Below are 72,089 nucleotides of genomic sequence, written 5' to 3'. Positions count from 1 at the left end.
ATGCAATTTCCTTCTGTTTTTTACAGCGTGTATGTAAAGCGCTCTGATACCTACGGGTCAAGCTAGCGCTATATAACACTTTTAAAATGAAAAAAAAAGCAAAAAAATAAAATACTGTTTATTTCCCTCATATAATAACCAAACCTTGCCCAGAGTTTAAATGAAGGAATCTCTATCTTTTCAATCAGCGGAGTAAGCGTGCAGCAGCTTTCTTTTTCCTTTAGACGCCATCTGCTAGGCCCCGAAGGATAGTTCATGTAACCAGTCAGTGTGTGGGCTGATTACTTTTGGCTGTTTCTGGACTAGTGCACCAGGTATTACTGTTGATATCCCTGATAATATAACAGAGATTAACTGCAGCAAGCTTAGATGCATGCAGTCTTTTCTATCCATTGCAAAAAACTATAGAGTGGTCTTCACAAGTTCAAAACTGCTCTCATTAGGAAATGTGGGCCAATTTTAATTATCTGAGTTGCTAAATGGGGGTTACTTTTAGTCTACGGCCAGGGTTTATTTTCTGTCCCAGTCCTGCCCTGGAGTGGGGGGTGTTTCTTTTCCAGTCTTGCTGGCAGACACAAGTGAGCTCTCTGACAGCTCAGGGCTGGACTGTCTGCAGCTCTTCGGCCTACATTAGCCTACTACGCCACCATTCCATTTTGTAGCCATGTTGTACTGAGAGCCCGCGTCATGCTCTTCCTAATCTCAGTATATTTCTAGACACACTGGCCTCTAAAAGTTGTGCCTGCTGCACAGTGTTGATCTACAATTGATGCCTTGTCAGGCTAAGGAAGTGCCTCACAGCCCCCTGCAAACTTCCTTCAGTGTGTCTTCATTGCTGTGAAAGGCTTTGCCCCAATTGTTTTACAGTATGGTCATTTTAGAAAGAGATTGTAGGTTAGAGAGCTTTCTTTTCAGGAGTTTTCCATTAGTTTCAAGATATCTTATAGAGCTTCTCATTCTTCAAAATATTGTAAAATCCGATATTTAGCTCTTACATTGCACTTCAATCCATAGTTATAATGGTAAGAACGAGTCACACATTTCGCAGATAAATGATACTCATAAATACAGTGAAACCTTTGAAATGTTACATATTAGCATGTGCAAACTTGGCAGCTATGATAGACTGTGCACATAAGAAATTAAGGGGCATATCATCAAGCCCCAGAGATAAAATTATCGCCGCTTTAGCGTCCGTTTTCGAACGGAAATCGGCGATAATTTTATCGCCTAATCAGCAAGGTCACGGTATCACGTGAATCCTTGCATTATCGCCCTTTCCCCCAACGCCCATCTTTGCATCTCTAATGAGATGCAAAGTGGGTGTTCCTGCCCTGACATAACTGGAGAAATGTCGCTAACCGACATTTCTCCAATTATCAATGGGCACGCTAACCTGCAGAGCGACAAGCAAAGTAGCGATAACCTCTGTTATCGCTACTTTCCTTACACCTGCTTTAAGACTGAATTAGCCATGATATCCAATGTAAGGTGGATATCATGGCTAAGTATGCCTCGCCCTATCAGCAAGTTCCCGCTAAACCATGTGCGATTATCGCTGTATTTCCAGCGATACTCGCACAATGCAGACTTACCTATCCCTAACATTGGGGTGGATTATGTCGTATCAGCAAGGTTATAGCCGTTTCTAGCGATGTTCCCTGCTAAAATTTATATCGCCCTAGAGTTTGATAATATGCCCCTTACCGTTTCGTGTTGCTCAAATTAGTGCAATTTCTGCTACATATGTGTGTGCCTTGTCTGCATTACCTGCTTTGTAAATGTAAATGTATGTATGTATAGGCATTTATATAGCGCACTACTTACCCGTAGGGTCCCAAGGCGCTTCGACCGCTGCGAAACCCTTCCTGGCTTCCCTGAGAGATGGTCCCTTAATGGGTATCCCCAGGTGTAAAGAAGAGATATATCAGGAAGCCGAGGTCATTTGTTGTAAGTGGAACTTTATTTTAGTATAGGATATAAATTGGAGAACCCCACCAGGAGCGGTATGACATCTGCTCAGCCCGAACTTCAACTGACATTCAACACACCATTTGAACATTCATGCAATCAACATTCATACACACGCGCACAGGCTGAGCAGCACTCTACATCTTCTCCCTTGCTAACAAAGAAAAGATGACTCTTCACAATATAATTATAAGATGTTACTAAACAAAGTATTAAGCAAATATAAAAATATAATTAAGAACATCTATATATTCAATAGATTTAAAATCAAGTGAAGAGGTGGAGTGAAATCCATGAACAGTAAAATACAGTAAAACCATTTTCAGAACACGCAAAAGGAAGAAAGTTGAAACAACACAACCCTTCTTCCCCCTTTTATGGAGACAATGGGAGAGCGAAATGGAAGTACGCAGAAAGAAGAGATACAAAGAAAAGAAGAAATATGAAAGCAAGCGGTGCAAAGATCACTTGAAGAGAAATAAATGAGAACAAGAGTGAAAGAATTACGGAGCAAAGAAGACGCAAAGACACAGCAGAGAAAAAGATAACACAGCAAGAACCACCAAGACACACTGATTGGCCAGACCAGAGCGAAGGAAGCTTGAATGTTGAAAAAGAAAAATTAGTGCAGAAAGAGAGAACAAGACTTAGTAGAGTGGTTAAAATGTAAAGTGAAACATACACAAAAAATGTGGAAGAAACACAAGCATAAGTAAAACATGAAGAGAAAAGCATCAAGTCTCCACACGTCTTTAAATAAGACCCATATATAGCTAGAGAAAGCTTAGTGTGGAAAATGACGCACGTAAAAAAGGAACTTGACCCTTTTTTAAAAAGAGATCCACACGTCTTATAAAAAGACCCAAATAAATATAGCTAAAAAGCTTAGTGTGGACAATAGTACTGAAGAATGCATTAGCATTTTTAAAGAGACCACACGTCTTAAGGTAAGACCAATATACATATAGCTTAAAAGCTTAGTGTGGTTTACAGTGTGCAGAAGGAACCACACGTCTTTAAAATAAGACCCATATAAATAACTTAAAAAGATGGTGTGGTGGAATGCATTCGCATTCTTCCTTTCAAAACATTAGAATTTTTAAAATATAACAACAACGACAACAAAATATAGGTCCACAGTCCATTGTTCATCACAAATAGATGAGTAAACGCAATAAAACTAAGGGAAAACAGAAACTCACACTACTGGATGGAAATGTGGTAAAAGTAAATGGTAATAAAGCTAGGCAATATCAAAGACCATGTAGGGTGTGACAGTGAAAAGGGTGTGCGCACCACCCCCACTGAAGACTGGACCGAATGTATGGAGACCAGCTCCCAAACACAACTACCCTCAGGGAAGGTATAACTTAATACACTAGCGATTTAAAGGGAAGCTGGAACCATTGAAGCTCTCATTAAAAACATACCACACAGTAAAACCACCCAATAAAAGTGCAAGTGAGACTAGTATAAAGCCAGTACATAGCTATGACATTAAACAAGGACTGTAGTACACTTCTTCATACACAGTAAACACAATACAATCTTCCTTAAATTATTGATTATAAGCATATTGATAAGCATATTAAATAATTGTACATAAACAGTTAAAATGGCAATGTATTGTGAGCGAAACGCCGGTGAGCGAACACTCTCACCCGAGATCTTAAAGCAATATATTAGCTTTTCCACAGATACCTCTAGTAGAACCCGCAGTGTGAAGAGAAAGTTGAGATTAACCGGTGTGACAGTCTGAGAGTCTGAGTCGCGGAAAATAAACTCTTCCATTATGTCAATGTACCATAAAACAAAATTATCATAAATACCATAAATAAGTATAAATAATGAATACTAGAAGAAGCTCCGATCAGAGAAGTTGGTCCAATGACTTGCTGTGGTGTTGTCATGGGGACGTTATCAAAGATGGCCACCAACGTCGTGTTTGCGTCTTTTCAGAAGAAAGTTGGGCTCACATGAGCAACGTGAACAACGCGATGCAAGCGCTGTTTCAAGCACAAACTAACAGTGACGTAGAACAGCTCGAGGACACTCAAAGAACAGTTCGCTCGAGGCAACTTTTGACGTTTGAAGGTAACGGCTTCCTAACTTGGTTAGTCATTTGAAATGAAGTTGATTTAAATACAAAAATAAAAAAATAAAAAAAAATAAACACTCACGATGTATTCCTTCAGTCCCCAAAGTACAACCAAGTATATGCTAATTTTTCATACACTTGAATTCCGCTACTCTCACTCAGGACTGGAATGCTGCCAAAGTCGTCATTAAAACATTGAAAACACGCTGTCAAACACAGCAAATTACTTTCAAAACCGTAGATAACATCTTCATGTGCATGAAGGCGGAAAGTGGAGTACACGGGCAGGCCCACTAGATGGCGCTGGATCCTTACACTCACAAGGTGGCAGGACGGTGTTGACAAGCAGCTGGCGCTTTATAGTTGCTCGAAGGAATTGGTATGCTGAGAAACCAGTAGTGCGCCCCTTATAGTTTAATTTTAGCCGCTTTCAAAAATACATCTCACAGCCCTCAAGAAAGTCTTTATCGGCAATAAGAGTCCTGCTTCAAACTATTACAGCTTTAAAGTTCACATAAACGCTGCTATGAAAATAACTGGCACTTACTTCTAGGGCGACCGGTGAGAGGTCACTGGTGGGGTTCTGGGTGCCAGTACTTTGTTGGAGGTTTCCTTTTCAGTTTGGATCCTTTTTCTTAAGGTTTCACTTTTCGTTCCGTTTCCTTTTTTTTTAAATGTCTTTTAAATTTGCACGGAGGTCCGTTTCTGAAGCGTCGCCAAATGTAAAGAAGAGATATATCAGGAAGCCGAGGTCATTTGTTGTAAGTTGAACTTTATTTTAGTATAGGATATAAATTGGAGAACCCCACCAGGAGCGGTATGACATCTGCTCAGCCCGAACTTCAACTGACATTCAACACACCATTCGAACATTCATGCAATCAACATTCATACACACGCGCACAGGCTGAGCAGCACTCTACACCAGGGTGAGACCAGGCATCCCCGGCGGTCTGGTGGGGCCGTTAGTGAAGATGAGGCAAGCTAATGCCCAGAGTTGCCGAGTGTGATCGCTGATCAGAGTGGTCACCGAGGCGAGAAAATTATCGAGTCCGCTGACCCTGGTCCAGAAACCTGCCAAGCCACACTACTACCACTTTGCTCGGCAGAAAGTGTCAATGAACGCCAGCTTTTATTCGACCAATACTTACATTTCAATAATTGGGTACTAAATCTTTTCTTAACTATATTGGGCAGTTATATCAGCGATAGAACTTTCAAAAATTGTGTGAAACTCTTTAATGTTCCTCTCCACGGAAATCTTTAGTAAAAGGCGAAAGATTTATTCGGTTTGAAGAGAAACCAGAGTATGACAGAAAATGACTGAAACAGAGACCGGAGGGAACACAACTCCTTGGACTCTCAGTGTGGGACTCAAAACTATATGAGTACTTAAAACATGTCTCAGTGAATACTTTTTGATTGAGATTGTGATCTGATTAAGTGGTAAAATCAATTCAAGAGCATAAGAGGGATAACAAGTGACAGGGGATTGTGGGTATGCAAATGAGTCCTACAGGAACCACACGTGACAAGACTTCTTAGTCACACGTGACCCTCGGGAGTGTAACAGAGGTTTACTTTTGTTGCTCTCATTGCGCTCTAGAGATAATAGAACGCTTTACACGAGTATTGCATTACGTTACATCCATCACACACGGGAAACTTTTTAAACATATTATTTACCCGCGGAGTCTGTACGTGATTTTCTGAGAGTAACAGGCTGTTGAGCCGCAGCCGGGACTCGATCTCCTTACTCCAGGGTCGCAGCTCTGGTTGTTAAGTCGCCCCTTCCTCCGCCTCTCGCGCAGCTCAAGCCAGGGATCTGTCCCAACATCAAGTACTAAGTGAATACTATGAAGATAGCAAACTCTTTAACTCGAATTTCTTCATGTTAATTACTTCAACTATATAAGAAGGCTTACAAGTGAAAGAGGATTGTGGGTATGTAAATAAACCCTACTGGAACCCATGTGACAACACACGTGACCCTCGGGAGTGTATAAGGGTTTACTTTTGTTGCTGTCTTAGCGCAATTATGTTTTTCTAGGTATTACAACGCTTTACAAGAGCATAGTCTGCCTCCACTACAAATGGGCAGTTTTAAATAAATATTTAATTACCCGCTGGTCTTTCCGTGATTTGCTGTTGAGCCGCAGCCGGGTCTCGAACCCTCGTTCCAGGATTGCAGCTCAAACTGGTAATCGACCCTTCCTCCGCCTCTCACACAGCACAAGCTCCTGCAGAGAAGGTCTAAGGATCTAACCGGCTCATTTAAAATACCCTGATAGGATATAGAGAGCTCAACCATTTTTCAATTGTCTATTATATAAACATGTATATATCTATTTACATATTCTAATTTCTCTCTTTTACAGAATTGGGCAGTTCTATCAGAGATAGAACTTACGTGGGCAGTTTTAAATAAATATTTAATTACCCGCTGGGTCTTTTCGTGATTTGCTGTTGAGCCGCAGAAGGACTCGAACCCTGGTCCAGGTCGCAGCTCTGGTTGTTAAGTCGCCCATTCCTCCGCCTCTCTCGCAGCTCAAGCTACTGCAGGGGGTCCGAGGGGTCTGACCGGCCCAGTCACCGCCGGGTCAGTCCACCCTCTTCCCACAGCGGTGTTTTCGGGTCACTTAATGGGGCTCACCTGCAGAACAGCAGCAAAAGCTGCACATTTTGGAGCCGGTGACCCGGCTCGGATCACGGCTTCCGCCCAACGCAGGGGATTCTGAGAAAATCACTCTTCCCCGTCCCTGGAAGGTGTCTGGTTGTTCATTTGATTTTTTATTTTAATGCAGATTTTTATAGCGCGAACTGACCTGAAGGTATTGGAGCGCTTTACATGAGCACCATTTACAATGCACAAGGACACATTCAGGCACGGGGAGATTAAGGGGCATATTAGCAAGAACCTCGTTAAAATTATCGCAGTTTTAGCATCGGCGATAATGGGCTTGCTAATATGCGTTCCAATAGAAGCCCAGGTTAGATCTGCAGGACATCTAACCTGGACATATTGAAATTCTATAACGCATATTAGCAAGCCCATTATCGGTGTTATAGCTGCAGTATTCTGCCACTAAAACTGCGATCATTTTAAGGATGTTCTTGCTAATATGCCCCTAGGTGATTTGCCCAGAATGTGGACGCGACTCTAAGGCTCAAACCTTGGTTTCCAGCACCAAAGTCGGCAGTGTAGCCAATGGACCACATCCTCTTGTCTTGTAAAGCGCTTAAGTGTTCTCCGGCCAGCATCGCACTATATAAAACTGCAAAAAAATAGGAAAGAAATGTTTTGAAATTAAATGGCCATTATTCACTGTGGGTCAGAATACAGCGCCACCTAGACACATTTATAAGAAAGATGTACTAGTAACCAATTGTATTTGCAGCGTTCTCACCAGCCTGGGAGCATTCTAATGAACACGCCACACCAGTGCCGGATTTACTAGTTTGTCACGCAGCGCAGTGCAGCAGCCGCAAATGCTGCGCTGCTTGAGAAGGAGAGCAGGAGAGCGCTGTATTTACATGAATATGGCACTCTCCTCCCCTCTCCCTCAGGCGTGGCCAGTGCAGGTAAGAGCGGTGGAGCGGGGTGGGGGGAGTCGACATACGGCAATGAGGGAAACTTAAAGTAAAAAAAAAGACAACCATGGCGACATATGGCGACGATGGAAACTTACATTTAAATAAAAGACAACCATGGCGACATACAACCACGAGGAAAACTTAAAGTAAATCATGTTTTTCTTCTTTTTTAAAGTTTCCCTTGCTGTCATATGTTGACTCCCCCACCCCCCTGCCTCACCACTTTGACCTGCACGGGCCACGCCTGCTCTCCCTAACACCAGTACAGAAATGTGCAGCCATGCGCTACGGACACACCTTTGCACCATAGTGCAAGGTTGTCTGTGTGAGTCTAACATAGGTTTGGACTGGAAGGATACCCTTCCAGAAACAAGAACTATGCTTAGACTGAGGGGCATATTTACAAGGAGCCTGCTAGGCGGCTGCGTCACTTTTCTTGATGCAGAGGCGCAGTAGAGCGCAGACCCATATTTACAAGGACACGCAAAGCCAAAGCCACTTAACGTGGATTTTCATAGCCTCATAGCTATGGAGTAAGGCAAAACAGCACCAGTGCCTGCATTGCCTTACTCTTGGTCAAAGAGGCGTCCCATGGGCGTTGCAGTGGGTGTTCCCATGCAATACCAATAGATTTTGATGCATTCCCAGATTTAAGTGGCTCAATGATTAGAGTGGCAGACCCTGTTGCAGAGGTCTAGCCCGGGACCAGGGTTCAATTCCCTGCCTCGGCGGGTCTTGGGCTCAAAATTCCACGGACCTGATAATTCTTGCCTCGGTGCCTATTCCAATCATGAGTCCCACTCTGCAACTCTGGGCAATAGCTTGCTTAATCTCCACAACGGCCCCCACAACGCTAAGGATGCCTGGCCTCCACCTTGGGGGTGCCCAGGAGTGGACGCCTCACAGGGAAAGCCAGGATGGGCTCCACAGCGGTATTTGTACAAGCGCCTTGAGACCCTTGCGGGTGAGTAGTGCGCTATACAAGTATCAATTTACATTTACAAGGACTTGGGAATGCGACATACAACTGATGCCACTACAGCAATGCGTTACAAAAACAGAGGCGAAGCGTCAGTATTGACTGACGCACATAGCGTACTGTATGGGGACCAGGTCATAATCTCACCTTGGACTCTATTTACATTGGTCCAGTATGTCTCTCATACAAGTGGGCATTGTGTACTTCTGTGTACCACTATATGTACGTATGTGTGACATATTGTGTGAGGCTACTATGCGTTTGAATAGAAGTCCTCAATGTTGTGTAAGGTGACATTTTTGTGTTACTCACCTTATGTGTGCACATACCCTTTGACGGGATGTGATTTCCTTGTAGATTACATTGTTGGAAGTCAATTCAGCTGGTCAGACTCCTATGCCACAGCCAATGCTTCACATTGCAAGTGCAGCAGACTGCTTCCCGGCGATACGTCACTTTTTCAACAAATTATAAATACCACTGAGTCCGTTTTACAGGGATTTTACATGGGAACGCCTACCTTGCATATATTAATTCTAACGTGACACAGCAATTCCGACAAAGGTATAAACCAATGCAGGCCATCTAAAAGTGACACATTTGCCTAGATGCAACACCTTGTAAATATGCAGCAAAGAATGCGCAGCCAGTGAGTAAAAAAAAATGATGCAACAGCTGCAAAGGCTCCTTGTAAATATGCCCCTTAGTAAATAGACCCCATGGAGCTCTGTATCAGACATCTTTTTTCTTCAGCATACGATCAAATAACTGTACGCATTGCTTCATGACTTTAATAGCCACATCTTAGCTGCTTATATAAATCCTTTGTAAAGTCCTCCAAGACCCACAAGAGTCCTCGCACTCATAATCTTAAAGACACTATATCTACCCCCTTGTTAAATAAAAAAAAGTACAAACAACATTAACATCATATTTCTTCAATGAGTCGTCAATGCACTTGCACTGGTCTGCCAGATTGGGTAGTATGAGGTGGTTGAGAGGTACATGGATCATTAGCTGATGACACAGGGTCAGATGCTTGATCTGGATGTTCAGGTGGGATTGCCTCACTCCCGCTCTAAAGAGCAGGCGAACACCACAGCAAATTTCTAAAGTGTGACAAGTCTTGTTTGATGGCCTTTCCGGGACAATAAGCAGTCACCAAATGTCCTTTGGACGTTAAAACTCTCAGAGGATCAACAGCAAATGGGGTATCCATTTTGCACTTTCGTTTCTGTTTGACGAGTACCACGTCCCCTCTATTGAACACTGTTTCCTGGTCGTGTCAGTGCTGATCAGCATAGGTTTTCTTTTGAGAAGTGTCTGTGACACAATTCTTATCTGCATTTATCAATCAGTCCATTGTGGTAGCTTAGTACTGATGGCTTTCCCAAATAGCAAGGTGGCAGGACTCTCACCAGCGGCAGAGTGAGCAGTTGATCGATAGGCACGAAGGGCTTGACTCCTGATTTGTTTTAGATCGAACCCCTCCATTGAGGCTTGTTGAATTACACTCTTGTGGGTACCCATAAATAATTCAACAACACCGTTGGCCTGGGGCCAGAGAGGCGTGCTCCTTTGTTGCTTGATATTGAGGCAACAAGAAACTCTCTGAAATCTTTGCTATTCAAAGGCGGGCCATTATCTGTTTTGATCATAGCAGGGATGCCCCACGCTGCAAAGATGTCATCAAGCTGCTCGATGACTTTGTCATGGCTTGTCGATCATAAGTCTTCCACCAAAGGAAAACTTGAGTATTCATCAATGACTACCATGAGATGACGTCTTTTTTCTAACGGCCCAAATAAATCAATTGCCTCTCTCCCCCAGGCATGCGCTGGAAGGTCAGACATGGTCAATGGATGCTGCGTCACTGTGGGAGATAAGCAGTTACACAGATGGCACACTTTCAGTTTTTCTCAACTCGTTCATCTAGGCGAGGGATGTTATGTTATGTCATGTTATGTTATGTTAGTATGAATTTGTAAAGCGCACTGACACCATAAGTTTCTTGGTGCAAGGTATGTATGAAGAAGGCACGGCAAAGCAGGTTAACAGGACTGAGAAAATAACCAGGTCTTTAGGCCCTTTCTAAAGCTCAGTAAGTTGTTACTGGTCCTAATCGGCAAGGAGAGGGAATTCCAAAGCCTGGGTGCCAAGTATGCGTACCTGCGACCGCCTATTTTCTTCTGTTTGATGGTGGAGGTGACAAGTAAGTGGAGGTAGGCTGAGCGGAGATTGCGGGCCAGGCAGTGCTTTACAATGAGTCCCTTCATGAATTCAGGGCTATTGCAATGGAGTGTTTTAAAAATTAGGCAGCCTGTCTTGAAAGCAGCTCTTTTTTCAATGGGTAACCAATGCAGTTTACGCAGCAGGGGCCTGGCCGATTGCCATCTAGGGGTTTTGTATATTAGTCTTGCCGCCTGGTTTTGAACAATTTGGAGGCGGTGAAGCAAGGACTGAGGTAAACCAAGGTAAAGGGAGTTGGGGAAGTCAAGGCGAGATAGCACCAAGGAGATCACCACTTGCACAAGGGCCGCGCATGCGATACCAGGTGAGAAATATTTCTAATTTTACCCAGCTGAAACACGCTAGAGGAGATCACTGCCCCCACATGTCCTTTAAGGGAGAGGTCGGAGCCGATAACCACCCCTAGGCTCTTCACCAGGCCTGAAGGTGTAGGGGGGGGGGGGCTAGTACAGATGGCCAGAAGTGTGGGCCCCAGTATGCCACACTGTTTCCTGGCAAAATGAGTTCCTTTTTTCCAGGATTAAGTTTAAGCTGATTGTGATTCATCCACTGCTTTATGTCGAGCATCACTGCTTGGAATTCTGTTACGGCGTTAGGGGAATCTAGAGGGAAGATGATCTGAAGATCTTCCAATTTTTTAGTGAGTGGATCAATGACTGGAGATACAAATTAAATAGCAATGGTGAGAGAGAGGATCCCTGGGGTACTACGCATACTGTAGATGTCTTGTTGGCCGTGAAGGGACCCAGTCGGACCGATTGTGATCTACCTGAGAGGAATGACTTAATCCACTCGAAGACAGGGCCCTGGATGCCAGCTTGTCCGACATGGTGAAGCAAGATGTTGTGGTCCACCGTGTCGAACGCGACTGATAGATCCAAGAGCACCAAAGCCTGCAGAGCCCCCACGTCGGCGTTACCCCTCAGAGTATCTAATACTGCTAAGATGACGGTCTCTGTAGAATGTGCAGGCCTAAAGCCTGCTTGGTTGGGTTCGAGGAAACTGGAGCTTTCGATGAACTTAGAAAGGTGATTAATTACATGGGCCTCCAGAATCTTTGCCAAATAAGGCAAAAGAGAGATGGGGCAGTAGTTAGAAAGGTTGGTGGGGTCCTCCCCAGGTTTCTTCAGTAGGGGAACCAGTATAGCCTCCTTTAAGGTACTAGGAACAAAGCCCTTGCCAGGGGATTCGTTCAGGAAAGGGAGGATGCTGTGAGGTAGGGTTGAGAAGATATCGCTGAGGACGGGGAGGACAGCAGTCGTTTGGAGAGCCCGATTTTATGCGGGTTAAGAGCTCTGAGAGGATGCTCAGGCTGATGGCGGGGAAGTGTCTAAATGAGAGTGGATTGAAAAGGGTAGGGTCCGATGAGCTGACAGAAGTGGGAAGGGGGATGCTATTCTTGATAGTCACGATTTTTTCGACGAAGAAGGTGTTTAGAGAATTACATGTCTCTTGAGTAGGGGCCTGCGCAGGTAAGATTATGTCATCATTGGTGAAGTCATTCATGATTTACAAAATTTCCTTTGATTTGTTATGGGCTAGGTGAATTCTTTCCGAGACATGTGCTGCTTTGGCCGAGGAGATCGCGCTTTTATATTTTTTTCGGGCCGCCACAAAGAGCAGTCTGTATACCGTGGAGTAGCCGCATCTCCAGTTCCGTTCAAGTTGGCGGAGATTAAGCTTTTGTGCCTTAAGGTCAGTGGAGAACCATTTATGGGCGTTGCCATGCCTTGCACGCGAGAATTTGGTGAGGGGGGGCATACCTATTGCTGGCCGACTGTAGCCAGTTGGTGATGTCTGCCCCCATTGAGTCGACATTGGGGTTGGCTTCGACGATGGGGAGTGTACTGGCCAGGGAATCCATAAAACCTTGGGAGTCGTAGGTGCTCCATTTGCGGGACAGCCCTCCAGCCAATATTGGGGGCTTGACCCTCCCCTTGACTGTGACAGTGACATCAATCAGGTGGTGATCTGACCAGATGCAAGGGGAGATTATTGGGCTAGATAGAGTGAGGTTATGAGACCAAATATGGTCGAGAATGTGACTCTTTATGTGGGTGGGTGTAGTAACTTGCTGAGTCATATTGAGGCTGGTCAGTAGCTCAAAGAGTTCAGTGGTATGGTGGGATAATGGTGATAATGGTGCCCGCTCAGCAAACTTGCTATGCGCTGAAGGAGGTGCTGCTGCTGTGGCTGCCCTCATAGCAAAGACATTCCAGCAGATGGGCATCTCTAAACAGGGTGGGCGGTGTTCTGTCTAAGGGTCAGAGCCGTTAGGCTGATCCCTTCTGCCAGATCTGCTGACTTTCCATCAGATTTTATCTGTCCCCCTAAGTGTGGTCAACACGGATATAATAGGCAGGGCATTTGACATATCAGGTGAGTCTTGTGGTCTTTGTCAAAATCTATGCATGACTTTGATTACTTATGTAGCTAGCAAGAAGAAAGTCCCAGCTGGTGACTGCATGAAAATAGACAGAATAGATGGGTCTTGTCAATCTACCCAGACACACTCACACTTGCACATACACATATCGACACACCACACAACACAGCCCCTTCTCTCTTTCTAATGCACCTGAAAAACTAAATGCTGCCAACCCAAGGAGAGTGAGAAAAGTGAGGCCGGGACCAGGCAAGGGACCGCCCCTAAACCCTTCAATGGAAAATGGGCAAACTTGGTGGGATTGGTGACCTCAAACTAAGACTAAATATTTTAAGCTATATACATTAATGGATATCATCATGATTATGCTGGGTGATAACCAGGCCACATGGTAATTACCAGTACCCTAACTTCTCCTAAGTTTCCCACCTCAGAATGAAGCCAAACATGGGTAATTGTTTTTTTCCACAATGATTAGTGCATGTTTTGCATTTATGTCTTAAGGGCTGATTATGAGTTTGGCAGTCCATGGACTGCCTTCGGCGGCAGGAACACCGCTGCTGATAGGTGGCCCAACCATCCGGTTACAAACATGGCGGTTGGACCGCCACAAGACCTCCGCCAATGCCAGGATCCTGGATCCTGTGGTAGCAGCGGTGGGGAGTGTGGGGGATTGGATGTGGTGCCGATGCCGGCACCACCATGCCATTTCCAAGTTGGGGACCCCACCACGAAAAGGTCTGTGGGAAGGAAGGTAAGGGGCCCCAAACTGGGCTCCTGGGTGCTTTTCCTCATTGGTCATTGTGGCTGGGGCACATGCTGTGCCCCTTATGCCTGCACTGTTGTACGCACACATGGTGACTGGTAACAGCGCGCACACAACAGTGTGGCGCATTGCCTACAGGTTCACTCTGTGGGCCGAAACATAACACTGCCTCAAGACCACTACTGGCACACCGCCGGCCCGGTGGTTAACTCGTAATGTGGTGATCGGGATGTTGCCGGATTGGTGGCGTGCTCCCGACCACCGCAACGGCGGTCTGGCAGTCGTACCGCCAAATTCACAATCCGTCACTTAGCATTTTAACCTGATAGATTGCTTCAGCATTTCTTTGGTGAAATCTGTCAGGGGAAAATTGCAGAATGGGATAATTGATACACAAATCAGAATTTTGATATGTGTACAAACGTCCATTTGCACATGGGTTGGAATTTTACACATAAATTTCAATCAGTGTCTGATTAAAGTCTATATGTTAGAGTTAGAAGGAGGTTTTGTCAATATATTTTGGACTGTCTCTTACCCTGAATAGCCTCGCAGTGCTGTTGGGCTCAAGTATGTTGTATTGTAGTTGTATTTATTGAGCGCCTCATACTCCTATTGAGCCGCCAAAGCGCATTTGTGGTTGGGTAGCATGCTATTTCGTGGAGTGCCATAGATGGAACAGTGCGTATTTTTTGTGCAGTCTACACAGGGAGGGGCATATTACCACCAACTAGCGATATTTATCGCTAAATGAGCTTAGCGATATTTTTTTTATCGCCGCACATCGCCGGATTTTATCGCTGAGATAACGTGCTATTAGCAAAGTTTATTTCAAATGCGATAAAATATCCGGCGATAGCGGCTCAGTGCGTGAATATTGCTGGAAATTCAGCGCTATTCAGGCATTAACGCCAATAGGGTCATAACCTGAATATCCAACTCCCATTGGATATACAGGTTAAGAAGTGGTCTGAGCAGGCGTTAGTTTTTGGCGATATTCGCGCTTAGCGCAAATTTTTTTATCGATGTGCCTGCGTTGATAATAGGCGATAGCGATGTTAGCGACTGCTTTCAGTCGCTAACAGATTGGGTACGCCCACTTTGCATGTCATCAGCAATAAATATCACTGACATGCAAAGCGGGCCCCAAACCCCTCGCTATCGCCTACAAACTGTCGCTAACTGCTGTTAGCGACAGCTTGCTAATAGGGCGATTAAATTATCGCCGCTTTAGGGGGAAAAAGTCCCGCTAAAGTGGCGATAAGCCATTGATAATATGCCCCGAAATTTTTTATATCAACTGTCAGGACCAGAATAATGCTCCTAATATGTTTTGTGGCTGAGCCTCTGCAGGAATTTGAAGATAAAACAAGTGAGTGATGGCTTCCTTAAACATTCTGTTTTAATGAATGGAAAGAAGTGTGGTAGTCCAGCACAGTGATATGGCTGAAGTTGTGCCCTAAACAACGTGTGGTTGCATTTAGTCATGGGCGTAGAAGAGAAGTGTGAGGATAAATGCAGCCATAACAGCTAATACCTGCCATCTATGAAGTGATCTGTGTATAGACCATTCAGGCAGATTATGCAGCAGACGATGGGTAATAAGGAAAATGCTGCAAATCCATAACTGTGGAAAACGTTGTTGCCGCAAAATTGCAAAATTCAGTGGCCTTGCACATAGTGAACAAAGGTGTGTGTAGTGCTGCAATTCAGCCTGTTCGTGCACCAGCGCTGGGGAAGAGAGAGGCAGCAGCCATATTTAGTAAATATTGTGCTGCACTGCTCCTGTTCTCTTGTTTCCATGTGTCCTGTCATTATACAAAACTTAACGTCCAGAAGTAAGTGTGCAGTGACAAAGGCTGTTACTAGATGTTCCTGGGGCATCAACAGCACAAAGGTGCAGGAACACAAGCCATCTCTGCCTTTTGACTAAGATCAAGTGTAGTATCTGTTCTTATTAGTTTAAACGCACACTTTTTGTGCAAGTAAAATTGATTTTATAGTAACTATGACTTGTACTTAAAAGTGAATACATTTATTGTATGCAAATGTATATAAATTTCGCAATCGGCACGACTAGCTTTTAATTAAGCAGGAGGAGGGGCACCAGCGTGCTGGTGTCTGTTTTGCTCATTAGGAGCACAAAAAAGGGCCCCGAAGGACCTGTAGTAAGTGTTAGAGCACCGGAAACATTGCGCTCCCTAATTTCTCTCTTTCCAGGGGCCTCATTTATGAGAAATGACGCATCGCTGCGTGAAAGCAGCGATGCATCACTTCTCAGTGCGCACTCCTTGCGTCATTCCTGATGCGTCATATTTAATGTATGACGCATCATGTCGCAATGAGTAAGAAGTGCGGCCGGTGCAGACCCGAACAACCAAGGCCATCACGAGAATGATAGTTCGAGGCATGTGGGCTGCTGAATTCATATCTGTGCATAGATCGCCGCCTAGTGTTGGGTCCGGATGATTGCACATTGTTGTCCTGGAAGAGTCTTCGAAGTATCACGAGATAGGTGGCTCCTCCCCTGGACTACAGTGCGCATGGGCATCAACTCCATCCTCAGATTGTTTTTTTTCGCCATTGGGTTCGGATGTCTTTGAGTTCCGTCTAGTCGGAATCGATAAAAACTTTCTTAAAGACCAAAAGGTCTTTAGTTTCTTCATCGGTATAGTCTTGCGTTCGGTCTTAGTTCTTCCAGCTCGGTTCCGAGCCGGATTCCATACTCCCGCGTGCTCTCGACGCAGAAGGCCCAGTCGACGCTTCAGACCCTATCGACCGTTCATCATCGACTGTAGTCCATTTAAGAGATGTCCCGTCTGCAACTCGAATTATCCCCACATCGATGTCCACCCGGTGTGCAACAAGTGTCTGTCACCAGACCATGATGAAGCCAAGTGCATGGCTTGTTCCCGCTTCAGGTCCAAGAAGACGCTTAAGCTTCAGCGAGCTGCGCGCCAGGAGGCCCATCAGGCTGCACCGGCGCCTGTGGACATTTTCGATGCAGGGGACGTCGAGGAAGAATCTACCAGGGACATCGGTGAATCGAACCCCGCGTCGGACGTCGACTACGACTACGATGCGGACGCCGAAATGTTCAAAGCTGAAGAAGTCGTCGACGAGGTAGGAGACGACAACGGTGCCCTCGGGCCATGGAGGATAGCTGGGGCGAAGAGCCACCTCAAACTAACGATGGGGCCGCACCTATTCATAAGGCTCAGGTCGAGGGATCGCCTCTAGGCCTTACCCAAGATCTTCCGATGGGTTCTACGGCCCGCCTTCGGGCTCGGCCATGGACATTGATGTTGAGCCGCACCCTGGCAAATCGAAACCGAAAGTGAAACCTACGGTCTCGACACAAGAAACTGCGCAGGTGCCGTCCTCGAAACTGAAAGTGCGCGTCACTTTGGTCGGAGCCAAGGCCTCGGAGCCCTTGGCGCCGAAGAAGCAGAAGGGTGTCGTCGAGCCGAAGGCTCAAGTCAAGGGCGTCGAGACAAAGTCTGCCGCGCCGAAGACTCAAGGCAAAGTGGTCGAGCCGAGTACGTCGGCGCCGAAGGCGGTCGACACCAGCAAAGGGCTCAGTGACCCGAAGAAAGCTCTCGGTGACCCGAAGAAAGGACTCAGTGACCCGAAGGTTCTCGAGACTCCGCGTCAACAGGACAGGGCCAAGAGCGGCGCACCCCGAGAGTCCACTCCTGGTGAGGCCTCGAGGGATCCTGCCGAACCAGCGCGCCCGTCCCCCGCTTTCACCAAGAAGGTGACGGACTCCCTGCAGCGCATCAGGGAGAAGGCATCATCGGTCGGACCGAAGGATCCTCCGCCTCCGAAGCCGGTCGAGAAACCTCACAAGGCGTCGACGCCCATTCACTTTACGTTGCCGCCAAAGGTGGCGCCGAAGGCTTTCACTCCTAAGGCGGTCGCTACCATCACCGAGAAGGTTTCCTCGGCACCGAAGTCGTCGACGGTGGTGCCCACCCCGAAGCCTCGATGACCTTCAGTGGACGAGCACCAAGAACACTTTATTGATGCCGAAACGGGCAGGCTTTCCCTCCACAAGCGGAAAAGTGCCCCAGAACAACCAATGGAGTCCTACAAGATTCCTCTGAAGAAAAAGAAGGACTCTGCTTCCACTCCTGTCTTGGTGGAACCACTTTCTCCACAGACTCATAATGTTTCGCCCACTTACTCTGATGTGGACGCTGGGGAGGGCAATGATGAGGATGAGTACAGCTATCCCGTCTATACAGACCCTGAGGATACCAATGAACCCTGGGCCGCTGGTGCTGACCCGGGTGATCCTCATTCAGGACAAGACTCTCAACTATATTCTGTGAAGATGTCTCCTACAGAAGACTCTGCAGCATTCAATGCCCTCATTGAACGGGAAGCTAACAATCACAACGTCCAGCTCCATACTGACCCTGTTGACGTCGATTTCCTTTTTGATACCTTCTCAGTCTCAGAGAGGACTGTCAAAACTCTGCCTATGTTGAAAGGTGTCTTGAAACATACTGGGGAGATCTTTAAGGAGCCTACCAGGGTGAGGGTGATAAACCCTAGGATTGAAAAGAAGTATAAGTCGGCGCCTACTGATCCTACCTACATCAAAGGACAGTTGCCTCTGGACTCTCTTGTTGTCTCGAATGCCCGGAAGAGGGCTAATTCTCAGACTACGGGTGATGCTCCTCCCCCAGACAAAGAATCTAAGGTCTTTGAGGCATCAGGGAAAAGGGTGGCAGCACAAGCAGCCAACATCTGGCGCATTTCCAATACACAAGCGCTTCTGGCGAGGTATGACAGGGCACACTATGACACGCTGGAGACCCTGTTGCAGCACCTGCCTGATGAATACAAGAAGGCAGCTGAGATGCTTATTCAGGAAGGGAAGCTGATCTCTAATGCTTCCATTAAGTGCGCTCTGGACGCCGCTGACACTGCCGCCCGGGCTGTCAACACTAGTGTTCTGCTGCGACGACATGCCTGGCTGAGAATCTCTGGATTTAAGCCAGAGATACAAACCACCATCCTTAATCAAACAGTGAATCCAGATCACCTGTTTGGCCCGGAGGTTGACACCACCTTAGAAAAGATTAAGAAGGACACTGAAACTGCTAAATCCATGGGTGCCTTACAGTCCCAGCAGTTTCGGGGTGGGTCTTTTCGTCGCTCAAGCACTAGAGGCGTTTCCAGAGGCCAGCTCTCACAAACCACGCAGTACTACAAAGGCAACACTCAGTCCACATACACCAACAAGAGTCAAGGTGGATATCGTGGTAACAGCGCCAAAGGCAGAGGTCGTGGAAACAACAACTCCAGATCCTCTGCCACCAACAAACAGTGACGCTTTGTCACTGCCCCCCGGCCACGCAACGCCGGTCGGGGGGAGACTTTAGCAGTTCCTGCCGGTCTGGAGAACCATCACCACAGACAGGTGGGTCAGAACACTTATACAATACGGTTATTGTCTGGAGTTAACATCCACTCCACCCAACATACCCCCAAGACACCGTCCTATGTCTGCCGAGCATTTGGACTTATTGCAGCAGGAGGTCATCGTCATGCTGCAGAAAGGAGCAATAAAGCTCGTGCCTGTGCAGGAAAGAGGCACAGGGGTCTACTCCCTGTACTTCTTAATACCGAAAAAGGACGGGTCCCTCAGGCCCATCCTGAACCTCAGGCCCCTCAACCAGTACATCCTGTCAGAGCACTTCCATATGCTGACCCTGCAGCAAGTGCTCCCGTTGCTCAGTCAGGGGGATTTTCTCGCAACTTTAGACCTAAAGGATGCGTATTTTCACATTCCACTGCACCCGTCACACAGAAAGTACCTCCGGTTCACCATCCAAAACCAACACTGCCAGTTCAAGGTTTTGCCTTTCGGAGTCACCACGGCACCCAGGGTGTTCACAAAGTGCCTGGCGACAGTGGCGGCGCACCTAAGGAGACGGAACATCCACGTCTACCCTTATCTGAATGACTGGCTCATCCAGGCGAAGTCAGCCCAGCAGTGTGCCGCTCACGTGTCCCACACCATTCACCTCCTTCACGATCTGGGATTCTCACTGAATTACCCAAAATCCCACCTCCAGCCCGCCCACATACGGCAGTATCTGGGTACGACGAACAACACTCTGGCAGCCACAGCACAGACGAATTCAGTGAGGGTCAGCAGCATTCAATCGCTGTTACAAAAATTCAGACCTCAACACCCGCTTCCAGCACGAGTGTTTATGCAGTTGATAGGCATGATGGCCTCCTGCATCTCCATAGTCCCGCACGCGAGATTACATATGCGCCCGCTTTAGGAGTGCCTTGCACGTCAGTGGACTCAGGCTCACGGGCAGTTGAAAGACCTAGTGTTGGTGAGCGGTCGGGCATACAACTCTCTGCATTGGTGGAATCCACGAAACCTTTGCAAGGGACGACCGTTCCAAGAGCCTGTGCCCCAGATCATCCTGACAACGGACGCTTCTCTCCAGGGATGGGGAGCTCATGTACTCCATTACACTGTGCAGGGCCTATGGACGCAACAGCAACGGAAGATGCACATCAATGTTCTGGAACTGATGGCAATCTTCATGGCACTAAAAGCCTTCAAAGTACATCTGTGCAACAAGGTCGTGTTGATCCGGACGGACAACATGACGGCCATGTACTACATTCAGAAACAGGGAGGTACCCACTCTCCGCAGCTGTCTCATCTGGCTCAGAGCATGTGGAAGTGGGCCATTCAGAGGAACATCTTCCTCATGGCAGAACACCTCCCGGGCAAAAACAATCAGATGGCGGACCTGCTCAGCAGGTACAGCCACCAAATGCACGGTTGGGAGTTGCACCCATCAGTACTCCACCCGTACTTCCAAAAGTGGGGTCATCCAGAGATAGACCTGTTCGCCACAAGGGAGAACGCAAAATGCCACAGCTTCGCCGCCAGGTTTCCACACCCGCAGTCACAGGGCAATGCCATATGGATGAACTGGTCAGGCAGATTTGCGTACGCTTTTCCCCCAGCACCTCTGATACCGCTGGTGGCACGCAAACTCAGACAGCACTCGATGACTCTCATCCTAGTTGCTCCAATGTGGGCTCGCCAACCATGGTATACCACGTTTCTGGAGCTGTCCGTGGTACCGCATCAGAGGCTACGCCTCAAACCCAGCCTTCTGACGCAGAGCCATGGCGACATTCAGCATCCAGATCCGCAACAGCTCAACCTGGCGATCTGGCTCCTGAGGTCTTAGAGTTTGGCTACCTACACTTGCCTCCAGACTGCATGGACATCATCCGTGAGGCAAGGAAGCCCACTACTAGAGCATGCTACGCGGCGAAGTGGAAGCGGTTTGTCATTTACTGTGCAGACCACAACATTGACCCGCTAGATGCATCTATTCAAAACATCATTTGTTATCTTTTCCATCTGTACAAATGTAATTTGGCCTATGCTTCCATTTGCATACATTTATCTGCGATGGCCGCTTATCTCCAAAACAGGCAGCACCTCTCACTTTTCAGGGTGCCTGCTATTAAAGCCTTCCTAGAAGGGCTCAAGCGTGTTATTCCTCCGCGGACTCCGCCAGCTCCGGAGTGTAACAACGTGGTCCTCACCAGGCTGATGGGTCCCCCCTTTGAACCATTGCATTCCTGCGAGATTCAATTCTTAACATGGAAAGTGGCTTTCCTAATTGCGATTACATCGCTGCGACGAGTTAGTGAGCTCCAGGCACTAACTATACAAGAGCCATTTATTCAAATTCATTCCAACAGGGTGGTGCTCCGCACTAACCCTAAATTTCTTCCTAAAGTAGTATCTCAATTCCATATTAACCAAACTATTGAATTACCTGTGTTCTTCCAAAATCCTGACTCATTGGCGGAGAGGATGCTCCACACCCTTGACGTCAAGAGGGCCTTGATGTATTACATTGATAGGACCAAGGATTTTAGGAAAACTAAACAACTCTTTGTTGCCTTTGCGCCACAACACAAAGGTAACCCTATTTCCAAAGCTGGTATAGCTAGGTGGATAGTTAAATGTATTCAGATATTATTATTATTATTATTGCATTATCAATGGAGGTGTACATCAAAAACTCTTCAAAAGGTGCTTTTTTCTCTCTAAAACACCACAAGAAATTGAAACCTTTTCTTCCCCATGATGACCTCGAGACAGTAGTCCAATCCCTAGTTCTCTCTAAAATCGACTATGGGAACGCCATCCTAACAAGGACTCAAAAAGCTCACTAATCGTTTTCTGGCAACGCTCCCAGGATGTGGAACGCTCTCCCTAGAGTCCTCAGATGCAACCCCTCCTTCTCCTGTTTCAAAAGGGACCTGAAACTCCATCTCCTTAACAAATACTTTCCTGACCAACGTCAACTAACCGGGGCCAGATTATCAAGCAAGGTTGATACATTATCGCCGCTTTTATCGGCGGGAAACTGCCGCTAATGCGGCGATAATGAGCTTGATAATATGCCCTTGTGAATTCCCATAGAAGCCCAGGTTCTGAGGTTAACCTGGGCTTCTATGGGAATTCACAAGGGCATATTATCAAGCCCATTATCGCCGCTTTAGCAGCAGTTTCTTGCCGATAAAAGCGGCAATAATGTATCACCCTTGCTTGATAATATGGCCCTCAGACTTCAATATCCGAGTTCACTTCTCTCTCGCTTGACATTCAAGGATAGTTGGTATCAGACTGTTAACCACCTTTTTTTTTTGTTCTCTCCCCCTCCGATGCACTGTTTACTTATTTTTCATGCTGCATTTTTTTATCCCTGGTTTTTCTTCCTTACTGCCTGCCTACTATGTAATGCAATTTCCTTCTGTTTTTTACAGCGTGTATGTAAAGCGTTCTGATACCTACGGGTCAAGCTAGCGCTATATAACACTTTTAAAATGAAAAAAAAGCAAAAAAATAAAATACTGTTTATTTCCCTCATATAATTACCAAACCGTGCCCAGAGTTTAAATGAAGGCGTCTCTATCTTCTCAATCAGCGGAGTAAGCGTGCAGCAGCTTTCTTTTTCCTTTAGACGCCATCTGCCAGGCCCCGAAGGATAGTTGAATGAATGAATGAATGAATGAATGAATGAATGAATGAAATTATTTGTAGAGCGCACGAAGGCCAAAACGGCTTCCTGGCGCTGAGAGCTCTAAAGAACAGAACAGACAGGGCCAGGAGGTTTAGCGGGGGTAGGCCAGGGCAAACAGGAAAGTTTTGAGCGCTTTACGGAAGTGTGAAAAAATAGGGATCGAACGCATAGAAAGAGGAAGGGAGTTCCAGAACCGGGGTGCAAGAACAGAAAATCGGGTTCCATCTGTGCGAGATTTGTGGAAACATTGAGGAGCTCAGAAGAAGATGAACGGAGAGTGCGGGCAGGGGTGTGAAGGGAAATCAGAGAATTGATGAAAGCCGGTGCAGAGTGATCAAGGGCCCGATAAACAAGGCACCCTAGTTTGAACAAACATCTCTGCAGGATGGGTAACCAGTGGAGGGATTTGAGGACGGGAGTGATGTGATGGGTTTTGGGCAAGTGAAAGATGAGACGGGCAGCCTGATTCTGGATAGCTTGAAGGCGGCGGGTTTCGTAGGCAGGAATGCCTGCGAACAAGCTATTGCCATAATCAAGGCGGGAGGTGATAAGGGCGGAAATAATGATTTTGAGGGAGTCAAGAGAAAAGAAGCGGGAGATTTTCCGGATCATCCGAAGGGAGAGGAAACAGGAGGACACCACGGCACTGACCTGGCCGTGCATGGACAGGTCCTAACTGACCTTGATGCCCAGTGTTTTGACGGAGGGAACAGGGGTGGGAGGAAGCCAAGGATGGGGGGCCAGAAGGCAGGGGACCAAGGGCTGGATGATCCGCCAGTCAGGACAAGCTCAGTCTTATCTGGATTGAGCTTGAGGTGGTTGGCGCTCATCCACCCAGAAATAAAGACCATGGTGGAGTGGAAGAAAGATAGGGAGTGAGAAGGAGAGGAAAGATCAAAGACGAGCTGGAGGTCATCTGCGTAGTTATACACAGAGACCCCCAGCTCAAGGAGGGAAGAGATAAGTGGATGGATGTAAAGATTGAAAAGAAGGGGAGAAAGGGAGGAACCTTGGGGGACCCCACAGGGCACCGGGAGGGGGGGAGCAGAAAAGCCGGGGAGGTGAACAGCTTGAGAACGTCCTGTCAAAAAGGACGTGATCCAGGAGAGGGCAGGGCCTCTTATGCCCGCTGCGCTGACACGGTCCAAAAGAATGTTAAGGTCGACCGTGTCAAACGCAGCGGACAGATCGAGGAGAATCAAAGCTTGGGGAGAGTTGACGTCGGCCTTGGCTTTGAGCTCGTCAAGGACGGCTAGCACCACGGTTTCGGTCGAATGACCCGAGCGGAAACCTGCTTGGTGAGAAGCAAGGAGTTGGTTCTGTTCAACATAGGCAGAGAGACAGGAGGTGACGTAAGATTCCAGAATTTTAGCAAGATAGGGAAGAAGAGAGATAGGTCTAAAGTTAGAAGGGAGAGAAGAATCAAGACCAGGTTTTTTAAGAATAGGGGAAACAATAGCAGATTTAAATGAAGAAGGGACCAATCCGGTGGAAAGAGAGGCATTAAGGAGGGAGAGAGGGGTAGCAGGACAGGAAGAAAAAAGAGTTTTACGAATGCGGGCAGGGGCACAATCAGTGGGGGAGCCAGACTTGGTTTTAGTGAGCAGAGCTAGGAAAGAGTCCAAGGAGAGGGGGGGGAAAGAAGAAAAGGAAGATTTAGGCGCAGAGGGGACAGAGTGAAGTAGAGTAAAAGGAGTGACCGAGATGTTGGATTTAATTTTAACAATCTTCTCGATAAAGAAGTTGTTTAGTGAAGAGCAAAGAGCCTGAGAGGGAGTGAAGTGAGGGCAAGCACGATCAGAGGTGGCCAAATTGTTGACCAAGGAGAAGATATCTTTAGATTTGTTAGCCGAAAGAGCCACTTGTTCTGAGAAATACTTGGTCTTTGTGGCCAGAATGGCCTTCTTGTACTCCTTAAGAGATTTGTATTTGGCCTTGAGGTCGGGGCAGTAGCTACGGCGCCAAAGGCGCTCCGAGCGTCTAAGCTCCAATTTGAGGGTCTTGAGCTCCGAGTTGAACCAACGGTGAGCCTCATGAGGGCGAATGGACTTGACTAACTTGAGGGGGGCTACTAAATCACATGCGGAAGATAGCCAGTTGCCAACTGCAGCGGCCTGTGAGTCAAGGGAAATGCCAGTGAGGTCTGGGGGAGAAGAAGCAAGGGAGTGAGAGAGGGAGGACAAGTCAGCACGATTCCAGCTACGAGAGAAAACATTCTTGGGACGAGGGGGTTTGTAAGGGGAACCAATGTTGATGGTGAAGGAAATGAGAGAATGGTCAGACCATGTACAAGGGAGGATGCTGGGGGGGGGGAAACTATGTCCTGGGATGACCAGACTTGGTCCAGAATGTGTCCAAGATTGTGGGTAGGGACCAATACGTGGGACTTAAGGTTGAGACATAGGAGAGTGGCCGTGAAGTCCTTGGACGCTGAGTCCTCCCTGGGGTCGCCAGGCCAGTAGTTAAAGTCACCAAGCAGGAGAACAGAGGAGTTGTTAACTACAAGCGTGGCGAGGAGTTCCTGCAGGGAGGCCACAAACAGGGGCATGTTCAGGGGAGGGCGGTAGACAAGGACGACAGTGAGAGGTGCGGAAAGATTAGAGGAGCGGGCGACCAGAAAGTCCACCCCAGCTATAGATGCTTGGGGGAGAGGCTGGAATTGAATAGTAGATCGAACAATCATAGCGACACCCCCCCCGGTCTTTCCCACGGGGCGGTCAGCCCGGAGGGCATAATAAGAGTCGGGGAGGATGGCAAGAATGTCGGGGAGAGAAGCCTCAGAAAACCAAGTTTCCGTTAGGAACAGAAAATCTGGGGAGTCTGTGGTTAGAAGGTTAAACAGGTCAAGTTGGTGCTTGCCTGCCGAGCGAGTGTTGAGGAGGTAGGCAGAAGCAGTGTGAGGGGGTGATGAGGGTCCTATGGGGGGAGATCCGGTGTCCAGCGTAGGCAGGGGAGGAATTGGGCGTGGAGACACAACACGGTCTGAATGGGGGACATAGATATCTAATGCAACAAGATGCTGCATGAGGGTATGGGAAAGAGGCACCTCAGCGGTGCAGGCGAGGAGTTGTGCAGGCGTGTATGACAACAAGGGGGCAGGGGATGTGGCCCCTGGTCCCGGCCCGTCGCGGACGGGCGCAGACGGGCTTAACTTAGGCGCAACTTCGGCGCGCCTTCGTCGCACCCGCTGCGCTCGTCCGCTGCGCGGCCGGGTTTGGAGTGCCATAAGTAAGGGGCCGGAAGTCGTAGGGCGTGGCAGGGGGTGGAGGGACAGAGGAGCTGCCCCGCCAACCAGAGAGCAGCCCAAGATGTTAGGCACTCCCGTCCCCGCCCTCGTGACCTGCCCGTCAGAGGGGGAGGGAACGCTCAGCGTGGATCGCTCTGGTGGCGGCAAACAAGGAAGTCCCAGGAGGACAAGGGGTGCGCGGTGTCCTCAGCGCAGCCCCTGAAGCAAAGAGCAAAGTAAGTAAAAGTGTCCAGGCACAGATTAAAAATTAACGTTGCGCCGCGCCTCGGCAGCGTTGTTGCTCCCGGCGAAGCCTCGGGAGGTCTGACGGTTCAGCAGAGCCAGTCAGTGTGTGGGCTGATTACTTTTGGCAGTTTCTGGACTAGTGCACCAGGTATTACTGTTGATATCCCTGATAATATAGCAGAGATTAACTGCAGCAAGCTTAGATGCATGCAGTCTTTTCTATCCATTGCAAAAAACTATAGAGTGGTCTTCACAAGTTCAAAACTGCTCTCATTTGGAAATGTGAACCAATTTTAATTACCTGAGTTGCTAAATGGGGGGTACTTTTAGTCTACGGCCAGGGTTTATTTTCTGTCCCAGTCCTGCCCTGGAGTGGGGGTGTTTCTTTTCCAGTCTTGCTGGCAGACACAAGTGAGCTCTCTGACAGCTCAGGGCTGGACTGTCTGCAGCTCTTCGGCCTACATTAGCCTACTACGCCACCATTCCATTTTGTAGCCATATTGTACTGAGAGCCCGCGGCATGCTCTTTGTAATCTCAGTATATTTCTAGACACACTGGCCTCTAAAAGTTGTGCCTGCTGCACAGTGTTGATCTACAATTGATGCCTTGTCAGGCTAAGCAAGTGCCTCACAGCCCCCTGCAAACTTCCTTCCAGTGTGTCTTCATTGCTGTGAAGGGCTTTGCCCCAATTGTTTTACAGTATGGTCATTTTAGAAAGAGATTGTAGTTTAGAGAGCTTTCATTTCAGGAGTTTTCCATTAGATTCAAGATATCTGATAGAGCTTCTCATTCTTCAAAATATTGTACATTCCGATATTTAGCTCTTACATTGCACTTCATTCCATAGTTATAATGGTAAGAACGAGTCACACATTTCGCAGATAAATGATACTCATAAATACAGTGAAACCTTTGAAATGTTACATATTAGCATATGCAAACTTGGCAGCTATGATAGACTGTGCACATAAGAAATTAAGGGGCATATCATCAAGCCCCAGAGATAAAATTATCGCCGCTTTAGCGTCCGTTTTCGAACGGAAATCGGCGATAATTTTATCGCCTAATCAGCAAGGTCACGGTATCACGTGAATCCTTGCATTATCGCCCTTTCCCCCAACGCCCATCTTTGCATCTCTAATGAGATGCAAAGTGGGTGTTCCTGCCCTGACATAACTGGAGAAATGTCGCTAACCGACATTTCTCCAATTATCAATGGGCACGCTAACCTGCAGAGCGACAAGCAAAGTAGCGATAACCTCTGTTATCGCTACTTTCCTTACACCTGCTTTAAGACTGAATTAGCCATGATATCCAATGTAAGGTGGATATCATGGCTAAGTATGCCTCGCCCTATCAGCAAGTTCACCCTAAACCATGTGCGATTATCGCTGTATTTCCAGCGATACTCGCACAATGCAGACTTACCTATCCCTAACATTGGGGTGGATTATGTCGTATCAGCAAGGTTATAGCCGTTTCTAGCGATGTTCCCCGCTAAAATTTATATCGCCCTAGAGTTTGATAATATGCCCCTTACCGTTTCGTGTTGCTCAAATTAGTGCAATTTCTGCTATATATGTGTGTGCCTTGTCTGCATTACCTGCTTTGCTCGGCAGAAAGTGTCAATGAACGCCAGCTTTTAATCGACCAATACTTAGATTTCATTAACTAGGTACTAAGGGGCATATTATCAAGGGGGTTTATCTCCGCTTTTTTGGCTTTAAAAGCCAAGAAAGCGGAGATAAAGTGATCTCCCTATTACCAAGCTGTCGCTAACACCAGTTAGCGACAGCTAGTAGGAGATAGCGACCATCTTGGGCCCCACTTTGCATGTCAGTGATATTTATCACTAATGAGATGCAAAGTGGGCGTGCCAAGATGTTAGAGACTGAAAACAGTCGCTAACATCGCTATCTCCTATTATCAACTTTTGGAGATATTCGCGCTAAGCGGGAATATCTCCAAAAGCTAACACCTGCCCCTGAGCAGTTCTTAGCCATGTTATCCAATGGGAGGTGGATAACATGGCTAAGAGCATTTTTTACTCGATAATGCATGAATATCGCTGACTTTTCAGCGATATTCATGCATTTCGGCCGTTTTTTATCGCATTTGCGATAAACCTTGTTAATAGCAAGGTTTATCTGCGATAACAATCACCGATGTGCGGCGATAATTTCTGTCTCTAGACAAGTTAGAGACAAAAACTATCGCTAGTTGTTGGTAACATGCCCCTAAATCTTTTCTTTAACTGTATTGGGCAGTTCTATCAGAGATAGAACTTTCAAAAATTGAGTGAAACTCTTTAATGTTCCTCTCCACGGAAATCTTTAGTAAAAGGCGAAAGATTTATTCGGTTTGAAGAGAAACCAGAGTATAACAGAAAATCACTGAAACAGAGACCGGAGGGAACATAACTCCTTGGACTCTCAGTGTGGGACACAAAACTAAATGAGTACTTAAAACATGTCTCAGTGAATACTTTTTGATTGAGATTGTGATCTGATTAAGTGGTAAAATCAATTCAAGAGCATAAGAGGGATAACAAGTGACAGGGGATTGTGGGTATGCAAATGAGTCCTACAGGAACCACACGTGACAAGACTTCTTAGTCACACGTGACCCTCGGGAGAGTAACAGAGGTTTACTTTTGTTGCTCTCATTGCGCAAATTGTGCTCTAGAGATAATAGAACGCTTTACACGAGTATTGCATTACGTTACATCCATCACACACGGGAAACTTTTTAAACATATTATTTACCCGCGGAGTCTTTACGTGATTTTCTAAGAGTAACAGGCTGTTGAGCCGCAGCCGGGACTCGAACCCTGGTCCAGGTCGCAGCTCTGGTTGTTAAGTCGCCCTTTCCTCCGCCTCTCTCGCAGGTCAAGCTCCTGCAGGGGGTCTGAGGGGTCTGATCGGCCCAGTCACCGCCGGGTCAGTCCACCCTCTTCCCACAGCTGTGTTTTCGGGTCACTTAATGGGGCTCACCCGCAGAACAGCAGCAAAAGCTGCACATTTTGGAGCCGGTGACCCGATTCGGATGACGGCTTCCGCCCAACACAGGGGATTCTGAGAAAATCACTCTTCCTCGTGCCTGAAAATGTGTCTGGTTGTTCATTTGATTTTTTATTTTAATGCAGATTTTTATAGCGCGAACTGACCTGAAGGTATTGGAGCGCTTTACATGAGCACCATTTACAATGCACAAGGACACATTCAGGCACGGGGAGATTAAGGGGGATATTAGCAAGAACCTCGTTAAAATTATCGCAGTTTTAGCATCAGCGATAATGGGCTTGCTAATATGCGTTTCAGAATTCCAATAGAAGCCCAGGTTAGATTTGCAGGACATCTAACCTGGACATATTGAAATTCTATAACGCATATTAGCAAGCCCATTATCGGTGTTATAGCTGCAGTATTCTGCCACTAAAACTGCGATCATTTTAAGGATGTTCTTGCTAATATGCCCCTAGGTGATTTGCCCAGAATGTGGACGCGACTCTAAGGCTCAAACCTTGGTTTCCAGCACCAAAGTCGGCAGTCTAGCCAATGGACCACATCCTCTTGTCTTGTAAAGCGCTTAAGTGTTCTCGGGCCAGCATCGCACTATATAAAACTGCAAAAAAATAGGAAAGAAATGTTTTGAAATTAAATGGCCATTATTCACTGTGGGTCAGAATACAGCGCCACCTAGACACATTTATAAGAAAGATGTACTAGTAACCAATTGTATTTGCAGCGTTCTCACCAGCCTGGGAGCATTCTAATGAACACGCCACACCAGTGCCGGATTTACTAGTTTGTCACGCAGCGCAGTGCAGCAGCCGCAAATGCTGCGCTGCTTGAGAAGGAGAGCAGGAGAGCGCTGTATTTACATAAATATGGCACTCTCCTCCCCTTTCCCTCAGGCGTGGCCAGTGCAGGTAAGAGCTGTGGAGCGGGGTCGGGGGAGTCGACATACGGCAATGAGGGAAACTTAAAGTAAAAAAAAAGACAACCATGGCGACATATGGCGACGATGGAAACTTAAATTTAAATAAAAGACAACCATGGCGACATACAACCACGAGGAAAACTTAAAGTAAATCATGTTTTTCTTCTTTTTTAAAGTTTCCCTTGCTGTCATATGTTGACTCCCCCACCCCCCTGCTTCACCACTCTGACCTGCACGGGTCACGCCTGCTCTCCCTAACACTAGTACAGAAATGTGCAGCCATGCGCTATGGACACACCTTTGCACCATAGTGCAAGGGTGTCTGTGTGAGTCTAACATAGGTTTGGACTGGAAGGATACCCTTCCAGAAACAAGAACTATGCTTAGACTAAGGGGCATATTTACAAGGAGCCTGCTAGGCGGCTGCGTCACTTTTCTTGATGCAGAGGCGCAGTAGAGTGCAGACCCATATTTACAAGGACACGCAAAGCCAAAGCCACTTAACGTGGATTTTCATAGCCTCATAGCTATGGAGTAAGGCAAAACAGCACCAGTGCCTGCATTGCCTTACTCTTGGTCAAAGAGGCGTCCCATGGGCGTTGCAGTGGGTGTTCCCATGCAATACCTGTGGTAAATATTAAATTACCTATGCGGAATTTATGCGGTATAAATTAATAAGAATAACTCAGTCAAAATAAGAGTCAGAATCCGTGGTATTTGAGGTTTTAAAATGGGGTTTTATTCCTTAAAAAGGAATTGGTTTAAACCAGGCAATCATGTTCCATCACCACGAAGGTTCAGGAAGGGATAGACAATACTTTATTGACAGGTTATCATATATATAGTCAATGCATTACAGTAAGACATATGCAGGAGGCGTAACAGCTGAGAGAAACGAGATAAAGTCATATGTACGTAACAGAAGGCGTGCATAAAGGCATGTGCTAGACAACGTCACATAAAACGTATTACAAGTGGGTGGATCCATAAGTGAATCCTGCAGTGTCAGCAGAAAATATGTGGCAGAGATGCGCGCGCAGCAGCATGACGTGTGATTGACGTGGAACTGGAGGGTGAAGGGGACTTGACATTTAGCCCTACATGAGGAGACAGAAGTCTGGGGTGTCAGAACAACCTAATCCCAAATCATATCTAGTATCTTGTGTTTAAGGAACTGTATTATCTGGAAGGAAAGGTCTCTCGGGCAGAGGCTATTCTATACTGACTGCTAGTGCGTGCATATGCGCCTATGTGTCTACATAATATGTGAGGGGCCATGGGCCTACCATGGTAACGGAAGCTATGAATTACTTGCATGGAGACAGTGAGGCCGGACCCTTTGCTCTGCAGCTGGGAAGGATGTTTTTTGTAAACTACCAGACAGGAATGTATTTTTCGAGGAGCGGAGCAGATAACTTGAAGGTTGAATTCAGTCTTGGCAGGAAAGGCAGGCTGAGCCTGGCACAGCTCGCCGCGCAGGGAGTAAGTCAAGGGTCAGGAAGCAGCAGGCTGCGGCTTTCAGAGACAGAAGGCAGAAAGAGGCTCGATGGCAGAAATCGAGGCCTAACTTGCCAGAGCTAGAAATCATGAAAGTGCACCACATAAAGACGTTGGCAAGGTACACTTAGATTTTGATGCATTCCCAGATTTACGTGGCTCAATGATTAGAGTGGCAGACCCTGATGCAGAGGTCTAGCCCGGGACCAGGGTTCAATTCCCTGCCTCGACGGGTCTTGGGCTCAAAATTCCACGGACCTGATCATTCTTGCCTCGGTGCCTATTCCAATCATGAGTCCCACTCTGCAACTCTGGGCAATAGCTTGCTTAATCTCCACAACGGCCCCCACAACGCTAAGGATGCCTGGCCTCCACCTTGGGGGTGCCCAGGAGTGGACGCCTCACAGGGAAAGCCAGGATGGGCTCCACAGCGGTATTTGTACAAGCGCCTTGAGACCCTTGCGGGTGAGTAGTGCGCTATACAAGTATCAATTTACATTTACAAGGACTTGGGAATGCGACATACAACTGATGCCACTACAGCAATGCGTTACAAAAACAGAGGCGAAGCGTCAGTATTGACTGACGCACATAGCGTACTGTATGGGGACCAGGTCATAAACTCACCTTGGACTCTATTTACATTGGTCCAGTATGTCTCTCATACAAGTGGGCATTGTGTACTTCTGTGTACCACTATATGTACGTATGTGTGACATATAGTGTGAGGCTACTATGTGTTTGAATAGAAGTCCTCAATGTTGTGTAAGGTGACATTTTTTGTGTTACTCACCTTATGTGTGCACATACCCTTTGACGGGACGTGAATTCCTTGTAGATTACATTGTTGGAAGTCAATTCAGCTGGTCAGACTCCTATGCCACAGCCAATGCTTCACATTGCAAGTGCAGCAGACTGCTTCCCGGCGATACGTCACTTTTTCAACAAATTATAAATACCACTGAGTCCATTTTACAGGGATTTTACATGGGAACGCCTACCTTGCATATATTAATTCTAACGTGACACAGCAATTCCGACAAAGGTATAAACCAATGCAGGCCATCTAAAAGTGACACATTTGCCTAGATGCAACACCTTGTAAATATGCAGCAAAGAATGCGCAGCCAGTGAGTAAAAAAAAAATGATGCAACAGCTGCAAAGGCTCCTTGTAAATATGCCCCTTAGTAAATAGACCCCATGGAGCTCTGTATCAGACGTCTTTTTTCTTCAGTATACGATCAAATAGCTGTACGCATTGCTTCATGTCTTTAATAGCCACATCTTAGCTGCTTACATAACTCCTTTTTAAAGTCCTCCAAGACCCACAAGAGTCCTTGCACTCATAATCTTAAAGACACTGTATCTACCCCCTTGTTAAATAAAAAAAGTACAAACAACGTTAACATCATATTTCTTCAATGAGTTGTCAATGCACTTGCACTGGTCTGCCAGATTGGGTAGTATGAGGTGGTTGAGGGGTACATGGATCATTAGCTGATGACACAGGGTCAGATGCTTGATCTGGATGTTCAGGTGGGATTGCCTCACTCCCGCTCTAAAGAGCAGGCGACCACCACAGCAAATTTCTAAAGTGTGACAAGTCTTGTTTGATGGCCTTTCCGGGACAATAAGCAGTCACCAAATGTCCTTTGGTCGTTAAAACTCTCAGAGGATCAACAGCAAATGGAGTATCCATTTTGCACTTTCGTTTCTGTACCACGTCCCCTCTATTGAACACTGTTTCCTGGTCGTGTCAGTGCTGATCAGCATAGGTTTTCTTTTGAGAAGTGTCTGTGACACAATTCTTATCTGCATTTATCAATCAGTCCATTGTGGTAGCTTAGTACTGATGGCTCTCCAAAATAGCAAGGTGGCAGGACTCTCACCAGCGGTAGATTGAGCAGTTGATCGATAGGCACGAAGGGCTTGACTCCTGATTTGTTTTAGATCGAACCCCTCCATTGAGGCTTGTTGAATTACACTCTTGTGGGGCCAGAGAGGCGTGCTCCTTTGTTGCTTGAAATTGAGGCAACAAGAAACTCTCTGAAATCTTTGCTATTCAAAGGCGGGCCATTATCTGTTTTGATCATAGCAGGGATGCCCCACGCTGCAAAGATGTCATCAAGCTGCTCGAAGACTTTGTCATGGCTTGTCGATCATAAGTCTTCCACCAAAGGAAAACTTGAGTATTCATCAATGACTACCATGAGATGACGTCTTTTTTCTAAGGGCCCAAATAAATCAATTGCCTCTCTCCCCCAGGCATGCGCTGGAAGGTCAGACATGGTCAATGGATGCTGCGTCACTGTGGGAGATAAGCAGTTACACAGATGGCACACTTTCAGTTTTTCTCAACTCGTTCATCTAGGCGAGGGATGTTATGTTATGTCATGTTATGTTATGTTAGTATGAATTTGTAAAGCGCACTGACACCATAAGTTTCCTGGCGCTAGGTATGTATGAAGAAGGCGCGGCAAAGCAGGTTAACAGGACTGAGAAAATAACCAGGTCTTTAGGCCCTTTCTAAAGCTCAGTAAGTTGTTACTGGTCTTAATCGCCAAGGAGAGGGAATTCCAAAGCCTGGGTGCCAAGTATGCGTACCTGCGACCGCCTATTTTCTTCTGTTTGATGGTGGAGGTGACAAGTAAGTGGAGGTAGGCTGAGCGGAGATTGCGGGCCGGGCAGTGCTTTACAATGAGTCCCTTCATGAATTCGGGGCTATTGCAATGGAGTGTTTTAAAAATTAGGCAGCCTGTCTTGAAAGCAGCTCTTTTTTCAATGGGTAACCAATGCAGTTTACGCAGCAGGGGCCTGGCCGATTGCAATCTAGGGGTTTTGTATATTAGTCTTGCCGCCTGGTTTTGAACACTTTGGAGGCGGTGAAGCAAGGACTGAGGTAAACCAAGGTAAAGGGAGTTGGAGAAGTCAAGGCGAGATAGCACCAAGGAGATCACCACTTGCACAAGGGCCGCGTGCGATACCAGGTGAGAAATATTTCTAATTTTACCCAGCTGAAACATGCTAGAGGAGATCACTGCCCCCACATGTCCTTTAAGGGAGAGGTCGGAGCCGATAACCACCCCTAGGCTCTTCACCAGGCCTGAAGGTGTAGGGGGAGGGGGGGGGGGGGCTAGTACAGATGGCCAGAAGTGTGGGCCCCAGTATGCCACACTGTTTCCTGGCAAAATGAGTTCCGTTTTCCCAGGATTAAGTTTAAGCTGATTGTGATTCATCCACTGCTGTATGTGGAGCATCACTGCTTGGAATTCTGTTACGGCGTTAGGGGAATCTAGAGGGAAGATGATCTGAAGATCTTCCAATTTTTTAGTGAGTGGATCAATGACCGGAGATACAAATTAAATAGCAATGGTGAGAGAGAGGATCCCTGGGGTACTCCGCATACTGTAGGTGTCTTGGTGGCCGTGTGGTGACCCAGGCAGACCGTTTGTGATCTCCCTGAGAGGAATGACTTAATCCACTCGAAGACAGGGCCCTGGATGCCAGCTTGTCCGACATGGTGAAGCAAGATGTTGTGGTCCACCGTGTCGAACGCGACTGATAGATCCAAGAGCACCAAAGCCTGCAGAGCCCCCACGTCGGCGTTACCCCTCAGAGTATCTAATACTGCTAAGATGACGGTCTCTGTAGAATGTGCAGGCCTAAAGCCTGCTTGGTTGGGTTCGAGGAAACTGGAGCTTTCGATGAACTTAGAAAGGTGATTAATTACATGGGCCTCCAGAATCTTTGCCAAATAAGGCAAAAGAGAGATGGGGCAGTAGTTAGAAAGGTTGGTGGGGTCCTCCCCAGGTTTCTTCAGTAGGGGAACCAGTATAGCCTCCTTTAAGGTACTAGGAACAAAGTCCTTGCCAGGGGATTCGTTCAGGAAAGGGAGGATGCTGTGAGGTAGGGTTGAGAAGATATCGCTGAGGACGGGGAGGACAGCAGTCGTTTGGAGAGCCCGCTTTTATGCGGGTTAAGAGCTCTGAGAGGATGCTCAGGCTGATGGCGGGGAAGTGTCTAAATGAGAGTGGATTGAAAAGGGTAGGGTCCGATGAGCTGACAGAAGTGGGAAGGGGGATGCTATTCTTGATAGTCACGATTTTTTCGACGAAGAAGGTGTTTAGAGAATTACATGTCTCTTGAGTAGGGGCCTGCGCAGGTAAGATTCTGTCATCATTGGTGAAGTCATTCATGATTTACAAAATTTCCTTTGATTTGTTATGGGCTAGGTGAATTCTTTCCGAGACATGTGCTGCTTTGGCCGAGGAGATCGCGCTTTTATATTTTTTTCGGGCCGCCACAAAGAGCAGTCTGTATACCGTGGAGTAGCCGCATCTCCAGTTCCGTTCAAGTTGGCGGAGATTAAGCTTTTGTGCCTTAAGGTCAGTGGAGAACCATTTATGGGCGTTGCCATGCCTTGCACGCGAGAATTTGGTGAGGGGGGGCATACCTATTGCTGGCCGACTGTAGCCAGTTGGTGATGTCTGCCCCCATTGAGTCGACATTGGGGTTGGCTTCGACGATGGGGAGTGTACTGGCCAGGGAATCCATAAAACCTTGGGAGTCGTAGGTGCTCCATTTGCGGGACAGCCCTCCAGCCAATATTGGGGGCTTGACCCTCCCCTTGACTGTGACAGTGACATCAATCAGGTGGTGATCTGACCAGATGCAAGGGGAGATTATTGGGCAAGATAGAGTGAGGTTATGAGACCAAATATGGTCGAGAATGTGACTCTTTATGTGGGTGGGTGTAGTAACTTGCTGGTCATATTGAGGTTGGTGAGTAGCTCAAAGAGTTCAGTGGCATGGTGGGATAATGGTGATAATGGTGCCCGCTCAGCAAACTTGCTATGCTCTGAAGGAGGTGCTGATGCTGTGGCTGCCCTCATAGCAAAGACATTCCAGCAGATGGGCATCTCTAAACAGGGTGGGCGGTGTTCTGCCTAAGGGTCAGAGCCGTTAGGCTGATCCCTTCTGCCAGATCTGCTGACTTTCCATCAGATTTTATCTGTCCCCCTAAGCGTGGTCAACACGGATATAATAGGCAGGGCATTTGACATATCAGGTGAGTCTTGTGGTCTTTGTCAAAATCTATGCATGACTTTGATTACTTATGTAGCTAGCAAGAAGAAAAGTCCCAGCTGGTGACTGCAGGAAAATAGACAGAATAGATGGGTCTTGTCAATCTACCCAGACACACTCACACTTGCACATACACATATCGACACACCACACAACACAGCCCCTTCTCTCTTTCTAATGCACCTGAAAAACTAAATGCTGCCAACCCAAGGAGAGTGAGAAGAGTGAGGCCGGGACCAGGCAAGGGACCGCCCCTAAACCCTTCAATGGAAAATGGGCAAACTTGGTGGGATTGGTGACCTCAAACTAAGACTAAATATTTTAAGCTATATACATTAATGGATATCATCATGATTATGCTGGGTGATAACCAGGCCACATGGTAATTACCAGTACCCTAACTTCTCCTAAGTTTCCCACCTCAGAATGAAGCCAAACATGTGTAATTTTTTTTTTCCACAATGATTAGTGCATGTTTTGCATTTATGTCTTAAGGGCTGATTATGAGTTTAGCAGTCCAGGGACTGCCTTCGGCGGCAGGAACACCGCTGCTGATAGGTGGCCCAACCACCCGGTTACAAACATGGTGGTTGGACCGCCACAAGACCTCCGCCAATGCCAGGATCCTGGATCCTGTGGTAGCAGCGGTGGGGAGGGTGGGGGATTGGATGTGGTGCCGATGCCGGCACCACCATGCCATTTCCAAGTTGGGGACCCCACCACGAAAAGGTCTGTGGGAAGGAAGGTAAGGGGCCCCAAACTGGGCTCCTGGGTGCTTTTCCTCATTGGTCATTGTGGCTGGGGCACATGTTGTGCCCCTTATGCCTGCACTGTTGTACGCACACATGGTGACTGGTAACAGCGCGCACACAACAGTGTGGCGGCATTGCCTACAGGTTCACTCTGTGGGCCGAAACATAACACTGCCTCAAGACCACTACTGGCACACCGCCGGCCCGGTGGTTAACTCGTAATGTGGTGATCGGGATGTTGCCGGATTGGTGGCGTGCTCCCGACCACCGCAACGGCGGTCTGGCAGTCGTACCGCCAAATTCACAATCCGTCACTTAGCATTTTAACCTGATAGATTGCTTCAGCATTTCTTTGGTGAAATCTGTCAGGGGAAAATTGCAGAATGGGATAATTGATGCACAAATCAGAATTTTGATATGTGTACAAACGTCCATTTGCACATGGGTTGGAATTTTACACATAAATTTCAATCAGTGTCTGATTAAAGTCTATACGTTAGAGTTAGAAGGAGGTTTTGTCAATATATTTTGGACTGTCTCTTACCCTGTATAGCCTCGCAGTGCTGTTGGGCTCAAGTATGTTGTATTGTAGTTGTATTTATTGAGCGCCTCATACTCCTATTGAGCCGCCAAAGCGCATTTGTGGTTGGGTAGCATGCTATTTCGTGGAGTGCCATAGATGGAACAGTGCGTATTTTTTGTGCAGTCTACACAGGGAGGGGCATATTACCACCAACTAGCGATATTTATCGCTAAATGAGCTTAGCGATATTTTTTTTATCGCCGCACATCGCCGGATTTTATCGCTGAGATAACGTGCTATTAGCAAAGTTTATCTCAAATGCGATAAAATATCCGGCGATAGCGGCTCAGTGCGTGAATATTGCTGGAAATTCAGCGCTATTCAGGCATTAACGCCAATAGGGTCATAACCTGAATATCCAACTCCCATTGGATATACAGGTTAAGAAGTGGTCTGAGCAGGCGTTAGTTTTTGGCGCTATTCGCGCTTAGCGCAAATTTTTTTATCGATGTGCCTGTGTAGGCGATAGCGATGTTAGCGACTGCTTTCAGTCGCTAACAGATTGGGTACGCCCACTTTGCATGTCATCAGCGATAAATATCACTGACATGCAAAGCGGGCCCCAACCGCTCGCTATCGCCTACAAGCTGTTGCTAACTGCTGTTAGCGACAGCTTGCTAATAGGGCGATGAAATTATCGCCGCTTTAGGGGGAAAAAGTCCCGCTAAAGTGGCGATAAGCCCATTGATAATATGCCCCGAAGTTTTTTATATCAACTGTCAGGACCAGAATAATGCTCCTAATATGTTTTGTGGCTAAGCCTCTGCAGGAATTTGAAGATAAAACAAGTGAGTGATGGCTTCCTTAAACATTCTGTTTTAATGAATGGAAAGAAGTGTGGTAGTACAGCACAGTGATATGGCTGAAGTTGTGCCCTAAACAACGTGTGGTTGCATTTAGTCATGGGTGTAGAAGAGAAGAGGATAAATGCAGCCATAACAGCTAATACCTGCCATCTATGAAGTGATCTGTGTATAGACCATTCAGGCAGATTATGCAGCAGACAATGGGTAATAAGGAAAATGCTGCAAATCCATAACTGTGGAAAACGTTGTTGCCGCAAAATTGCAAAATTCAGTGGCCTTGCACATAGTGAACAAAGGTGTGTGTAGTGCTGCAATTCAGCCTGTTCGTGCACCAGCGCTGGGGAAGAGAGAGGCAGCAGCCATATTTAGTAAATATTGTGCTGCACTGCTCCTGTTCTCTTGTTTCCATGTGTCCTGTCATTATACAGAACTTTACGTCCAGAAGTAAGTATGCAGTGACAAAGGCTGTTACTGGATGTCCCTGGGGCATCAACAGCACAAAGGTGCAGGAACACAAGCCATCTCTGCCTTTTGACTAAGATCAAGTGTAGTATCTGTTCTTATTAGTTTAAACGCACACTTTTTGTGCAAGTAAAATTGATTTTATAGTAACTATGACTTGTACTTAAAAGTGAATACATTTATTGTATGCAAATGTATATAAATTTCGCAATCCGCACGACTAGCTTTTAATTAAGCAGGAGGAGGGGCACCAGCGTGCTGGTTTCTGTTTTGCTCATTAGGAGCACAAAAAAGGGCCCCGAAGGACCTGTAGTAAGCGTTAGAGCACCGGAAACATTGCGCTCCCTAATTTCTCTCTTTCCAGGGGCCTCATTTATGAGAAATGACGCATCGCTGCGTGAAAGCAGCGATGCGTCACTTCTCAGTGCGCACTCCTTGCGACATTCCTGATGCGTCATATTTAATGTATGACGCATCATGTCGCAATGAGTAAGAAGTGCGGCCGGTGCAGACCCGAACAACCAAGGCCATCACGAGAATGATAGTTCGAGGCATGTGGGCTGCTGAATTCATATCTGTGCATAGATCGCCGCATAGTGTTGGGTCCGGATGATTGCACATTGTTGTCTTGGAAGAGACTTCGAAGTATCACGAGATAGGTGGCTCCTCCCCTGGACTACAGTGCGCATGGGCATCAACTCCATCCTCAGATTGTTTTTTTTCGCCATTGGGTTCGGATGTCTTTGAGTTCCGTCTAGTCGGAATCGATAAAAACTTTCTTAAAGACTAAAAGGTCTTTAGTTTCTTCATCGGTATAGTCTTGCGTTCGGTCTTAGTTCTTCCAGCTCGGTTCCGAGCCGGATTCCATACTCCCGCGTGCTCTCGACGCAGAAGGCCCAGTCGACGCTTCAGACCCTATCGACCGTTCATCATCGACTGTAGTCCATTTAAGAGATGTCCCGTCTGCAACTCGAATTATCCCCACATCGATGTCCACCCGGTGTGCAACAAGTGTCTGTCACCAGACCATGATGAAGCCAAGTGCATGGCTTGTTCCCGCTTCAGGTTCAAGAAGACGCTTAAGCTTCGGCGAGCTGCGCGCCAGGAGGCCCAGCAGGCTGCACCGGCGCCTGTGGACATTTTCGATGCAGGGGACGTCGAGGAAGAATCTACCAGGGACATCGGTGAATCGAACCCCGCGTCGGACGTCGACTACAACTACGATGCGGACGCCGAAATGTTCGAAGCTGAAGAAGTCGTCGACGAGGTAGGAGACGACGACGGTGCCCTCGGGCCATGGAGGATAGCTGGGACGAAGAGCCACCTCAAACTAACGATGGGGCTGCACCTATTCAGAAGGCTCAGGTCGAGGGATCGCATCTAGGCCTTACCCAAGATCTTCCGATGGGTTCTACGGCCCCGCCTTCGGGCTCGGCCATGGACATTGATGTTGAGCCGCACCCTGGCAAATTGAAACCGAAAGTGAAACCTACGGTCTCGACACAAGAAACTGCGCAGGTGCCGTCCTCGAAACTGAAAGTGCGCGTCACTTTGGTCGGAGCCAAGGCCTCGGAGCCCTCGGCGCCGAAGAAGCAGAAGGGTGTCGTCGAGCCGAAGGCTCAAGTCAAGGGCGTCGAGACGAAGTCTGCCGCGCCGAAGACTCAAGGCAAAGTGGTCGAGCCGAGTACGTCGGCGCCGAAGGCGGTCGACACCAGCAAAGGGCTCAGTGACCCGAAGAAAGCTCTCGGTGACCCGAAGAAAGGACTCAGTGACCCGAAGGTTCTCGAGACTCCGCGTCAACAGGACAGGGCCAAGAGCGGCGCACCCCGAGAGTCCACTCCTGGTGAGGCCTCGAGGGATCCTGTCGAACCAGCGCGCCCGTCCCCCGCTTTCACCAAGAAGGTGACGGACTCCCTGCAGCGCATCAGGGAGAAGGCATCATCGGTCGGACCGAAGGATCCTCCGCCTCCGAAGCTGGTCGAGAAACCTCACAAGGCGTCGACGCCCATTCACTTTACGTTGCCGCCAAAGGTGGCGCCGAAGGCTTTCACTCCTAAGGCGGTCGCTACCATCACCGAGAAGGTTTCCTCGGCACCGAAGTCGTCGACGGTGGTGCCCACCCCGAAGCCTCGACGACCTTCAGTGGACGAGCACCAAGAACACTTTATTGATGCCGAAACAGGCAGGCTTTCCCTCCACAAGCGGAAAATTGCCCCAGAACAACCAATGGAGTCCTACAAGATTCCTCTGAAGAAAAAGAAGGACTCTGCTTCCACTCCTGTCTTGGTGGAACCACTTTCTCCACAGACTCATAATGTTTCGCCCACTTACTCTGATGTGGACGCTGGGGAGGGCAATGATGAGGATGAGTACAGCTATCCCGTCTATACAGACCCTGAGGATACCAATGAACCCTGGGCCGCTGGTGCTGACCCGGGTGATCCTCATTCAGGACAAGACTCTCAACTATATTCTGTGAAGACTTCTCCTACAGAAGACTCTGCAGCATTCAATGCCCTCATTGAACGGGAAGCTAACAATCACAACGTCCAGCTCCATACTGACCCTGTTGACGTCGATTTCCTTTTTGATACCTTCTCAGTCTCAGAGAGGACTGTCAAAACTCTGCCTATGTTGAAAGGTGTCTTGAAACATACTGGGGAGATCTTTAAGGAGCCTACCAGGGTGAGGGTGATAAACCCTAGGATTGAAAAGAAGTATAAGTCGGCGCCTACTGATCCTACCTACATCAAAGGACAGTTGCCTCTGGACTCTCTTGTTGTCTCGAATGCCCGGAAGAGGGCTAATTCTCAGACTACGGGTGATGCTCCTCCCCCAGACAAAGAATCTAAGGTCTTTGAGGCATCAGGGAAAAGGGTGGCAGCACAAGCAACCAACATCTGGCGCATTTCCAATACACAAGCGCTTCTGGCGAGGTATGACAGGGCACACTATGACACGCTGGAGACCCTGTTGCAGCACCTGCCTGATGAATACAAGAAGGCAGCTGAGATGCTTATTCAGGAAGGGAAGCTGATCTCTAATGCTTCCATTAAGTGCGCTCTGGACGCCGCTGACACTGCCGCCCGGGCTGTCAACACTAGTGTTCTGCTGCGACGACATGCCTGGCTGAGAATCTCTGGATTTAAGCCAGAGATACAAACCACCATCCTTAATCAAACAGTGAATTCAGATCATCTGTTTGGCCCGGAGGTTGACACCACCTTAGAAAAGATTAAGAAGGACACTGAAACTGCTAAATCCATGGGTGCCTTACAGTCCCCGCAGTTTCGGGGTGGGTCTTTTCGTCGCTCAAGCACTAGAGGCGTTTCCAGAGGCCAGCTCTCACAAACCACGCAGTACTACAAAGGCAACACTCAGTCCACATACACCAACAAGAGTCAAGGTGGATATCGTGGTAACAGCGCCAAAGGCAGAGGTCGTGGAAACAACAACTCCAGATCCTCTGCCACCAACAAACAGTGACGCCTTGTCACTGCCCCCCGGCCACGCAACGCCGGTCCGGGGGAGACTTCAGCAGTTCCTGCCAGTCTGGAGAACCATCACCACAGACAGGTGGGTCAGAACACTTATACAATACGGTTATTGTCTGGAGTTAACATCCACTCCACCCAACATACCCCCAAGACACCGTCCTATGTCTGCCGAGCATTTGCACTTATTGCAGCAGGAGGTCATCGTCATGCTGCAGAAAGGAGCAATAAAGCTCGTGCCTGTGCAGGAAAGAGACACAGGGGTCTACTCCCTGTACTTCTTAATACCGAAAAAGGACGGGTCCCTCAGGCCCATCCTGAACCTCAGGCCCCTCAACCAGTACATCCTGTCAGAGCACTTCCATATGCTGACCCTGCAGCAAGTGCTCCCGTTGCTCAGTCAGGGGGATTTTCTCACAACTTTAGACCTAAAGGATGCGTATTTTCACATTCCACTGCACCCGTCACACAGAAAGTACCTCCGGTTCACCATCCAAAACCAACACTGCCAGTTCAAGGTTTTGCCTTTCGGAGTCACCACGGCACCCAGGGTGTTCACAAAGTGCCTGGCGACAGTGGCGGCGCACCTAAGGAGACGGAACATCCACGTCTACCCTTATCTGGATGACTGGCTCATCCAGGCGAAGTCAGCCCAGCAGTGTGCCGCTCACGTGTCCCACACCATTCACCTCCTTCACGATCTGGGATTCTCACTGAATTACCCAAAATCCCACCTCCAGCCCGCCCACATACGGCAGTATCTGGGTGCGACGAACAACACTCTGGCAGCCACAGCACAGACAAATTCAGTGAGGGTCAGCAGCATTCAATCGCTGATACAAAAATTCAGACCTCAACACCCGCTTCCAGCACGAGTGTTTATGCAGTTGATATGCATGATGGCCTCCTGCATCTCCATAGTCCCGCACGCGAGATTACATATGCGCCCGCTTCAGGAGTGCCTTGCACGTCAGTGGACTCAGGCTCACGGGCAGTTGAAAGACCTAGTGTTGGTGAGCGGTCGGGCATACAACTCTCTGCATTGGTGGAATCCACGAAACCTTTGCAAGGGACGACCATTCCAAGAGCCTGTGCCCCAGATCATCCTGACAACGGACGCTTCTCTCCAGGGATGGGGAGCTCATGTACTCCATTACACTGTGCAGGGCCTATGGACGCAACAGCAACGGAAGATGCACATCAATGTTCTGGAACTGATGGCAATCTTCATGGCACTAAAAGCCTTCAAAGTACATCTGTGCAACAAGGTCGTGTTGATCCGGACGGACAACATGACGGCCATGTACTACATTCAGAAACAGGGAGGTACCCACTCTCCGCAGCTGTCTCATCTGGCTCAGAGCATGTGGAAGTGGGCCATTCAGAGGAACATCTTCCTCATGGCAGAACACCTCCCGGGCAAGGACAATCAGATGGCGGACCTGCTCAGCAGGTACAGCCACCAAATGCACGGTTGGGAGTTGCACCCATCAGTACTCCACCCGTACTTCCAAAAGTGGGGTCATCCAGAGATAGACCTGTTCGCCACAAGGGAGAACGCAAAATGCCACAGCTTCGCCGCCAGGTTTCCACACCCGCAGTCACAGGGCAATGCCATATGGATGAACTGGTCAGGCAGATTTGCGTACGCTTTTCCCCCAGCACCTCTGATACCGCTGATGGCACGCAAACTCAGACAGCACTCGATGACTCTCATCCTAGTTGCTCCAATGTGGGCTCGCCAACCATGGTATACCACGTTTCTGGAGCTGTCCGTGGTACCGCATCAGAGGCTACGCCTCACACCCAGCCTTCTGACGCAGAGCCATGGCGACATTCAGCATCCAGATCCGCAACAGCTCAACCTGGCGATCTGGCTCCTGAGGTCTTAGAGTTTGGCTACCTACACTTGCCTCCAGACTGCATGGACATCATCCGTGAGGCAAGGAAGCCCACTACTAGAGCATGCTACGCGGCGAAGTGGAAGCGGTTTGTCATTTACTGTGCAGACCACAACATTGACCCGCTAGATGCATCTATTCAAAACATCATTTGTTATCTTTTCCATCTGTACAAATGTAATTTGGCCTATGCTTCCATTTGCATACATTTATCTGCGATGGCCGCTTATCTCCAAAACAGGCAGCACCTCTCACTTTTCAGGGTGCCTGCTATTAAAGCCTTCCTAGAAGGGCTCAAGCGTGTTATTCCTCCGCGGACTCCGCCAGCTCCGGAGTGTAACAACATGGTCCTCACCAGGCTGATGGGTCCCCCCTTTGAACCATTGCATTCCTGCGAGATTCAATTCTTAACATGGAAAGTGGCTTTCCTAATTGCGATTACATCGCTGCGACGAGTTAGTGAGCTCCAGGCACTAACCATACAAGAGCCATTTATTCAAATTCATTCCAACAGGGTGGTGCTCCGCACTAACCCTAAATTTCTTCCTAAAGTAGTATCTCAATTCCATATTAACCAAACTATTGAATTACCTGTGTTCTTCCAAAATCCTGACTCATTGGCGGAGAGGATGCTCCACACCTTTGACGTCAAGAGGGCCTTGATGTATTACATTGATAGGACCAAGGATTTTAGGAAAACTAAACAACTCTTTGTTGCCTTTGCGCCACAACACAAAGGTAACCCTATTTCCAAAGCTGGTATAGCTAGGTGGATAGTTAAATGTATTCAGATATTATTATTATTATTATTGCATTATCAATGGAGGTGCACATCAAAAACTCTTCAAAAGGTGCTTTTTTCTCTCTAAAACACCACAAGAAATTGAAACATTTTCTTCCCCATGATGACCTCAAGACAGTAGTCCAATCACTAGTTCTCTCTAAAATCGACTATGGGAACGCCATCCTAACAAGGACTCAAAAAGCTCACTAATCGTTTTCTGGCAACGCTCCCAGGATGTGGAACGCTCTCCCTAGAGTCCTCAGATGCAACCCCTCCTTCTCCTGTTTCAAAAGGGACCTGAAACTCCATCTCCTTAACAAATACTTTCCTGACCAACGTCAACTAACCGGGGGCCAGATTATCAAGCAAGGTTGATACATTATCGCCGCTTTTATCGGCGGGAAACTGCCGCTAATGCGGCGATAATGAGCTTGATAATATGCCCTTGTGAATTCCCATAGAAGCCCAGGTTCTGAGGTTAACCTGGGCTTCTATGGGAATTCACAAGGGCATATTATCAAGCCCATTATCGCCGCTTTAGCAGCAGTTTCTTGCCGATAAAAGCGGCAATAATGTATCACCCTTGCTTGATAATATGGCCCTCAGACTTCAATATCCGAGTTCACTTCTCTCTCGCTTGACATTCAAGGATAGTTGGTACCAGACTGTTAACCACCTTTTTTTTTTGTTCTCTCCCCCTCCGATGCACTGTTTACTTATTTTTCATGCTGCATTTTTTTATCCCTGGTTTTTCTTCCTTACTGCCTGCCTACTATGTAATGCAATTTCCTTCTGTTTTTTACAGCGTGTATGTAAAGCGTTCTGATACCTACGGGTCAAGCTAGCGCTATATAACACTTTTAAAATGAAAAAAAAGCAAAAAACATAAAATACTGTTTATTTCCCTCATATAATTACCAAACCGTGCCCAGAGTTTAAATGAAGGCGTCTCTATCTTCTCAATCAGCGGAGTAAGCGTGCAGCAGCTTTCTTTTTCCTTTAGACGCCATCTGCCAGGCCCGAAGGATAGTTGAATATATGAATGAATGAATGAATGAATGAATGAATGAAATTATTTGTAGAGCGCACGAAGGCCAAAACGGCTTCCTGGCGCTGAGAGCTCTAAAGAACAGAACAGACAGGGCCAGGAGGTTTAGCGGGGGTAGGCCAGGGCAAACAGGAAAGTTTTGAGCGCTTTACGGAAGTGTGAAAAAATAGGGATCGAACGCATAGAAAGAGGAAGGGAGTTCCAGAACCGGGGTGCAAGAACAGAAAATCGGGTTCCATCTGTGCGAGATTTGTGGAAACATTGAGGAGCTCAGAAGAAGATGAACGGAGAGTGCGGGCAGGGGTGTGAAGGGAAATCAGAGAATTGATGAAAGCCGGTGCAGAGTGATCAAGGGCCCGATAAACAAGGCACCCTAGTTTGAACAAAGATCTCTGCAGGATGGGTAACCAGTGGAGGGATTTGAGGACGGGAGTGATGTGATGGGTTTTGGGCAAGTGAAAGATGAGACGGGCAGCCTGATTCTGGATAGCTTGAAGGCGGCGGGTTTCGTAGGCAGGAATGCCTGCGAACAAGCTATTGCCATAATCAAGGCGGGAGGTGATAAGGGCGGAAATAATGATTTTGAGGGAGTCAAGAGAAAAGAAGCGGGAGATTTTCCGGATCATCCGGAGGGAGAGGAAACAGGAGGACACCACGGCACTGACCTGGCCGTGCATGGACAGGTCCTGACTGACCTTGATGCCCAGTGTTTTGACGGAGGGAACAGGGGTGGGAGGGGGGCCAAGGATGGGGGGCCAGAAGGCAGGGGACCAAGGGCTGGATGAGCCGCCAGTCAGGACAAGCTCAGTCTTATCTGGATTGAGCTTGAGGTGGTTGGCGCTCATCCACCCAGAAATAAAGACCATGGTGGAGTGGAAGAAAGATAGGGAGTGAGAAGGAGAGGAAAGATCAAAGACGAGCTGGAGGTCATCTGCGTAGTTATACACAGAGACCCCCAGCTCAAGGAGGGAAGAGATAAGTGGATGGATGTAAAGATTGAAAAGAAGGGGAGAAAGGGAGGAACCTTGGGGGACCCCACAGGGCACCGGGAGGGGGAGAGCAGAAAAGCCGGGGAGGTGAACAGCTTGAGAACGTCCTGTCAAAAAGGACGTGATCCAGGAGAGGGCAGGGCCTCGTATGCCCGCTGCCAAAAGAATGTTATGGTCGACCGTGTCAAACGCAGCGGACAGATCGAGGAGAATCAAAGCTTGGGGAGAGTTGACGTCGGCCTTGGCTTTGAGCTCGTCAAGGACGGCTAGCACCACGGTTTCGGTCGAATGACCCGAGCGGAAACCTGCTTGGTGAGAAGCAAGGAGTTGGTTCTGTTCAACATAGGCAGAGAGACAGGAGGTGACGTAAGATTCCAGAATTTTAGCAAGATAGGGAAGAAGAGAGATAGGTCTAAAGTTAGAAGGGAGAGAAGAATCAAGACCAGGTTTTTTAAGAATAGGGGAAACAATAGCAGATTTAAATGAAGAAGGGACCAATCCGGTGGAAAGAGAGGCATTAAGGAGGGAGAGAGGGGTAGCAGGACAGGAAGAAAAAAGAGTTTTAAGAATGCGGGCAGGGGCACAATCAGTGGGGGAGCCAGACTTGGTTTTAGTGAGCAGAGCTAGGAAAGAGTCCAAGGAGAGGGGGGGGAAAGAAGAAAAGGAAGATTTAGGCGCAGAGGGGACAGAGTGAAGTAGAGTAAAAGGAGTGACCGAGATGTTGGATTTAATTTTAACAATCTTCTCGATAAAGAAGTTGTTTAGTGAAGAGCAAAGAGCCTGAGAGGGAGTGAAGTGAGGGCAAGCACGATCAGAGGTGGCCAAATTGTTGACCAAGGAGAAGATATCTTTAGATTTGTTAGCCGAAAGAGCCACTTGTTCGGAGAAATACTTGGTCTTTGTGGCCAGAATGGCCTTCTTGTACTCCTTAAGAAGAGATTTGTATTTGGCCTTGAGGTCGGGGCAGTAGCTACGGCGCCAAAGGCGCTCCGAGCGTCTAAGCTCCAATTTGAGGGTCTTGAGCTCCGAGTTGAACCAACGGTGAGCCTCATGAGGGCGAATGGACTTGACTAACTTGAGGGGGGCTACTAAATCACATGCGGAAGATAGCCAGTTGCCAACTGCAGCGGCCTGTGAGTCAAGGGAAATGCCAGTGAGGTCTGGGGGAGAAGAAGCAAGGGAGTGAGAGAGGGAGGACAAGTCAGCACGATTCCAGCTACGAGAGAAAACATTCTTGGGACGAGGGGGTTTGTAAGGGGAACCAATGTTGATGGTGAAGGAAATGAGAGAATGGTCAGACCATGTACAAGGGAGGATGCTGGGGGGGGAAACTATGTCCTGGGATGACCAGACTTGGTCCAGAATGTGTCCAAGATTGTGGGTAGGGACCAATACGTGGGACTTAAGGTTGAGACATAGGAGAGTGGCCGTGAAGTCCTTGGACGCTGAGTCCTCCCTGGGGTCGCCAGGCCAGTAGTTAAAGTCACCAAGCAGGAGAACAGAGGAGTTGTTAACTACAAGCGTGGCGAGGAGTTCCTGCAGGGAGGCCACAAACAGGGGCATGTTCAGGGGAGGGCGGTAGACAAGGACGACAGTGAGAGGTGCGGAAAGATTAGAGGAGCGGGCGACCAGAAAGTCCACCCCAGCTATAGATGCTTGGGGGAGAGGCTGGAATTGAATAGTAGATCGAACAATCATAGCGACACCCCCCCGGTCTTGCCCACGGGGCGGTCAGCCCGGAGGGCATAATAAGAGTCGGGGAGGATGGCAAGAATGTCGGGAGAGAAGCCTCAGAAAACCAAGTTTCCGTTAGGAACAGAAAATCTGGGGAGTCTGTGGTTAGAAGGTTAAACAGGTCAAGTTGGTGCTTGCCTGCCGAGCGAGTGTTGAGGAGGTAGGCAGAAGCAGTGTGAGGGGGTGATGAGGGTCCTATGGGGGGAGATCCGGTGTCCAGCGTAGGCAGGGGAGGAATTGGGCGTGGAGACACAACACGGTCTGAATGGGGGACATAGATATCTAATGCAACAAGATGCTGCATGAGGGTATGGGAAAGAGGCACCTCAGCGGTGCAGGCGAGGAGTTGTGCAGGCGTGTATGACAACAAGGGGGCAGGGGATGTGGCCCCTGGTCCCGGCCCGTCGCGGACGGGCGCAGACGGGCTTAACTTAGGCGCAACTTCGGCGCACCTTCGTCGCGCCCGCTGCGCTCGTCCGCTGCGCGGCCGGGTTTGGAGTGCCATAAGTAAGGGGCCAGAAGTCGTAGGGCGTGGCAGGGGGTGGAGGGACAGAGGAGCTGCCCCGCCAACCAGAGAGCAGCCCAAGATGTTAGGCACTCCCGTCCCCGCCCTCGTGACCTGCCCGTCAGAGGGGGAGGGAACGCTCAGCGTGGGGCGCTCTGGTGGCGGCAAACAAGGAAGTCCCAGGAGGACAAGGGGTGCGCGGTGTCCTCAGCGCAGCCCCTGAAGCAAAGAGCAAAGTAAGTAAAAGTGTCCAGGCACAGATTAAAAATTAACGTTGCGCCGCGCCTCGGCAGCGTTGTTGCTCCCGGCGAAGCCTCGGGAGGTCTGACGGTTCAGCAGAGCCAGTCAGTGTGTGGGCTGATTACTTTTGGCTGTTTCTGGACTAGTGCACCAGGTATTACTGTTGATATCCCTGATAATATAGCAGAGATTAACTGCAGCAAGCTTAGATGCATGCAGTCTTTTCTATCCATTGCAAAAAACTATAGAGTGGTCTTCACAAGTTCAAAACTGCTCTCATTTGGAAATGTGAACCAATTTTAATTACCTGAGTTGCTAAATGGGGGGTACTTTTAGTCTACGGCCAGGGTTTATTTTCTGTCCCAGTCCTGCCCTGGAGTGGGGGTGTTTCTTTTCCAGTCTTGCTGGCAGACACAAGTGAGCTCTCTGACAGCTCAGGGCTGGACTGTCTGCAGCTCTTCGGCCTACATTAGCCTACTACGCCACCATTCCATTTTGTAGCCATATTGTACTGAGAGCCCGCGGCATGCTCTTTGTAATCTCAGTATATTTCTAGACACACTGGCCTCTAAAAGTTGTGCCTGCTGCACAGTGTTGATCTACAATTGATGCCTTGTCAGGCTAAGCAAGTGCCTCACAGCCCCCTGCAAACTTCCTTCCAGTGTGTCTTCATTGCTGTGAAGGGCTTTGCCCCAATTGTTTTACAGTATGGTCATTTTAGAAAGAGATTGTAGTTTAGAGAGCTTTCATTTCAGGAGTTTTCCATTAGATTCAAGATATCTGATAGAGCTTCTCATTCTTCAAAATATTGTACATTCCGATATTTAGCTCTTACATTGCACTTCATTCCATAGTTATAATGGTAAGAACGAGTCACACATTTCGCAGATAAATGATACTTATAAATACAGTGAAACCTTTGAAATGTTACATATTAGCATATGCAAACTTGGCAGCTATGATAGACTGTGCACATAAGAAATTAAGGGGCATATCATCAAGCCCCAGAGATAAAATTATCGTCGCTTTAGCGTCCGTTTTCGAACGGAAATCGGCGATAATTTTATCGCCTAATCAGCAAGGTCACGGTATCACGTGAATCCTTGCATTATCGCCCTTTCCCCCAACGCCCATCTTTGCATCTCTAATGAGATGCAAAGTGGGTGTTCCTGCCCTGACATAACTGGAGAAATGTCGCTAACCGACATTTCTCCAATTATCAATGGGCACGCTAACCTGCAGAGCGACAAGCAAGTAGCGATAACCTCTGTTATCGCTACTTTCCTTACACCTGCTTTAAGACTGAATTAGCCATGATATCCAATGTAAGGTGGATATCATGGCTAAGTATGCCTCGCCCTATCAGCAAGTTCACGCTAAACCATGTGCGATTATCGCTGTATTTCCAGCGATACTCGCACAATGCAGACTTACCTATCCCTAACATTGGGGTGGATTATGTCGTATCAGCAAGGTTATAGCCGTTTCTAGCGATGTTCCCCGCTAAAATTTATATCGCCCTAGAGTTTGATAATATGCCCCTTACCGTTTCGTGTTGCTCAAATTAGTGCAATTTCTGCTATATATGTGTGTGCCTTGTCTGCATTACCTACTTTGCTCGGCAGAAAGTGTCAATGAACGCCAGCTTTTAATCGACCAATACTTAGATTTCATTAACTAGGTACTAAATCTTTTCTTTAACTGTATTGGGCAGTTCTATCAGAGATAGAACTTTCAAAAATTGAGTGAAACTCTTTAATGTTCCTCTCCACGGAAATCTTTAGTAAAAGGCGAAAGATTTATTCGGTTTGAAGAGAAACCAGAGTATGACAGAAAATGACTGAAACAGAGGGCGGAGGGAACACAACTCCTTGGACTCTCAGTGTGGGACACAAAATTATATGAGTACTTAAAACATGTCTCAGTGAATACTTTTTGATTGAGATTGTGATCTGATTAAGTGGTAAAATCAATTCAAGAGCATAAGAGGGATAACAAGTGACAGGGGATTGTGGGTATGCAAATGAGTCCTACAGGAACCACACGTGACAAGACTTCTTAGTCACACGTGACCCTCGGGAGAGTAACAGAGGTTTACTTTTGTTGCTCTCATTGCGCAAAGTGTGCTCTAGATATAATAGAACGCTTTACACGAGTATTGCATTACGTTACATCCATCTCACACGGGAAACTTTTTAAACATATTATTTACCCGCGGAGTCTTTACGTGATTTTCTAAGAGTAACAGGCTGTTGAGCCGCAGCCGGGACTCGAACCCCGGTCCAGGTCGCAGCTCTGGTTGTTAAGTCGCCCATTCCTCCGCCTCTCGCGCAGCTCAAGCCAGGGATCTGTCCCAACATCAAGCACTAAGTGAATACTATGGAGATAGCAAACTCTTTAACTCGAATTTCTTCTTGTTAATTACTTCAACTATATAAGAAGGCTTACAAGTGAAAGAGGATTGTGGGTATGTAAATAAACCCTACTGGAACCCACGTGACAACACACGTGACCCTCGGGAGTGTATAAGGGTTTACTTTTGTTGCTGTCGTTGCGCAATTATGTTTTTCTAGGTATTACAACGCTTTACAAGAGCATAGTCTGCCTCCACTACAAATGGGCAGTTTTAAATAAATATTTAATTACCCGCGGGGTCTTTCCGTGATTTGCGGTTGAGCCGCAGCCGGGACTCGAACCCTTGCTCCAGGGTCGCAGCTCTGGTTGTTAAGTCGCCCATTCCTCCGCCTCTCTCGCAGCTCAAGCTACTGCAGGGGGTCCGAGGGGTCTGACCGGCCCAGTCACCGCCGGGTCAGTCCACCCTCTTCCCACAGCGGTGTTTTCGGGTCACTTAATGGGGCTCACCCGCAGAACAGCAGCAAAAGCTGCACATTTTGGAGCCGGTGACCCGGATCGGATGACGGCTTCCGCCCAACACAGGGGATTCTGAGAAAATCACTCTTCCTCGTGCCTGAAAATGTGTCTGGTTGTTCATTTGATTTTTTATTTTAATGCAGATTTTTATAGCGCGAACTGACCTGAAGGTATTGGAGCGCTTTACATGAGCACCATTTACAATGCACAAGGACACATTCAGGCACGGGGAGATTAAGGGGCATATTAGCAAGAACCTCGTTAAAATTATCGCAGTTTTAGCATCGGCGATAATGGGCTTGCTAATATGCGTTTCAGAATTCCAATAGAAGCCCAGGTTAGATCTGCAGGACATCTAACCTGGACATATTGAAATTCTATAACGCATATCAGCAAGCCCATTATCGGTGTTATAGCTGCAGTATTCTGCCACTAAAACTGCGATCATTTTAAGGATGTTCTTGCTAATATGCCCCTAGGTGATTTGCCCAGAATGTGGACGCGACTCTAAGGCTCAAACCTTGGTTTCCAGCACCAAAGTCGGCAGTCTAGCCAATGGACCACATCCTCTTGTCTTGTAAAGCGCTTAAGTGTTCTCGGGCCAGCATCGCACTATATAAAACTGCAAAAAAATAGGAAAGAAATGTTTTGAAATTAAATGGCCATTATTCACTGTGGGTCAGAATACAGCGCCACCTAGACACATTTATAAGAAAGATGTACTAGTAACCAATTGTATTTGCAGCGTTCTCACCAGCCTGGGAGCATTCTAATGAACACGCCACACCAGTGCCGGATTTACTAGTTTGTCACGCAGCGCAGTGCAGCAGCCGCAAATGCTGTGCTGCTTGAGAAGGAGAGCTGGAGAGCACTGTATTTACATAAATATGGCACTCTCCTCCCCTTTCCCTCAGGCGTGGCCAGTGCAGGTAAGAGCGGTGGAGCGGGGTGGGGGGAGTCGACATACGGCAATGAGGGAAACTTAAAGTAAAAAAAAAGACAACCATGGCGACATATGGCGACGATGGAAACTTAAATTTAAATAAAAGACAACCATGGCGACATACAACCACGAGGAAAACTTAAAGTAAATCATGTTTTTCTTCTTTTTTAAAGTTTCCCTTGCTGTCATATGTTGACTCCCCCACCCCCCTGCTTCACCACTCTGACCTGCACGGGCCACGCCTGCTCTCCCTAACACCAGTACAGAAATGTGCAGCCATGCGCTATGGACACACCTTTGCACCATAGTGCAAGGGTGTCTGTGTGAGTCTAACATAGGTTTGGACTGGAAGGATACCCTTCCAGAAACAAGAACTATGCTTAGACTAAGGGGCATATTTACAAGGAGCCTGCTAGGCGGCTGCGTCACTTTTCTTGATGCAGAGGCGCAGTAGAGTGCAGACCCATATTTACAAGGCCACACAAAGCCAAAGCCACTTAACGTGGATTTTCATAGCCTCATAGCTATGGAGTAAGGCAAAACAGCACCAGTGCCTGCATTGCCTTACTCTTGGTCAAAGAGGCGTCCCATGGGCGTTGCAGTGGGTGTTCCCATGCAATACCAATAGATTTTGATGCATTCCCAGATTTACGTGGCTCAATGATTAGAGCGGCAGACCCTGATGCAGAGGTCTAGCCTGGGACCAGGGTTCAATTCCCTGCCTCGGCGGGTCTTGGGCTCAAAATTCCACGGACCTGATAATTCTTGCCTCGGTGCCTATTCCAATCATGAGTCCCACTCTGCAACTCTGGGCAATAGCTTGCTTAATCTCAACAACGGCCCCCACAACGCTAAGGATGCCTGGCCTCCACCTTGGGGGTGCCCAGGAGTGGACGCCTCACAGGGAAAGCCAGGATGGGCTCCACAGCGGTATTTGTACAAGCGCCTTGAGACCCTTGCGGGTGAGTAGTGCGCTATACAAGTATCAATTTACATTTACAAGGACTTGGGAATGCGACATACAACTGATGCCACTACAGCAATGCGTTACAAAAACAGAGGCGAAGCGTCAGTATTGACTGACGCACATAGCGTACTGTATGGGGACCAGGTCATAAACTCACCTTGGACTCTATTTACATTGGTCCAGTATGTCTCTCATACAAGTGGGCATTGTGTACTTCTGTGTACCACTATATGTACATATGTGTGACATATAGTGTGAGGCTACTATGTGTTTGAATAGAAGTCCTCAATGTTGTATAAGGTGACATTTTTTGTGTTACTCACCTTATGTGTGCACATACCCTTTGACGGGACGTGAATTCCTTGTAGATTACATTGTTGGAAGTCAATTCAGCTGGTCAGACTCCTATGCCACAGCCAATGTTTCACATTGCAAGTGCAGCAGACTGCTTCCCGGCGATACGTCACTTTTTCAACAAATTATAAATACCACTGAGTCCGTTTTACAGGGATTTTACATGGGAACGCCTACCTTGCATATATTAATTCTAACGTGACACAGCAATTCCGACAAAGGTATAAAACAATGCAGGCCATCTAAAAGTGACACATTTGCCTAGATGCAACACCTTGTAAATATGCAGCAAAGAATGCGCAGCCAGTGAGTAAATAAAAATGATGCAACAGCTGCAAAGGCTCCTTGTAAATATGCCCCTTAGTAAATAGACCCCATGGAGCTCTGTATCAGATGTCTTTTTTCTTCAGCATACGATCAAATAACTGTACGCATTGCTTCATGACTTTAATAGCCACATCTTAGCTGCCTATATAAATCCTTTTTAAAGTCCTCCAAGACCCACAAGAGTCCTAGCACTCATAATCTTAAAGACACTATATCTACCCCCATGTTAAATAAAAAAAAGTACAAACAACATTAACATCATATTTCTTCAATGAGTTGTCAATGCACTTGCACTGGTCTGCCAGATTGGGTAGTATGAGGTGGTTGAGAGGTACATGGATCATTAGCTGATGACATAGGATCTGATGCTTGATCTGGATGTTCAGGTGGGATTGCCTCACTCCCGCTCTAAAGAGCAGGCAAACACCACAGCAAATTTCTAAAGTGTGACAAGTCCTGTTTGATGGACTTTCCGGGACAATAAGCAGTCACCAAATGTCCTTTGGTCGTTAAAACTCCCAGAGGATCAACAGCAAATGGGGTATCAATTTCGCACTTTCGTTTCTGTTTGACGAGTACCACGTCCGCTCTATTGAACACTGTTTCCTGGTCGTGTCAGTGCTGATCAGCATAGGTTTTCTTTTGAGAAGTGTCTGTGACACAATTCTTATCTGCATTTATCAATCAGTCCATTGTGGTAGCTTAGTACCAATTGCTCTCCCAAATAGCAAGGTGGCAGGACTCTCACCAGCGGCAGAGTGAGCAGTTGATCGATAGGCACGAAGGGCTTGACTCCTGATTTGTTTTAGATCGAACCCCTCCATTGAGGCTTGTTGAATTACAATCTTGTGGGTACCCATAAATAATTCAACAACACCGTTGGCCTGGGGCCAGAGAGGCGTGCTCCTTTGTTGCTTGATATTGAGGCAACAAGAAACTCTCTGAAATCTTTGCTATTCAAAGGCGGGCCATTATCTGTTTTGATCATAGCAGGGATGCCCCACGCTGCAAAGATGTCATCAAGCTGCTCGAAGACTTTGTCATGGCTTGTCGATCATAAGTCTTCCACCAAAGGAAAACTTGAGTATTCATCAATGACTACCATGAGATGACGTCTTTTTTCTAAGGGCCCAAATAAATCAATTGCCTCTCTCCCCCAGGCATGCGCTGGAAGGTCAGACATGGTCAATGGATGCTGCGTCACTGTGGGAGATAAGCAGTTACACAGATGGCACACTTTCAGTTTTTCTCAACTCGTTCATCTAGGCGAGGGATGTTATGTTATGTCATGTTATGTTATGTTAGTATGAATTTGTAAAGCGCACTGACACCATAAGTTTCTTGGCGCTAGGTATGTATGAAGAAGGCACGGCAAAGCAGGTTAACAGGACTGAGAAAATAACCAGGTCTTTAGGCCCTTTCTAAAGCTCAGTAAGTTGATACTGGTCTTAATCGCCAAGGAGAGGGAATTCCAAAGCCTGGGTGCCAAGTATGCGTACCTGCGACCGCCTATTTTCTTCTGTTTGATGGTGGAGGTGACAAGTAAGTGGAGGTAGGCTGAGCGGAGATTGCGGGCCAGGCAGTGCTTTACAATGAGTCCCTTCATGAATTCAGGGCTATTGCAATGGAGTGTTTTAAAAATTAGGCAGCCTGTCTTGAAAGCAGCTCTTTTTTCAATGGGTAACCAATGCAGTTTACGCAGCAGGGGCCTGGCCGATTGCCATCTAGGGGTTTTGTATATTAGTCTTGCCGCCTGGTTTTGAACAATTTGGAGGCGGTGAAGCAAGGACTGAGGTAAACCAAGGTAAAGGGAGTTGGAGAAGTCAAGGCGAGATAGCACCAAGGAGATCACCACTTGCACAAGGGCCGCGTGCGATACCAGGTGAGAAATATTTCTAATTTTACCCAGCTGAAACATGCTAGAGGAGATCACTGCCCCCACATGTCCTTTAAGGGAGAGGTCGGAGCCGATAACCACCCCTAGGCTCTTCACCAGGCCTGAAGGTGTAGGGGGGGGGGGGGGGGCTAGTACAGATGGCCAGAAGTGTGGGCCCCAGTATGCCACACTGTTTCCTGGCAAAATGAGTTCCGTTTTCCCAGGATTAAGTTTAAGCTGATTGTGATTCATCCACTGCTGTATGTGGAGCATCACTGCTTGGAATTCTGTTACGGCGTTAGGGGAATCTAGAGGGAAGATGATCTGAAGATCTTCCAATTTTTTAGTGAGTGGATCAATGACCGGAGATACAAATTAAATAGCAATGGTGAGAGAGAGGATCCCTGGGGTTCTCCGCATACTGTAGGTGTCTTGGTGGCCGTGTGGTGACCCAGGCGGACCGTTTGTGATCTCCCTGAGAGGAATGACTTAATCCACTCGAAGACAGGGCCCTGGATGCCAGCTTGTCCGACATGGTGAAGCAAGATGTTGTGGTCCACCGTGTCGAACGCGACTGATAGATCCAAGAGCACCAAAGCCTGCAGAGCCCCCACGTCGGCGTTACCCCTCAGAGTATCTAATACTGCTAAGATGACGGTCTCTGTAGAATGTGCAGGCCTAAAGCCTGCTTGGTTGGGTTCGAGGAAACTGGAGCTTTCGATGAACTTAGAAAGGTGATTAATTACATGGGCCTCCAGAATCTTTGCCAAATAAGGCAAAAGAGAGATGGGGCAGTAGTTAGAAAGGTTGGTGGGGTCCTCCCCAGGTTTCTTCAGTAGGGGAACCAGTATAGCCTCCTTTAAGGTACTAGGAACAAAGCCCTTGCCAGGGGATTCGTTCAGGAAAGGGAGGATGCTGTGAGGTAGGGTTGAGAAGATATCGCTGAGGACGGGGAGGACAGCAGTCGTTTGGAGAGCCCGATTTTATGCGGGTTAAGAGCTCTGAGAGGATGCTCAGGCTGATGGCGGGGAAGTGTCTAAATGAGAGTGGATTGAAAAGGGTAGGGTCCGATGAGCTGGCAGAAGTGGGAAGGGGGATGCTATTCTTGATAGTCACGATTTTTTCGACTAAGAAGGTGTTTAGAGAATTACATGTCTCTTGAGTAGGGGCCTGCGCAGGTAAGATTCTGTCATCATTGGTGAAGTCATTCATGATTTACAAAATTTCCTTTGATTTGTTATGGGCTAGGTGAATTCTTTCCAAGACATGTGCTGCTTTGGCCGAGGAGATCGCGCTTTTAAATTTTTTTCGGGCCGCCACAAAGAGCAGTCTGTATACCGTGGAGTAGCCGCATCTCCAGTTCCGTTCAAGTTGGCGGAGATTAAGCTTTTGTGCCTTAAGGTCAGTGGAGAACCATTTATGGGCGTTGCCATGCCTTGCACGCGAGAATTTGGTGAGGGGGGGCATACCTATTGCTGGCCGACTGTAGGCAGTTGGTGATGTCTGCCCCCATTGAGTCGACATTGTGGTTGGCTTCGACGATGGGGAGTGTACTGGCCAGGGAATCCATAAAACCTTGGGAGTCGTAGGTGCTCCATTTGCGGGACAGCCCTCCAGCCAATATTGGGGGCTTGACCCTCCCCTTGACTGTGACAGTGACACCAATCAGGTGGTGATCTGACCAGATGCAAGGGGAGATTATTGGGCTAGATAGAGTGAGGTTATGAGACCAAATATGGTCGAGAATGTGACTCTTTATGTGGGTGGGTGTAGTAACTTGCTGAGTCATATTGAGGCTGGTCAGTAGCTCAAAGAGTTCAGTGGTATGGTGGGATAATGGTGATAATGGTGCCCGCTCAGCAAACTTGCTATGCGCTGAAGGATGCGCTGCTGCTGTGGCTGCCCTCATAGCAAAGACATTCCAGCAGATGGGCATCTCTAAACAGGGTGGGCGGTGTTCTGTCTAAGGGTCAGAGCCGTTAGGCTGATCCCTTCTGCCAGATCTGCTGACTTTCCATCAGATTTTATCTGTCACCCTAAGTGTGGTCAACACGGATATAATAGGCAGGGCATTTGACATATCAGGTGAGTCTTGTGGTCTTTGTCAAAATCTATGCATGACTTTGATTACTTATGTAGCTAGCAAGAAGAAAGTCCCAGCTGGTGACTGCAGGAAAATAGACAGAATAGATGGGTCTTGTCAATCTACCCAGACACACTCACACTTGCACATACACATATCGACACACCACACAACACAGCCCCTTCTCTCTTTCTAATGCACCTGAAAAACTAAATGCTGCCAACCCAAGGAGAGTGAGAAGAGTGAGGCCGGGACCAGGCAAGGGACCGCCCCTAAACCCTTCAATGGAAAATGGACAAACTTGGTGGGATTGGTGACCTCAAACTAAGACTAAATATTTTAAGCTATATACATTAATGGATATCATCATGATTATGCTGGGTGATAACCAGGCCACATGGTAATTACCAGTACCCTAACTTCTCCTAAGTTTCCCACCTCAGAATGAAGCCAAACATGTGTCATTGTTTTTTTCCACAATGATTAGTGCATGTTTTGCATTTATGTCTTAAGGGCTGATTATGAGTTTGGCAGTCCAGGGACTGCCTTCGGCGGCAGGAACACCGCTGCTGATAGGTGGCCCAACCACCCGGTTACAAACATGGCGGTTGGACCGCCACAAGACCTCCGCCAATGCCAGGATCCTGGATCCTGTGGTAGCAGCGGTGGGGAGGGTGGGGGATTGGATGTGGTGCCGATGCCGGCACCACCATGCCATTTCCAAGTTGGGGACCCCACCACGAAAAGGTCTGTGGGAAGGAAGGTAAGGGGCCCCAAACTGGGCTCCTGGGTGCTTTTCCTCATTGGTCATTGTGGCTGGGGCACATGTTGTGCCCCCTATGCCTGCACTGTTGTACGCACACATGGTGACTGGTAACAGCGCGCACACAACAGTGTGGCGGCATTGCCTACAGGTTCACTCTGTGGGCCGAAACATAACACTGCCTCAAGACCACTACTGGCACACCGCCGGCCCGGTGGTTAACTCGTAATGTGGTGATCGGGATGTTGCCGGATTGGTGGTGTGCTCCCGACCACCACAACGGCGGTCTGGCAGTCGTACCGCCAAATTCACAATCCGTCACTTAGCATTTTAACCTGATAGATTGCTTCAGCATTTCTTTGGTGAAATCTGTCAGGGGAAAATTGCAGAATGGGATAATTGATACACAAATCAGAATTTTGATATGTGTACAAACGTCCATTTGCACATGGGTTGGAATTTTACACATAAATTTCAATCAGTGTCTGATTAAAGTCTATACGTTAGAGTTAGAAGGAGGTTTTGTCAATATATTTTGGACTGTCTCTTACCCTGTATAGCCTCGCAGTGCTGTTGGGCTCAAGTATGTTGTATTGTAGTTGTATTTATTGAGCGCCTCATACTCCTATTGAGCCGCTGATGCGCATTTGTGGTTGGGTAGCATGCTATTTCGTGGAGTGCCATAGATGGAACAGTGCGTATTTTTTGTGCAGTCTACACAGGGAGGGGCATATTACCAACAACTAGCGATATTTATCGCTAAATGAGCTTAGCGATATTTTTTTTATCGCCGCACATCGCCGGATTTTATCGCTGAGATAACGTGCTATTAGCAAAGTTTATCTCAAATGCGATAAAATATCCGGCGATAGCGGCTCAGTGCGTGAATATTGCTGGAAATTCAGCGCTATTCAGGCATTAACGCCAATAGGGTCATAACCTGAATATCCAACTCCCATTGGATATACAGGTTAAGAAGTGGTCTGAGCAGGCGTTAGTTTTTTTATCGATGTGCCTGTGTTGATAATAGGCGATAGCGATGTTAGCGACTGCTTTCAGTCGCTAACAGATTGGGTACGCCCACTTTGCATGTCATCAGCGATAAATATCACTGACATGCAAAGCGGGCCCCAAACCCCTCGCTATCTCCTACAAACTGTCGCTAACTGCTGTTAGCGACAGCTTGCTAATAGGGCGATGAAATTATCGCCGCTTTAGCGTGGAAAAAGTCCCGCTAAAGTGGCGATAAGCCCATTGATAATATGCCCCGAAGTTTTTTATATCAACTGTCAGGACCAGAATAATGCTCCTAATATGTTTTGTGGCTAAGCCTCTGCAGGAATTTGAAGATAAAACAAGTGAGTGATGGCTTCCTTAAGCATTCTGTTTTAATGGATGGAAAGAAGTGTGGTAGTACAGCACAGTGATATGGCCGAAGTTGTGCCCTAAACAACGTGTGGTTGCATTTAGTCATGGGTGTAGAAGAGAAGTGTGAGGATAAATGCAGCCATAACAGCTAATACCCGCCATCTATAAAGTGATCTGTGTATAGACCATTCAGGCAGATTATGCAGCAGACGATGGGTAATAAGGAAAATGCTGCAAATCCATAACTGTGGAAAACGTTGTTGCCGCAAAATTGCAAAATTCAGTGGCCTTGTACATATTGAACAAAGGTGTGTGTAGTGCTGCAATTCAGCCTGTTCGTGCACCAGCGCTGGGGAAGAGAGAGGCAGCAGCCATATTTAGTAAATATTGTGCTGCACTGCTCCTGTTCTCTTGTTTCCATGTGTCCTGTCATTATACAAAACTTTACGTCCAGAAGTAAGTGTGCGGTGACAAAGGCTGTTACTGGATGTCCCTGGTGCATCAACAGCACAAAGGTGCAAGAACACAAGCCATTACTAGACATCCCTGATGAGTCACCAGCACAAACGTGCAGTAACACAGGTAGGGGCATATTACCAAGCAATAGCGATAATTATCGCTATTGCTTGGTTAGAGACAAAAATGTACAGCTGAGCTGCGGTGATTTTTATCGCAGATAAACCTTGGTATTACCAAGGTTTATCGCAAATGCGATACAAATCGGCCGCAATGCATGAATATCGCTGAAAAGTCCGCGATATTCATGCATTACTGAGCTAATACTCTTAGCCATGTTATCCACCTCCCATTGGAAAACATGGCTAAGAACTGCTCAGGGCAGGTGTTAGCATTTGGAGATATTCGCGCTTAGCGCGAATATCTCCAAAAGTTGGAAATAGGAGATAGCGATGTTAGCGACTGTTTCTAGTCGCTAACATCTTGGCACGCTCACTTTGCATATCATTAATGATAAATATCACTGACATGCAAAGTGGGGCCCAAGATGGTCGCTATCTCCTACTAGCTGTCATTAACTGGTGTTAGCGACAGCTAGGTAATAGGGAGATAATTTTATCTCCACTTTCTTGGCTTTTAAAGATAAACCCCCTTGATAATATGGGCCGTAGTTTTTAGATGTCCCTGATGAATCTACAGCACAGAGGTGCAGTAACACAAGCCATCTCTGCCTTTTGACTAAGATCAAGAGTAGTATCTGTTCTTATTAGTTTAAACGCACAATTTTTATGCAAGTAAAATTGATGTTATAGTAACTATGACTTGTACTTAAAAAGGGAATACATTTGCTGTCGACACGACTAGCGTTTAATTAAGCAGGAGGAGGGGCGCCAGCGTGCTGGTGTCTGTTTTGCTCATTAGGAGCACAAAAAAGGGCCCCGAAGGACCTGTAGTAAGCGTTAGAGCACCGGAAACATTGCGCTCCTTAATTTCTCTCTTTCCTGGTGCTTCGGTGGACTAATGCTGGAGGATTAAAACCTCTCATAACACCCTTCACAGGCCTGTGCAGCACCCAGACCTCTGATGAGGGGATTTATGCTTAGGCGGTAACCCCTATAACCCTTGCCTTAGCTCTAGGGCATGACTATACAGTGTTTCTTGCACTGCCCACTATTTTAGTCTGCTGCAAGACACCTGAGGACCCCAGGTCACAATGGTAAACCCAGCAGTAACCCCAAAATTACCAGTAAGCCTAAAATCCAACAACTGGGTGACGAAATGGACATTGGAGCCCCAGTGACCATCACAGATGGCAAGCCCACCCCGGGAGCCCAGAAGCCCAACCCCAAGTCCCCTGGGGAGGGCGGCAAGGAGGCAAGCAAGGCTGCACCTCTAGAACCAAGCACCAGCGCTGGGAAGGCTGGTGCCCCGAAGGACTCAGGGCTTAAGGCAGGTGCACCTGAAAACCTCAATGCCAACAAACCAGGGAGTGGGGGGCAGAGCGAGGCAGGGACCTGGCAAGGGACCACCCCTGAACCCTTCAATGGGTACAATGTCTCCCACTGGCATACCCAGGTAATGCAGTGGGAGGTAAGGGACAAGGAAGGGCCCAGACTGGACAGGGTCTTGTTCTTGAACAAGGTCCACAAGCCAGCAGGAGTCCCTGTGAATGAGGTGCTGAGCTGCCAGACATCCTCGTCAGGCATGATATTTCTCCTTAGTTCATCACCCATCCTCTCTTTAGGAAGAACTGGGATTTCTTCCAGGGGTAGAAGAGGAAGACACCCAACAGCACCTCCAGCCTGACTACAGGATGGGCACTGGCAACAACGGAGAAGGGGGTGACATTTGAGATGACCTATCCCCGCATCCCAGATACAGACATCGTGTCACTACTCCAGAGGTACGGCACCATCATGAATGGACCCACCAAGGTCAGGGACAGCAACGGAATATGGAACATGACCTGGCGAGCAACCATCGACCTCCACAAAGACCCTGCAGGGAGTGAAGGAATGAAACACCCACTGACAAGCTTCTACCTAGGAGCCGACTAAGTGAGGATCAGGCACTAGGGACCACCCTTCACCTGCAGGAAGTGCAAGGCAGTGGGCCACAAGGGAAGAGAGTGCCCGAAGAAGTTCTTCAGGGTCAACAAGATGTGCAACTTCTGTGGAGGAGAAGGACACATGCACTACCAGTGCCCCAAATTGGACAAGCCAAAGACCTACACCACAGGTGGATCCCACCGCCAATGTCAAGGTGAACGGAATCCTGAAGGCTGCAAGGAAAGAAGTGGACAAGAAATCAGAGCCAACCAGAAAGGTCGAGCAGAAGAAACCAGCACTGAAGGTGGTGCCACCTCAAGGACCAGGCCCAGCACAACCCCAAGTGGACCCAATTGCAGAACCAGCTACAGCAGAGGAACCAACACCCCCAATGGAGGAGGAAGAAGCAATGGGAGCCAAGTGCTCCAATGGAGACCCCGAGGAAGGAGCACCTGAGGCCCAACCAACGGAAAACCAGAGGGAGCTGGACCCAGAGCCAGAAGCAGGCACCAAGAAAGGAGGGGAAGGAGAGAAGGAGGCCCCAGCCAAGGCAAAGGGTAAGAAGAAGAACAACAAGAGAAAGAAGTCCCACCCAGATAACAGCATCAGGAGCGACGCTGACCAGGTGATAGAGGAGGAATAGAAGAAAGTCAGATTGCAGATGCTGCGGGACAAAGGAAAGAAGGAGAAGGAAAAAAAAGAGGAGCAAAGGAGGTAGACCAGGTCAGGAGGGAAGACAGGAACCAATCCGCCACCAACTGACATCAAGGCTGACCCGACATCAACAAGGAGGATACGGGAGACCAGACCCTCCCCCGGAACAAGAGGAAGAGCACAAGGAGTAGGAAGGATGACTTATACTCCCGGAAGAAGCTCATCAAGGCCCAAGAACACAGGAAGACAGAGGACGGATACATCACCGTGGACTCTGGAATGGAGGACAGCAACATGGAGGATGACGGGAACACCCTGAACGATCCCGTAGATGCTATCCGAGAGGACCTGCAGAGGCTGCACCAGATGATCAGTGAAGCAGCAGATGCCAGAGCAGAAAAGTAGGAGAAGGACAAGGAGGACACCATCGTGTGGATAGATGTCACAGAAGCCACCATGGAGCTCTCCATTGAAAGCCCAGAAGAGACAGCACCAGTGATAGAGGGCCTACAGATGGTTCAGTACCCTGCGGTTTAGTAGCCCTCCTCACAGAAAGGTTCAGAAACCGGACACTGACTGTTATCGGTGAGACAATGGCTATATTATTGTTCACCCTAAACGTCAGGAGCTTGAAGGTTCAGGTTAGGTGGGTTGGCACGTTGCGCTTCCTGGCTGCACAGAACCTAGATATCTGCTTTCTGCAGAAGTGCAGAATTCCGCTCGCCCAATTGTACACCCAGCTCAAACAGCAGTGGACGCATGTCCCATCATTTTAGTCTGGAGGAAACAATTACAAATCATCTGGAGTGGCCATTCTAATCAAGGGGAGGCAGTTCACCATGGACAAGGTCACCAAGCAGGTCAATGGCAGAGTGCTGGTCGTGGCTGGTGAGCCTGTTAGGCTCATCAATGTCTCTCCCCCCCAGAGAAGAATGAGTGACTCGAGATGTTCAGAGTGCTCAGGATGCAACTCATGACCTCCAGGACCATTCTGATGGATGATGATTTTAACTGCATAGTAGAGTTGGATGGACGCCCTGGGTCAGGCTCTGCAGGGATGAATGTGACATCCAGGCTGTTGGTGAAGATTATAGGTGAGACACCTCTCCAGGATGTCATTGGGAGCATGTGGACGAATGCTAGGAATGTTTCTTGGAGTAGGCCGGACAGATCCGTGCAATCAGAGATCAGCTTCCTATTCACTTCCCTAACGGTAAAGCATGGTCGAAGCTCCAAGGTCACCGTCTACTTCTCTGACCACAGAGCAGCCAGTTTTGAGAGGGAACTTGCAGGGATGTTCCCCACCAGACCAGGATCGTGGAAGCTGAACTGCTCGTTGCTGGAAAACAAGGAGTTAGGGGCGAACCTCAGAGCTGTGTATGTAGAGTGGAGAGAAATGAGAGACCTCTTTCAGCAAGTGATGGAAATGGGTGAAGGACAGGTTGTGGAACTTCTTCCAGGATGCAAGCAGAGCTGCTGCAAGGAAAAAGAAGAGGTTGTTTAGAAAGCTGCGGAGCAAACTGCAGCAACTGTAAGAACTCGAGCTCAGGGGATGGGACGTGGATGACAATCTGGATGAAACCTGAAAAGTGCTCACGGAGCACTTCAGGGAAGAATCCAGTAAAATCATCTTCCGGACCAAAACCATGAACCTCTAGGACGAGCAATGCAACTCGTTCTTCTTTAAAAAACGTCACTTAGCCCACACACTGCTGGTAGAACTGCGGGACACCACGAGAAATTGAAACCTTTTCTTCCCCATGATGACCTCAAGACAGTAGTCCAATCACTAGTTCTCTCTAAAATCGACTACGGGACCGCCATCCTAACAGGGACTCCAAAAGCTCACTAATCGTTTTCTGGCAACGCTCATGTATCGCCCTTGCTTGATAATAAGGCCCTCAGACTTCAATATCCGAGTTCACTTCTCTCTCTCTTGACATTCAAGGATAGTTGGTACCAGACTGTTAACCACCTTTTTTTTTGTTCTCTCCCCCTCCAATGCACTGTTTACTTATTTTTCATGCTGCATTTTTTTATCCCTGATTCTTCTTTCTTACTGCCTGCCTACTATGTAATGCAATTTCCTTCTGTTTTTTCCAGCATGTATGTAAAGTGCTCTGATACCTACGGGTCAAGCTAGCGCTATATAACACTTTTAAAATGAAAAAAAAAAGCAAAAAAATAAAATACTGTTTATTTGCCTCATATAATTACCAAACCGTGCCCAGAGTTTAAATGAAGGGGTCTCAATCGTCTCTTTTCCTTTTTTTTTTTTTTTTATATAGATCAGATGAAAGTACCCCAAATCTTTTGCCTCGCTTTCAATGCCTTAGTACCCCTTAGCTTGGCCAACGAAAGTTCCATCGTATGTATTTCATTAATAAGGTTCCACCACTCCATAATAATGGGTGGTTCCTTAGAGATCCAAGTCTGTGCAATAACCAACCTAGCACAAGCAATAGCAATAGAAATCAAGTCTTTATACTTGTTATTAGTATCTTGTATATCTAGCAATACTAAATGTGCCGAAAGTGTTGGAAATATAATTTGTCTACTGTTTAAAGCCGCGGTTAATCCTTTCCAAAATGCTGTAAGTTCCGGACATTGATAGAGCATGTGTTCTATACCGGCGGCTTCTAGATTGCATTTGGGACATTTAGTTCGCTCGCTGAGACGATTTCCCGGGGTCCAACTAGCAATTCTTTGAGGTATATAGTAGATTTGAGTCACCGTTCTATATAATTGAAGCCTTAAGCTTGAGGATTGGACCACTAGGTTTATTTGTCTGAGCGAGCCTGCAATCTGGCTAGGATTGATGTTCACACCTAGTCGGTTAGTCCATTTTTCCGCCATGTTTTCACAGTTTCCTTGCTTGTGGCTACTTAAGTAGGCATAGCTCTTACTAATAAATGATTTAGTATGTTTCATTTATTAGTAAGAGCTATGCCTACTTAATCTTCTCAATCAGCGGAGTAAGCGTGCAGCAGCTTTCTTTTTCCTTTAGACGCCATCTGCCAGGCCCCGAAGGAAAGTTCATGTCACCAGTCAGTGTGTAGGCTGATTACTTTTGGCTGTTTCTGGACTAGTGCACCAGGTATTACTGTTGATATCCCTGATAATATAACAGAGATTAACTGCAGCAAGCTTAGATGCATGCAGTCTTTTCTATCCATTGCAAAAAACTATAGAGTAGTCTTCACAAGTTCAAAACTGCTCTCATTTTGAAATGTGGGCCAATTTTAATTATCTGATTTGCTAAATGGGGGGTACTTTTAGTCTACGGCAGGGTTTATTTTCTGTCCCAGTCCTGCCCTGGAGTGGGGGGGTTTCTTTTCCAGTCTGGCCGTCAGGAACAAGTAAACTCTGACAGCTCAGGGCTGGACTGTCTGCAGCTCTTCGGCCTACATTAGCCTACTACGCCACCATTCCATTGTGTAGCCATATTGTACTGAGAGCCCGCGGCATGCTCTTTGTAATCTCAGTATATTTCTAGACACACTAGCCTCTAAAAGTTGTGCCTGCTGCACAGTGCTGATCTACAATTGATGCCTTGTCAGGCTAAGCAAGTGCCTCACAGCCCCCTGCAAACTTCCTTCAGTGTGTCTTCATTGCTGTGAAGGGCTTTGCCACAATTGTTTTACAGTATGGTCATTTTAGAAAGAGATTGTAGGTTAGAGAGCTTTCATTTCAGGAGTTTTCCATTAGTTTCAAGATATCTTATAGAGCTTCTCATTCTTCAAAATATTGTACATTCTGATATTTAGCTCTTTCAATACACTTCATTCCATAGTTATAATGGTGAGAACGAGTCACACATTTCGCAGATAAATGATACTCAGAAATACATTGAAACCATTGAAATGTTACATATTAGCATATGCAAACTTGGCAGCTATGATAGACTGTGCAAATAAGAAATTAAGGGGCATATCATCAAGACCCGGAGATAAAATTATCGCCGCTTTAGAGTCCATTTTCGGTCGGAAAGCGGCGAAAATGTTATCGCCTAATCAGCAAGGTCATGGTATCGCGTGAATCCTTGCATTATCGCCCTTTCCCCCAACACCCATCTTTGCATCTCTAATGAGATGCAAAGTGGGTGTTCCTCCCCTGACCTAACTGGACAAATGTCGCTAAGCGACATTTCTCCAATTATCAATGGGCACGCTAACCTGCAGAGCGACAAGCAAAGTAGCGATAACCTCTGTTATCGCTACTTTCCTTACGCCTGCTTCAAGACTGACTTAGCCATGATACCCTATGTAAGGTGGATATCATGTCTAAGTATGCCTCGCCCTATCAGCAAGCTTACGCTAAACCTTGTGCGATTATCGTTGTATTTCCAGCAATAATCGCACAATGCAGATTTACCTATCCCTAACATTGGGGTGGATTATGCTGATACGACTCTGTGGGCCATATATTCCCCGCTAAACATTTTATCGCCCTGGAGTTTGACAATATGCCCCTTACAGGTTCGTGCTGCTCAAACTAGTGTAATTTCTGATATTGATGTGTTTGCCTCATCTTCATGTCACTCAAAGCCAGCTTTTGATCGTCAGGCTCATATAGTTCAATATAGATCATCTGCTTATTATAAATTCGAAAGTAATTCTTATTTTTATCTGCATTGGGGAGCTCTATCAGAGATAAATCTTTCAAAAATTGAGTGAAACTCTTTAATGTTCCTCTCCACGGAAATCTTTAGTAAAAGGCGAAAGATTTATTCGGTTTGAAGAGAAACCAGAGTATGATCTATTATGACTGAAGCAGAGACCGGAGGGAACACAACTCCTTGGACTCTCAGTGTGGGGACACAAAACTAAATGAGTACTTGAAACATGTCTCAGTGAATAATTTTTGATTGAGAATGTGATCTGATTAAGTGGTAAAATCAATTCAAGAGCATAAGAGAGATAACAGTGACAGGGGATTGTGGGTATGCAAATGAGTCCTACAGGAACCACACGTGACAAGACTTCTTAGTCATACGTGACCATCGAGAGTGTAACAGGTTTACTTTAGTTGCTCTCACTGCGCAAATTGTGCTCTAGAGATAATAGAACGCTTTACACGAGCATTACGTTACATCCATCACACACGGGCAACTTTTTAAACATATTATTTACCCGCGGAGTCTTTATGTGATTTTCTGCGAGTAACAGGCTGTTGTACCGCAGCAGGGACTCGAACCCCTTGCTCCAAGGTCGCAGCCCTGGCTGTTAAATAGCCCGTTCCTCCGCCTCTCGCTCAGCTCAAGCAGAGGATCTGAGGAATCTTACCCTCCCCTGCACTGAACTTCCACCGAAACATAAGAAGATAGTACATTCTACCTCTCCAGCATTTTTTTGTTCTTTTTCTCTTTCTTTAACAGATGAGGCCAGCTCTATCAGAGATAGAACTTTCAAAAATTGAGTGAAACTCTTTAATGTTCCTCTCCACGGAAATCTTTAGTAAAATTTTTTTTTTTTTGTAAAAATATACTTTATTTAAAATATTTGTCAGGTTTACATTTTAAGCAGTCCCTTATATTTGGGTGCTGTACATTTAACCATTCTCAAAGAAGCGCATCAGGCTATCTTTGGTGGTTTTCCATCAAGATTTCTCATTTTACCCATCCAGACCAACTCCTGATTTTCCAGGTTTCCTTTGCCCACTCTTGTCCAAATCTATGGGTGTCTATGCACATGTAAGAGAACCTTTTAGTGAAAACAAGTTTTTGGCATTCTTTTTCCGTGATTGCTTGGTGTTTGTACAAGGAAAGGTTCCTGTTTTCCCACATCGCCTCTTTCACGCAGTTTATTATTCTCCATAGTGTCCTTTCTTTATGTGCATTGCAATTCATGCCCAACCCATATAGAACCAGTTCATAGGACAGGGATGCCTGTCCTGTTAATTCTTTAATGAGCTGTCCCATTGCCTTCCACATGCTTTGTGCTCCGCCGCAGTTCCAAATGAAGTGCATCAGGGATTCATCTGCTGCACAGCCTGGTGTTGGGCATCTTGCTGTTTTTGCCAGTTTCCTTGCATGTTGGAATTGTTTCACGGGTAGGCATTTGGATACCATCATCCATGCCAAGTCTTTCTGGGAGTTTGTCAAGTCTTTGTGGTTCACCATCTCCCAAACCTTCCCTGATTGCTTCTCTGATAAGTTGTTTACCATTGTCACTGAGTCTGTTTCTTTCAGTTCTTTGCTTAAGGCCATCTGGGGTGTGATGTCCTTCGCTTGAATTTGTCTCTCTTTCAGCTTCTTGAAGAAAGGTTTGATGCCTTTGTACGCAGGGGGTGGTTCTAGTAAAAAAGGCCTTGTATTGTCCAGATTACATATGCCCTCTCTTGATAAGATGAAGCTTGTAGCAAACAGAGTGTAGGCAGCCACATGTGAGTCTTTCTTTGCATTCCCCAGTATGTTTTTAACAAAATGTGACATCAGGAAGTCATGGAGGTTTGGCAGGTCTTTCCCTCCTTTTGTGGGTAGTTTAAAAACTGTGTCTCTTTTTAGTTTTTCAATTTTTGACCCCCAAAAGAAGTTTGCAAAAAGTCTTTGTGTCACTTTTGTCCACCTGTATGATGGAGGGAAAATCATGGCAATAAACATCAGGATTGGTAGACATATTGCTTTCAGCACCAAGACTTTCCCTTCCAGGGAAAGTTTTCTTGTCGTCCAGAGCGCCATTTTCTGCTTGAGCTTGGTCTGGATCTTCTCCCAGTTTATTTCTCCCGCCATGTCCTGTGAAAAAAGAATCCCCAGTATCTTTACTGGGTCTTTGGAAGGTTTCACTGGGAGCTGAAACAGTTTGTCCCATTGTCCCACCGTCATGCAGTGTGTTTTCTCCACATTCACCTGTAGCCCAGCTGCTAGGAAAAAGAGTTGGGTTATAAGGAAAGTTCTTTTCATGGATCTAGTATCAGTGCAAGCAATGGTGACATCGTCCATGTAT

General features: G+C 47.3%; 4 non-coding genes and 3 pseudogenes across 4 annotated transcripts; 3 read left to right on the top strand and 4 right to left on the bottom strand.

The window, feature by feature from the left end:
• Window positions 1-5,264: 5,264 nt before the first annotated feature.
• On the bottom strand, window positions 5,265-5,380 carry LOC147746957 (U5 spliceosomal RNA). The gene has a single exon (XR_015300445.1). It is a non-coding gene; the product is annotated as a U5 spliceosomal RNA (small nuclear RNA).
• Window positions 5,381-15,953: 10,573 nt separating this feature from the next.
• On the top strand, window positions 15,954-16,068 carry LOC147746956 (U2 spliceosomal RNA; annotated as a pseudogene).
• Window positions 16,069-28,877: 12,809 nt separating this feature from the next.
• Window positions 28,878-28,993, bottom strand: LOC147746955 (U5 spliceosomal RNA). Its single transcript, XR_015300401.1, has one exon. It is a non-coding gene; the product is annotated as a U5 spliceosomal RNA (small nuclear RNA).
• A 10,800-nt stretch (window positions 28,994-39,793) lies between these two features.
• On the top strand, window positions 39,794-39,908 carry LOC147746954 (U2 spliceosomal RNA; annotated as a pseudogene).
• A 12,239-nt stretch (window positions 39,909-52,147) lies between these two features.
• On the bottom strand, window positions 52,148-52,263 carry LOC147746953 (U5 spliceosomal RNA). Its single transcript, XR_015300400.1, has one exon. It is a non-coding gene; the product is annotated as a U5 spliceosomal RNA (small nuclear RNA).
• Window positions 52,264-63,161: 10,898 nt separating this feature from the next.
• Window positions 63,162-63,276, top strand: LOC147746952 (U2 spliceosomal RNA; annotated as a pseudogene).
• A 6,508-nt stretch (window positions 63,277-69,784) lies between these two features.
• Window positions 69,785-69,900, bottom strand: LOC147746951 (U5 spliceosomal RNA). The gene has a single exon (XR_015300443.1). It is a non-coding gene; the product is annotated as a U5 spliceosomal RNA (small nuclear RNA).
• Between the last annotated feature and the right edge of the window lie 2,189 nt (window positions 69,901-72,089).

This window comes from Lissotriton vulgaris, chromosome 1_1, assembly GCF_964263255.1.
Source record: "Lissotriton vulgaris chromosome 1_1, aLisVul1.2, whole genome shotgun sequence".
Taxonomy (NCBI): Eukaryota; Metazoa; Chordata; class Amphibia; order Caudata; family Salamandridae; genus Lissotriton; species Lissotriton vulgaris.
Note: the sequence above shows the minus strand (reverse complement) of the source record. Positions and strands in the feature narration are given on the sequence as shown.